Raw genomic sequence first — 72,089 nt, 5'->3', positions numbered from 1 at the left:
AAGCAAGGAGGAATAGAAGATTGGAGTTATATTCATTAGATGCTATCTGGTGGCTCAGATATTTTATTTGAAAATATTATAAATTATGTTTTCTAAAGAAATGTGTTTGAAACATCAAGCGGGTATTTAAACTCGACTTTTTAATAAGTTTTCAAAGTAATAATATTTTATTTAAAGACTTCCGCTGAAATAAAACCCGCAACTCTGATGTATTTACAAAACAGGTACCAACTTGTGGTCACACGCCTAGGCCCTAAAGTGGGGTGTGACAGTATGCATTTATAATTGTATTTTTTTATAATTAAATATTATTTAAATAGTCATATAATTATTCTAACTCTTATTTATTTATATTTAAACTAATAATAATATTTTCACAATACCAAAAATATTAGAAATCCATCGATCAGTTAATAAACATTATAATCCCAAATATAATTCAATTCACATTAAAATCTTAAATCCACTATTCGTGTTATATATTTTATAATTAAATCATATTATTATTATTATTATTTAATTATGAATCCTTGTTGGTGTATCCCGAATGATTTAACTGTCTCACATCATCACTTGGTTTTTCGTTTATCCGATTAGGTGAGTACCAAATTCCCATCTTTTTACTCGTTTTCCACGTTTTGGGGACATATGCGTAAATTATATTTCTTATATATACTTATACTCAAAACTGTAACTATTGTCTTATGCGTTAACAGCTTATACCTTACTTGTTTATGTGCTTACTTGCTTTATATGCTTCCGCATTCGGATTATAAAATGGTCATGATTTAGTGTATTTTATCAAAAAAAAATATCCCGATAGCTTATACGTCATTACATTAACAGAAAATTTGTTATTGTTTTTATTGACGATATCCTTGTCTACTCCAAGAACAAATGCGACCATGAAGAACACCTAAGGCTAATCCTGGAATTACTAAATAAGGAACAATTGTACGCTAATCACTCTAAATGCGAATTTTGGCTTCGCGAGGTTCAGTTCTTAGGATATGTGATCAATGAGAGTGGTATCCATGTTGATCCAGGCAAGGTAGAGGCCATAAAAAACTGGCAATAACTTAAGACTCCGACTGAGGTGCGGCAATTCCAAGGACTAGCGGGCTCCTACCGACGTTTCATCGAGGGATTTTCAAAAATTGCTCAGCCCCTCACCGCACTGACACACAAGGGTACTAAATACAATTGGGGTGACGCGCAGGAGTCTGCCTTCCAACTTTTGAAAACAAAACTCTGTAGCGCGCCTATACTAGCCCTACCCGAGGGAACAAAAAATTTCGCAGTACATTGTGATGCATCGATACAGGGTCTCGGCTGCATGTTAATGCGACTTGAGAAGGTTATAGCCTATGCCTCTCGAAAACTACGGGTACATGAGAAGAACTATACGACCCATGACTTGGAACTCGGAGCTGTGGTGTTTGCCCTTAGGATATAGAGACATTACTTGTACGGTACCAAGTTTACCATTTACACCGACCACAAGAGTCTCCAACATATCTACGATCGAAAGGAGTTGAACATGCGACAGCGTCGTTGGGTCGAACTACTTAAGGATTATGATTGTGCCATCAAATACCACCCGGGCAAGGCCGGTGTAGTGGCCGATGCTCTCAGCAGAAAGGAAACCCTTAAGCCTAGACGGGTGCGAGCATTACAACTCACGATTCATGCCAACTTACCCGATCAGATTCATGATGCTCAACTCGAAGCTTTGAAAGACGAAAAACTCCCATCAGAACTCATGTGGGGCATGGATAAGCAACTTGAAACCAAATCGAACGAGGTCCGATATTTCGAAAGCCGGATTTTTGGGTACCTTGTTTCAGAGACTTGAGAAATCTGTGATGGATGAGGCACATAAATCCCGATATTCCATTCACCTTGGCTCAGACAAAATGTACCATGACCAGAAGTTAATTTACTGGTGGCCAAACATGAAAGCCGACATTGCCACCTACGTGAGCAAATGTTTGACCTGTACAAGAGTCAAGGTGGAATATCAGAAACCAATCATCTGGTCTATTACAGAAATCGTAGATCCCAACGTGTAAATAGGAACACATTTCCATGGACTTTATCGATTACCCAAAACACCGACGGCATGCGATACCATCTGGGTGATCGTTGACCAGTTGACTAAGTCTGCGTATTTCCTAGCGATCAAGGAATCGAACAAGTTGGAATGATTGACTCGCATCTACTTGAAAGAAGTAGTGGCTAGACACAGAATGCCTGTCTCAGTCATATCGATCGAGATCCCCATTTCACTTTACACTTTTGGAAGTCACTACAGAGCACGCTGGGCACCTGCCTCGATATGAGCACAACATACCATCCCCAAACGGATGGGCAAAGTGAACGCACCATTCAAAATTTGGAAGACATGTTGCGTGCATGCGAATTGGATTTCAGAAAGAGTTGGGAACCCCACTTGCCCCTGGCAGAATTTTCGTATAATAACAGCTACCACGCCAGTGTTAAAGCAGCGCCGTTTGAAGCGTTGTATGGATGAAGGTGTCGATCGCCTCTTTGCTGGACAGAAGTGGGTGATAGCCAAATCACTGGCCCAGAATTGATACTTGAAACTTCAGAAAAGATTGTCCAAATCCAGAATCGCATGGCAGCGGCACGGGATCGACAAAAGAGCTACGCCGATAAGCGCCGAAAACCTCTGGAATTCCAAGTGGATGAAAAGGTTTGACTGAAAGTCTCACCTTGGAAAGGTGTAGTTCGTTTTGGGAAGCGAAAAAAACTCAATTCACGATACGTTGGCCCATTCCGAATAACCGAACGTATTGGTCCGGTAGCGTACCAATTGGATTTACCAGCAGAGCTCAGTGGCGTACATAATGTTTTTCATGTATCAAACTTGAAGAACGTATCCTCACCTTTTCAAAGGGTTAACCAAGCACCGAAAACAGTGAAAGCCGACAAACCATCAGAAAACACCGGAGTTATGAATTAAATTTCCGGACAAAATTTCTTTCAACAGGGGGATGATTTGACAAACTGAAAATTTTTCCTTTTTCATGCAGCCATCGCGACATGACACAAATTTTCGGGACGAAAATTCTTTCAACAAGGGAATGATGTGACACTCGTTAATTTCAGGTAAACTCTGTTAACCTGAACTCCGTTAATTCGAACTCAAGATCACACGACCTATGTCATTCCAGTTAACGCATTCCTCTTTGCATTTAATTAGAGTTTAAATGATATGTGACAATCATTACACAAGGTTACCTGAAGTGGGCATTCATATCCGTACTTTACCATGAAATGACCCACGTTTTTCAATGGAATGGTGAAGGTCGTGATCCAGGAGGATTGACCGAAGGAATTGCGGATTATGTGATATTATCAGCAGGTTACACCAGACGAGATGTTCGTAGTACCCGGACAAGGGGACCGTTGGGATCAAGGGTATGATTTCACCGCCCGATTTCTTCAGTATTGTGAGGGGATCAGCCCTGGATTCGTGATAAATATTAACAAGAAAATGAGGTTTGATTACAATGACAAGTATTTTAAAGACTTGACCGGGAAGCCCGTAGATCAACTATGGAAAGAATACAAGGATAGTTATGGACAATGATCCATATATATGTAATAGTACGATAAACAAATGTGGTTGAATGTAGGGATATAATCAAATTAACAAACAAACAAATGTACCTTACATCACTCACAACAATTAAATATTTCTTCAGAGCGTATGATGCAACCAAGTCTAAAATCTATCCCGAAAAGATATTTCGACAATGCATTATATTTTTTGTGGTACAAAAGAATGATGTGTTGTCGCAAGAATTACGTATCTTATAGTTCTATATAATTAACAACCTTCTAATATTTTTTTTATCCATATAAAAATATGAATTTAACATTATTGGTTGATTCGCATGCTATACGCGGAATGACTTGAGTAAAATCATGTATATGTCCAACTTAACCTACAAAATAATATCCAAATGCTCTCATTTGACCAAGGATTAGTTTTTTTAAATCTAAAACCCGAAATTAAAAGGATTATAAAGTTCAGTCAATAAGATGCACATACTTAATCACAATATTATGATATGGTCATGATTTAGAGCATTTTATCAAGAAAATATCTCGATAGCTTACACGTCATTACATTAACAGAAAATTCTCGTGATTTTGTACCGTCTCTTTCTTTAACTGCAAACTTCATTAACACAAGCCAAACACCCCACTAGCCCAAATCAAAATTTCTAGCCCTAATTTTAATACTCAAAAAACATAAATCCTTAATATCGTCCAATATTCACCCAACTTTCATTGAAATATTAGAAAAAATACATTTATTCCGCGCTCTCAAAATGCACCAACGTGCTACCATATTAATCGACCGAAATAGAGATATAGGTGGCATATCACACCATACACTAACGTTGTGCCAAACCGCCGAAGCAATATAACAAGAAGTGAACACATACTCCACCGAATCACCTGTAACAACTTGGGTTTTCACTTAACTCGTTAATTACCAATACCCGATCCATTTTCATTTTCGAAAAATTTTAATCAATAAATTATTGCATTTATCGAGTTAATACTATTTTATTATTATCTTTACTATATTTTAATTAATCATTAAATATAAACTTCAATTATATACAAGATTTACCCTAAACTTAGAGTTTTAACCATTTTTGTGCCCGCATTTAAACTTCAGGGACTTACTTGCAGAGCTGCCCAAAATTGTTATATCTCATCTTCACCCAAACCCGTTAACCCAAACCAAGACCCAAATCCGCAACCCGTTTGATGTTTTGCACCCTAATCTTCGTCCTAAACATGGAATTGATCCTTTCAGATCGTTTATAAGTCTAACACGTACGAACACCGACGTTTAATTAAGGTATCATAATCATATTTGATCTCGTACTCAATAATAAATAAACCCGTCAATACCAATATATGATTTTACTATATAGACGCGATTATACTTCAATTAAATCTACCTACACCATCTTGGAGACCCGGCGACCAATAGCCCTAGGTTTAATTATGTTATAACAACTTGCTTCTGCTTGTTCGAAGTCATGGTCCTTCCGGCTCTTGTTCCTGCTCATTAGGCTTCAATTCCTCATCAAAACTGGTAATTTAAATATGTTTGTTGATCGTTATAATCCGCAGATTATTAACCCTATGATATTTAATCAAACAAACAACAGATTGATCAGTTGGATAATTAGGATTTATATCAATTTAGGGGTTTTTATCATGTTCTTTATTTAAAGTTTGGTTTTCATTTTTTAACCAACTAACACACCAGCCCAGTTGGCTGGTGTGTCTGTGTCCAAGACTTGATCCGGCCACCACCCGGGTTCGAGTCTCTGCTGCATAATTTTTTGTTTCTTTTATTTGTTTTAGTGTTGTAATAAATTAAATGATTTTATAAACTAATATAGTTAATATTAATTTTAGTTAAACATTATTTTATTGAAACCGACATCTTGGAGTTATATTTCTAGTCAAATATCGTTAAAGCTTTCGTTTACATATACATACATATGTGTGTGTGTATTATAAGTATATTTTTAATAATAATAAATCAAAGTTACTTTATTAAAACTCGACACCCATATTGGTGTTTTTTTCTAGTCGTGGAGCATCTTTATAAATTTGTTTATATTAGTTTTTTATATAAAAATATATATTATATATATGTATCATTCTTTAAAATTGTAACAATTGTATTTTAAACATATTATAAAATTAGATTTTCGTTAAATACTCCACCATATATATTGTATGATAAATATATATTTTATCGGTTATCTTAAATTAATTAGTATATTCAAGTTATATTTATATATGTACACATGTATAATTGTATTTTTTATAATTAAATATTATTTAAATAATCATATAATTATTCTAACTCTTATTTATCTATATTTAAACTAATAGTAATATTTTTACAATACTAATAATATTAGAAATCCATTGATCAATTAATAAACATTATAATCCCAAACATATTTCAATTCACATTAAAATCACAAATCCACTATTCGTGTTATATCTTTTATAATTAATTCATACTATTATTATTTAACAAGGAATCCTTGTCGATGTATCCCGAATGATTTATCTGTCTCACATCATCACTTGTTTTTTTCATTCATCCGATCAGGTGAGTACCACATTCCCCTCTTTTTACTCGTTTTTCAAGTTTTAGGGACATATGCGTAAATTATATTTCTTATATATACTTATACTCAAAACTGTAGCTATTGTCTTATGTGTTAACAACTTATACCTTACTCGTTTATGTGCTTACTTGCTTTACATGCTTTCACATTATGAGAGGTCCAACATAATCTCATAATAGTATGATCATACGCCAGTCGTTATAGCTTTGTGCTTCTCGACATCTCAGTTATATTTGCTCATTTGGTTAATTTGTTATTCTCATATGACTTATTGTAATTACTTATTTTCTATATGAACATTTAAACCGGTGTATTGCTCACTCAACCTTGTGTTGACAAAAACTATTTTATTTTCAACACATATGCAGGACATCGTATCTTGTGAAGTAATTGAAGTTTGAAGATCACTTAGGGATTTATGCTAGAAGAAATTTAAACGAGACAATATTATTTATGGTTTTATATTTGTTTGAAGCTTTATTTGTTTTTGAGATATTGTAATGAATAATTTTTTAATGGAAATTATTAAATAGATATTGAAATTTAAAATGTTGCATGATAGTAACCTTGAGAGCTGTGATAATCAGTTCATGCCCCGAAATTTCCGCCGTAGGTTGGGGCGTGACACCACTAGAGGCAACAACAGATGTTTGAACCCGAAAACACTTTTCTCTTAATTAAATTATCAATTGTAGAAAGCCGGTTGAGAAGAGCACACCACACAATGACATTCACTTTAAAAGGCAGCCGAGAGTTCCAATCTAAGATGTTAGTTTGAAGAATAATATCTACATGATACAACAACTTTTCACCAAGGCTACCATAAATGATCCTGAACTATCACCATTCCACACCCACTTGTTAATACCACCTTTAAATTTAAAATTATATATTTTCTCCAGCAGGCCCATTAACTCATTGACTATTGTTCCGCATATTGGCGGAACTCTCCGATTCCAATTTAACATGATCACCCCATCTCTTTCTTCACATCGATCCACCACCAACCCGGTTTCATCTCCAAAGCAAATAAATTTGGAAAACTATTCTTTAGCGATTCATCGTCTAACCATACATCCAAACGTATTTTCAACCTGTTTCTCACTTCGCCTTTAATCAAACTTGACAAACACTTGAGATAATGCAAAGAAGTTATAAGTTTCCCAATAGTACCCAAGTACCATTAAAGTTTATTATTAAAAGGAAGCACCATCCACGTCCTTAGAGTATCACTGATAGCTGAAACAACGTTTCATCATAAACTTCCTTCTTACACCTTGAATCTCCGCCACCATCTGGATAACAACGCCAAATTTGAGTCTTTAAGTGGACACAACCCCAAACCCCCGTCTCGTTTTTTTAACTGTTACTCAGTTCCAAGCCACCCAACATATTTTGTTTTTATTTCAGACTCTCCTTATAAAAATCTTCTTCTTTTAGGCTCCTTCTTGATGGCTACGGCCAACAAACTTCGAATGGTGACCAATTTTGTGACTGGTGCAAACTCATGCACTATAGATGGGGTAAACGAACTTTGTAATCACCGAGATGCTTTGGCCGAGACTTGTTTATTTTCTTTCTTAGTGGTTCTATGTTTCTACTCTCGGCTAAGTGCGTTTGTGTACAACTTAAAATTCCGATGTTCCTTCTTGAGTAATGAGATATGGGCTCGGAGGTTGGTCTTTGTCCGTTGGGCCTTCAAGATGATTTGTATTTTCTGCCTCTTCACTGATGGAGTTAGATTCTAAAATTATCTATGGTATTGCTTAGGATTTTCTCAGCCTATCAGGCCAATGCTTGTTTGTTTTAATAATAGAGTCTGACTCCAAGTCTGTTTGTGGTTCGGTTTGAGACCTGCTAAGCCCATCAGATTCATGCCCATCGTTTCTTTATTTCTTCCACGTTTCCTTGTTTGAGCCTTTTACTCATCATCCCACCACTTTGGTGGGATAAAATATGTTCCTCCTCTACTATTTCATTTTTAAAAATAGAATTATTTTATATAAATTTAACATCCCTAGATATTATAATTTTGTTGTGTTTGACATCAAAAATCTTGTAACCTTTTATGTCATGTGGGGAGCCCACTAAAACTCCCGATTTACCTCTCTACTCAAATTCAATCACCTCTTGTTTCCATGCTATTAAAATATACCATACAACCGAAAACCCTCATGACTCGTATGTTCATATTCGAGTTTTTAGGTATTTAAAACTTAACAAAAGGTCTTGTTTTCAATCACCTTAGATGGAAGCTGTTTTTGATGTATGTGTCGATTAGGAAACACTCATACCAAACCTTGTTGGCAAGTTAGACTCAAATCTTAAAGCATGTGCATTTTCCAAGAGGGGTCGATGTTTTCATTCGACCACACCGTTTTGTTGCAGTGTGTGTGGAAGTGTTGTCTTCAAGACTATTCCATCTTTGGTGTGAAAATCAACAATATAGTTAAATGTGAACCACCCCCACCCCCCACTATCACATTGGATTCTCTTTATGGTTATTCTCGAATTGAACATGTATCATTTTTTTAAAACAAGGCGCGTACTAGCATTAACTCATATGGCTAGCTCTACTAAAATCGTCTACTATCTTTATAAAATAACTTGCTCGTGTAAATGAAGCATGTGATACTTCCACCACACATCAAAATGTAATAAGTCAAAGCAAGCATTTGTGTTAGTGGTGCTAATAGGAAATGACAATCACACGAACTTGTCCTTAACATAAGAATCACAAAATACCATTTGGTTTAAACTAGCGTTTTTACGAAAATCAACATACACAGGTTTAGAATTAGAAGCATGACCATTCTATTATGTCATGTATCAACCATCACCATCATCGCCTTTCTATTATCTCCTTTAATCACCATCTTGTCTATATGTAAGACCCCAAAACCCGGGAGTCCCACAGTTGATAATTATTCCAAGCAAACTCAAATTTTTAAAGATAAACCAGTTTATGTAATTCAAAAATTCAACACAGAGTATTCTTGCAGCGAAAAAGTTAATAAAAACATTCAATCATTGTTCTTAAGACGAGAAAGGTAGTTTATGATTGTCATAATTATTAAAATGGTAAAGAGCTTCGATTAGAACTGCCTCGGGATCTCGGATAGTCTTGAGCACCTCCAAGCAGCAATCCCATCCACGTTCAAGCTGATATCAATCTAAAGTACACACAAAGTCAGCTTGAGATGAGTGAGTTCATGTTTTTATAATTAAAAGTTATCAAAGAATGGTCAAGAAATTCAACATACGACTTCCATAAAAATGAAAAAATAAATAAATAAATGATTTTCCTCAGTTAAGCACGTAACATGGGTCGCATCCTCTCAAGTCCAAAACACAAGGTTAAGGACTCGAATAAACTTCACCCCAAGGATAGATAAACTGTTAGGAGATTTTTAAACATCCATTCGCCCCAAGGATAATCTTCCTATCCCGGGACTCCTCACCTTAACCCCCAACAAGAGAATTAAGGAATTTTTATACTTCTCTTTGACCCAGTCACGACTTAACAAAAACATTCACGTGGTGGCCACACACACATCCAAATAAAACAAACATAAATTATACAAAATTCCAAGCACAGATAGTAAAAATAACATAAACTATGCAATGTCATCCAAACGGTTCAAAAGGGTAAAATCGTCATAAAGTGTGTATTCTAGCCCAAAACGTAAAACATTTAAAAATGGGCATCATGAAACTCACCTGAAATGAATCACACAATATCACAATTGGATCCTCTAGCTAATCATTCACAATTCAGAAGCCTGTCAGTTAAAGTACACAACAATCACTAACTAGACCGCAACGACTCGATTACTCTACGAGACGTCCTAATGGGATTGGATTGACCCATGGCCTCACCAAACATTCATATTCATCCACATTAGCCCCCGAAGTCCTTAAATTACCTAAAACACCCTACCATTATATTCACCACCAATGGTTCCCCAAACTATGTCCGTTTTACATTAATTGTGTCGAATTCGTGCATTAACGAACCGACTAACCAACCACCAACCAAACCAGCACTATTTTGATAACATTTAACATTATTACAGCCTACCCATAAATATATAATCACAAAAAATTGATGGGGTTTGAAATCTCATCATTTTCCTCATTAATTAACAATTTACCAATTTTATGCGCTATTACAAATCGATTAAGGAATCACCAACCAAACCAGCCCCTATAACCAAAAAAATAATTTTCCTACTGCTCTTACACTAACCTAAGAGCCTTCAATGTGATTGGGTTGACCATTCCTTCAAACAATACCCGAATGACAACAATTAACGATTTCAGAATTCAAGAACCCTAGAAATCGGTTTTTTATTGATTGACTTTTCAAAACAACTCCAATGGTCATGAAATTTTAGTAAGATATAGTAGACATACCTGGGGATCTTTTGACAACAAAAACTACAATATTTGACCTCAGGAAGCGTGCCAAATGATTTTAATCCGAATGTGTCCCTAGTTCAAGAAACGGATTAATCGACCATTGTAAACACGTAGATTATGAAATTAAAGAATATGAGAGTGTAGTACACACATTGAACTACCTCTAGTAGCTTGGAATCGAATTGTCTTGATAAAAATGAAGGATTTGGAGGGGATGATAGTTGCGGCCGCTAGAAGGGTTTTTTTTTGGGGGGGGGGGGGGGGGGTTAGGGATATAATATTCAAAATGTTACATTCTAATCCTTGCATTTTGTAATTCGATCCTCCTTGCTCCCGAACTAAATAATACACCTCCTTGGACCTGCCCATAGGTCCGCGAGCCCTCAAGCAAACCCAAGAAATTAATTTACAAAGTCTACACTCATATTATTCGGTTTACGAGAATTTAGGGGTGTTACAAGTCTACCCCCTAACATTGGGATTCGTCTCCGAATCCCTCTGATTCGGAAACAAGTGCGGGTAGAGTCTCATCATCTCGTCCTCCGATTCCCAAGTAGCCTCAGAACCTCAGTGGTGCCTCCATTTCACCTTCACATGCCTAACCACCTTATTCCTCAGGTGCTTCTCCTTACGGTCAAGGATGGCAACAAGCTGCTCAACGTAATTCAATTTCGCGTCTAGTTCAATGTCATCGAGAGGTACATACGCTCCCCGTCCGCCAAACACTTTCTGAGATGCGAGACGTGAAAAGTAGGATGAATTCCTTTAAGCTCTTCAGCAATTCAAACCTATAGGCTACCTCCCCAACTCGTTTCACAATTCTGAACGAACCGATGAATCTGAGGCTTAGTTTCCCCCTCTTACGAAACCAAATGATACCCTTCCATGGAGAAACCTTCAACATAACTCGGTCACCTTCCTCGAACTCTATAGGCCTCCGCCTTTTATCCGCATATGACTTTTGTCTGTCCTGCGCCGCTTTCATAAAAGCTTTGATTTTGTCAAGCTTTTTCATGGTAGCCACCACGACATCCAAGCTTCCCAGCTGTTTCTGTCCAATCGAACCCCAACAAACGGGAGTCCTAAATATCTGCCCGTATAACATCTCGAATGGCGACATCCCAATAGTGGCATTGTAACTGCTATTATATGAGAACTCAGCTAAAGGCAAATGTGGATCCCAACTACCACCAAAGTCAATCACACATGCCCTCAGCATATCCTCCAAGGTCTGAATGGCCCTTTCAGAATGACCATCCGTCTGCGGGTGATAAGCTGTGCTGATATGAAGTTTGGTCCCCATATTCTGTCACACCCCGGCTTAGGCCTAGGCGTATGACCAATAGTTGGTACCTGTTTTGTAAATACATCAGAGTTGCGGTTTGTTTTAGCGGAAGCCTTTGGTTATAATAAAATATTAATTTATTTGAAAGCTTCTCGAATAATAAATACCCGAGTGTTTGATTTATAAATCATGTTTAAATCTTGTTTATAATATTTTAATAATTTAAAACTGAGCCATCTCTACCTTGCGAGCGCCTATCTCCATGAATGACTATATCTCTTGCTACCTGTGCTAATCTGTTTCCTTGTAATGTGGGGAAAAATACATCAGCTGTATGCTGGTGAACACGTATGACTCAATAAAACATTTTGAATGACGATTATAATACAAATATAGTTTTCTTGACAAAATCAGCGGAAGCATTTCTACTTCCGGTATATGTACCACTGCCCTACACACACAACGATATTCTCCGAGCCACACGGCCCTGAACAGAGAACTGGTCATGACTGTTTAAGCTCGCGGCTACCTCGCCTTTGATTGATTGATTGTGCTTTAACAGTTATGTTTGGATCCAGACACATGCGTATTCGGTCTGAGTTGATTTTATTTTCTACTTTGTATTATAACGTTTTAGAGATTACTCGATCTCATGTAGACATTGATTGACTCGTTAAGACAAACACCCGTTCGTCTCATTGAGTATAAATATGTTTCACTGATTAAAAAGGTTAAGGTATTCACCTGTGATTGTCTGATCTGAATGATATGGTGATCTCGTTTGAAACCTTGACTGTGAATGAATGATTGATTGATTGATTGACCTATTATAAAATAGGTTTATATAAATATTCGGATCGTCATCTGATCCGGCTACAGACCCTTAGTCTGGTTTTGATAGCTTTAAACCTTGATTGATCATTTGTTTGAATAAAATATTGAGACATATAGTCTTTTTGTTTATTTACCAAATCATATGCTGAGTTTCTTCTTCATGAAGAAACATCTATAATTGGTTTCATCTTCAAGAAGAAACATTCATTGATTGCTAGTATTGAATGTAAAATCTTATGTTTCTTAATCATAAAGAAACAATATTTTTAGCTATATTCCTTGTATATGAAATGCTACGTTTCTTAATCGGGAAGAAACTATATATCCTTATGAATGTAAAATTGATGTTTCTTAATTGTAAAGAAACATTACTATAATCCTTTGTATGTTTAAAGCTATACCCATGACTGTGGTCTAAGCCATAATAATAATAATAATAATAATAATAATAATAATAATAATAATAATAATAATAATAATAATAAAATAATGACTTAGGCAGAACTCCTACCTTACCCGGGTATTCGGAGTTTGATTACTAAAATTGATTGAGCAACACTTCTTCTCTCTAACGCGTACTAGAGCTTCATTGTCGGAATCTTAGAGCTTGGCACACACTCCGATACTTGGCAAGCAAACCGAGGCGACATATGGTGGTTGTCATGTCATGCACGTACTTCGAGACAGATTGTCGGGTTATTTCGGGTGGCACGCACTTCGAGATATCGTTGGTATGTGGCACGGATTACGAGGTGACGATTGTCGTGTCGGCACGGAAACCGAGGTAGAGAGAGTAATTCTAGTGAGAGAAAGATTTTGGTGTGAGAAATGAATGTGCCATGAACCCCTATTTATAGGCTGGTCTCGCAACCCTTCGCGGTACGCGATGGGTCTTGGTGATCCCGTCGCGTATCGCGGCGCCGTATATTCTACGCCGCCATACTAGAGGCTGAAATGTGTCCGCTGACTCATCATGGTCCATCGCGATCGCGATGACTTGTGCCATGGACTCATCGCGTAGAGCGATGGGTCCTTGAAATCAATTTTTCACTTTTAGTCCCTTATCTTTTGTTAGCTTGTCACTTCCGATCTAACTCCTTTTGTCCAAAAATACTAAGGCGGCTCTCGGCGATGCGAGTGTGCGAAGTGCAAAGTGCGTCATCAAAGCGCCACATTGCGCCCATTGCCCAACGCCGTCGCCGTCGTCCTCGCCCGAGCCCAAGCCCGAGCCCATGCGCGTCGGGTGCTTCGCACCCTCTGCTAGGACCACTGGGTGCATGCTAGGCATATAAGAATATTATTATGGAAAATCTCTTCCTTATAAAGAGCTTCCATTTCTCTACCACTTTCCATGTGGGATGAGATTATATTCCTTATTTATATCTAGGTGGAAGGCTTCCACTTTCTTACATCTTTCCATGTGGGATGTAATTTCCTTATTCCACATTACTTACATGAGATGACTTCCTTTATGGAATGTATTGTATTTCCTTATAAAATATTTGTATTTTCTTTATTTAAATTTTTCTCATTACTTATTTTTGTGAATAATTTTGATCCTTCAACTTTACTAAGTTGTCAAATTTGGATCGAAATTTTGGGGATGTTACATATTCTCGTGAAATTTCTCCCAAAACATACAAGTAAAACACGTATCTCTATCCAACACAATGGACAATGGAACCCCGTGCCGAGCCACTATCTCGCAAACAAACAAATCGGCTAACTGCTCTGAATTACAAGTTTCCCGCATGGGTATGAAATGTGCACACTTGGTCAATCAGTCCACCACCACCCAAATAGTATCCTCTCTTGGGCATACGAGGCAATTTAGTAATAAAACCCATCTTAAGGTGTTCCCACTTCCATTCTGGAATGTCTAAAGGCTGGAGTTTTCCGTATGGCCTCTAGTGCTCCGCCTAAACCTGCAAACACATCAAACACTTACTTACATACCGAGTCACGTCATTCTTCATCGCTGGCCACCAATAATTCTTCTTAAGATCTTGGTACATCTTCATCGCGCCCGGATGAATGGAATAGCGTGTCTTGTGAGCCTCATCCATAATTAAGACTCTAAGTCACCCATAACGAGGTACCCACAAACGATCGTCTTTGTACTTCACTCCGTCCCCCGCGTCTTCCAAGAAATTCACCTAACCCCATATACATTCTGACATAATCCATTCCACCTGTAAAGCATCGTTCTGAAAACTCGAGACTTGCTTCAAATATCGGGTTTGAGAATGAGCTGATAGAGCTTAACACGAATGGGTTTCGGCCTCTCCTTCCTACTTAACGCGTTTGCCACAACGTTAGCCTTACTCGGGTGGTAAATAATCTCCAAATCGTAGTCCTTGGTCAACTCTAGCCAATGCAGCTGCCTCATGTTTAACTCTTTTTATTCAAGGAATTATTTCAAACTCTTATGGTCGGTATAAATAACGCATGGCACGTCGTACAAGTAGTGCCGCCATATTTTTAGAGAAAAAACGACGGCCGCTAACTCAAGATCGTGGGTGGGATAGTTTACCTCGTTAGACTTTAGCTGACGAGAAGCATGTTGCATAAGAACACACCCCAACCCCTGATACGACGTGTCAGAATAAACAACCAAATCATCAGTATCGTCGGGCAGAGCAAGTATTGGGGCGTGCGTTAATCTCTCCTTTAACACCTGAAAAGCTTTCTCCTGGCCAACTCTCCAAACATAATTAACACCCTTCTTGGTCAACTTAGTCAATGACGACACAATACTAGAGAAGTTATGGATAAACCGTCGGTAATACCCAGCTAAACCCAAGAAGCTGCGAATCTCTATCGGAGATTTGGGAGGTTCCCACCTCATCACTGCTTCCACCTTCGTGGGATCTACTAAAATATCGTTCGGGTTAATGACATGACCCAAAAATTGCCCCTCGCGTAACCAGAAAGCACACTTAGAGAAATTTGCAAAAAAAAATTTCTTTCCTCGGGATTTCCAAAACTTCCTTAAGATGGCGGGCATGTTCATCCTCCCTCCTGGAATACACCAGAATATCAACAATGAAAACAATAACGGAACGGTCAAGCATCGGCATGCACACTCCGTTCATGAGATCCATGAAAGCAGCGGGCGCGTTAGTCAACCTGAAAGAAATCACCAGAAACTCATAGTGCCCGTAACGTGTGCGGAACGCAGTTTTCGGAATATCTTCTTCTCTAATCTTCAATAGATGATGCCCCAACCTAAGATCGATTTTTGAGAATCAACAAGCTCCCTGGAGCTGATCAAATAATTCATCGATTCTCGGGAGGGGGGTACATATTCTTCATTGTGAGTTTATTCAACTCTCGTTAATCGATACACATAAGCATACTACTGTCTTTCTTTTTGACAAAGAGGACCGGGGCACCCCAAGGTGAGATGCTCGGATGGATGAAACCCTTATCGAGTAGGTCTTCTAGCTGAGCCATGAGTTCTTTCATTTCATTAGGAGCTAGGCGGTAGGGTTTTCGTGCAACAGGTTTGGCGTCGGGCACAAGGTCGATCTGAAATTCAACCTCGCAACTCGGCGGCACATCTGACAAATCATCATGAAATACATTCGGGTAGTCCCGAACAATAGGAATGTCCCATATACTAATAACATTGGCCTTCACATTCAAAGCATAGGCCAGATATGCCCCACAACCCCGCCGCATCCACTTTTCTGCCTTTAACATCGATATAAGGGATGGCGTTGCACAACTCCTGTCCCCGTGAACAGTGATCTGACTCCCATCCGGAGCCCTGAGACGTACGAGTTTCTGACCACAAACAATATGAGCATTCACACTGGTGAGCCAGTCCATCCAAAGAACCACATCAAAACAACCTAAAGGCATTAGATATAATCGCACTGTAAATCTATATCCGGACAACTCGATATGACAACCCTGAATGGCTCTAGACACGGTAACAGAATTCCCTACAACAACTTCAACTTCCAACAAATCATCTACGTGATCGGGTAATTTATTTAACGTGGAACAAAACGTGGTAGAAACGAAACTCCTACTAGCACCCGAGTCGAACAGGACTGAAGCATGCAGTTTATTAAGTGAAAAGTTACCTGGAGAGGTAATGTACTAATTCTTAACGAATCAAGCACGCAATATAAATCTTTACGAGAGAATAGGAGTGTATCAACAAGGTTTTAAATGTTTAAAAGTAATAACAAATTAGAGTACCCGAAACAACGTCCGCGTCCTCCCTTTCTTCCATCATTGAAATGTTGAACGCCCTAGCCTTGGCTCTCGGTTTGCCATCCACCTTTAGTTTAGAAGAATTACCCCCCCTCGGAAATCTCCGCTCTCACTTTAGGACAAGCTGAAGCCAAATGCCCAGACCCCTTACACCGAAAGCATGTCAAGGACGGACACTCATAGTGAAAATGTCCCATCTTCCCACAGCGGAAACAAACCAATGAACTCATATTGCAATCTCCCTTATGTCCCTTCCCAAACTTCTTACATTTATCGTCCTTCACTTCTCCCTTTGGATTGTCTCCCTCGGTCTTTCTCTTGTCCCCCGACAAAAAACTAGTTCCCCCAAAACGTTTGCCATTGGAGTTAACATTCGAGTTCCCAGGCTTTTTAGGTTCGGTCGGCTTCACAACCTCCCGTTGATCATATAACGTACTAGCCAGGGTAACCACCGAGTAAAAGGTGCTCATGTCAGTGGTCACCACTCCCCTCCGAATATCCACCGGAAGACCTTTCACGTACTTTTTGATTCTCTTGCTCTCAGGAGTAACCAGATCCGGACACATTCGAACCATTTGATTAAACTTGGTAGTATACTCTTGATGGGTCAAGGCCCCCGCCTCTAGAGTTAGGAATTCCTGTTCGATTTTATTCAGTTCATGTGTAGGACAATATTGATAGGTAACTAGCTGCTTCAATTCCCGCAAGTCATGCTCCCCAATGCCCTATCTCCCATGGCTTGGGTCAGATTATCCCATCAGCACAATGCCTCAGAACGGAACGAGGTTGTAGCAAAAGTAGTCATATCCTCCCTCTTACACTTACTGATCTTCAGAACTATTTCCATCTCCCACACCCATTGGTGAGTTGCGAACGCATCCTTGGTACCATCAAAAGTAGGGGAGTCACATTTCTTAAAATCCCCATATGGACAATCCCTTGCAGTAGCTCTAAAAGTTCGAACCCTGCCCTCTTCATCACTCGACTTGATCAATTCGGCCTCCGTTCGGCCCTTCTTAGCCCTATCTACCTGACCAGAACTCTTTGCCAAAAACGTCTCCTCCATGACTTTAATAGCATCAACAACAATCTCGGGAATAGCACTATGAAGAACCTGGTTGACCTTTTCTACAATTGTCGCGTGCATCGACGGGTTTAAGGCGATATTCTCCCCCTCTTCGCAAACCGGGTTTCTTCCCGCACGGAACTCGGATTTCCCCTTTCAGCCTCAATGCGAGGTCTACGACCACCTCCGGTGGGACGACCCCTTCTATTCGATCGAGTGTTAACCATGCCTTTTCCCTACAAGGACAGAACTTTAATAAATTTAAGCAAAAATAGCGTCTAGGATATGGAAAGTAATGGTAACTGCTAACAACTTTTAGCACGTGTGGTTAGTTGTTTACTTTACCCGCCCATCCTATTCATATTAGTATTCTACCCAACACTTACTTCAAATTGTAAACGCTTAACACATCTTCTATTACTCGTAAAGAGAAAGGTTACCTCTTGGAGTGCAGCTACCTGCGATTGGAAATTCTAGTCCCTCTCATAATTGTTCGAGTCCAAGTACCGGCGTGTGCCCGGATCTCTTGAACGTTGGCTCTGATACCAACTTGTAAGACCCCAAAACCCGGGAGTCTATAATTGATAATCATTCCAAGCAAATTCAAATTTTAAGAGATAAACCAGTTTTTGCAATTCAAAAATTCAACACGGAGTATTCTTGCAGCGAAAAATTTAATAAAAACATCCAAACATTGTTCTTAAGACGAGAAAGGTAGTTTATGATTGCCTTAAATATTAAAATGGTAAAGAGCTTCGACTAGAACTGCCTCGGGATCTCGAGTAGTCTTGATAACCTCCAAGCAACAATCCCATCCACGTTCAACCTGGTATCAATCTAACATACACACAAAGTCAGCTTGAGCAGAGTGAGTTCATGTTTTTAAAATTGAAAGTTATCAAAGAACTGTCAAGACATTCAACATACGACTTCCATAAAAAAGAATAAATAAATAAATGATTTTTCCTCAGTTAAGCATGTAACACGGGTCACATCCTCTCAAGTCCAAAACACAAGGTTAAGGACTCGAATAAACTTCACCCCAAAGAGATATACTTTTAGGGGATTTTTAAACATCCATTCGCCCCAAGGACAGTCTTCTTATCCCGGGACTCCTCACCTTAACCCCCAACAGAGAAATTAAAAAACTTTTATACTTCTCTTCGACTCGGTCAAGGCTTAACAAAAACATTCACTTGATGGCCACACACACACACAAATCCAAATAAAACAAACATAAATCATACAAACTTCCAAGCATAGATAGTAAAAATAACATAAACTATGCAATGTCTTCAAAACGGTTCAAAAGGTTAAAATCGTCATAAAGTGTGTATGCTAGCCCAAAACGTAAAACATTTAAAAAGGGCATCATGAAACTCACAATATCACAGCTGGATCCTCTAGCTAATTACTCACAGTTCACTAGCCTGCCAGTTAAAGCACACAACAGTCACTAACTAAACCGCAACGACTCGCTTACTTTACGAGGCGTCCTAATGGGATTGACTCATGGCCTCACCCAACATTCATATTCATCAACATCAGCCCCCGGAGTCCTTAAATTACCCAAAATCCCTACCAATATATTCACCACCAATGGTTCCCCAAACTATACCCGTTTTACATTAATTGTGTCGAATTCGTGCATTAACGAACCGATTAACCAACCACCAACCAAAGCAGCCCCATTTTGATAACATTTTATTACAGCCAACCCATCAATATTTAACCACCCAAGTTGATGGGGTTTGAAATATCATCATTTTCCTCATTAATTAACAATTTACCGATTTTACGCGCTATTACAAATCGATTAAGGAATCACCAACCAAACCAGCCCCTATAGCCAAAAAACTAATTTTTCTATTGTTCTTACACTAATATAAGACCCCTCAAACTGATCAGGTTGGCAATTCCTTTAAACAATACCCGAATGACAACAATTAACAATTTCAACATTCAAGAACCCTAGAAATTAGTTTTTTATCAATTGACATATCAAAACAATTCCAATGGTCATTAAACTTTAGTATGATATACTAGACATACCTGGAAATATTTTGACACCAAAAACTCCAACTTTTAACCTCGGGAATCGTGCCAAATGATTTTAATCAGAATCTGTCCCTAGTTCAAGAAACGGATTAATCGACCATTGTCACGACCTAGATTATGAAATTAAAGAATATGGGAGTGTAGTACACACCTTGAAATACCTCTAGGAGCTTGGAAACGAATTTCCTTGATCCAAAATGAAGGGTTTGGAGGGGATGATGGTTGCAGCCGCTAGAAGGGTTTAGGGGGAGGTTTGGGTTATAATATCCCAAATGTTACATTCTAGCCCTTGCATTTTGTAATTCGATCCTCCTTGCTCCCATAGGTCCCCGAGCCCTCAAGCGAAACCCGAGAAATTAATTTACAAACTCTACACTCGTTCTATTCGGTTTACGAGAATTTAGGGGTCTTACACTATAGCTTTCTTGCAATCACCTACTTCAATCAATGTCCTCAAACTCATGTCATGCATTACATAAAAGCCGAGAAAGAAGGTAGGAGCACATTTAAGATTCCGTGATAGTTTTACTAACACAGAGAAGATCGAATTTGAAATTAGGTACATGAAGGACGCCCTTTATCGTTGTTCCATTAGGTAAAGTATATTAGTCATCTACCGTCTACGGCTATCAAATCGATGTTTGTTATAACAGCGACAATGGGGGTAATCAGAGTAGAAAATCATTGCAAATTATATGCTAGGTGGCACACGAGTCGATAACCCACTTACCCACATGGCTAATATTACTTTCATGTTAGTGACCCATGTATCTTCTTCCTTGGGTGCGTTCATCTTGTCATAAAAGATCTTCACAAACTGTTGGTAGTGCTCATTGGTCAAACCGGGTATTTTACTAGTCTCCCCTTCAACATAAGCGTCTCTTTGATTGTTTTTGTTTCCTTCTAGTTTATCGCCAGTCACTGGAGATCAGAGTTATTTTGAGGGTTTGTGTTTTTGTTTTTTTTTTCTTATAGGATCGTTATGTTTTCTTTGATATCATAACAATTTTGTTACGCGAAATGATAATCATTACAATGAAATGCTTATTAACTTATACACAAAATAAGAAAACTAACGAGCCAAAATTATGGCTTTGAAATAGGAAGCTCTAATGAAAAAGGAAAATAAGAAAACTAACGAGCCAAAATTTAAGCCATTGAAATAGGAAGCTCTTGTGAAAAGGGAATGAAGTATAGGGTGAAGTTATTTCACGTATGGGGGGACAAAAATGAGAAAGATTTCTAGTTAAAAATATCCTCAAAAAAATAATGAGAAATTAATAAAAAATCATAACTAAACATGTAATAAAAGAATGAAAAATGTAAAAACGCAAAAATGTTTCCACCGTTTTCCTCGTGTTCTAAAAAACCAAAAAAAAAAAAAAACTTGAAAAAGACACAATTTTGAGGAAAAACATCATTGTGTTTTTTTATTTATAATTGTGTTTTATGTTTATTTTCGTCATTGATTGTGTATTTTTTCCTTGACATTGTGTTTTTTTTCTTGATATTGTGTTATATTATTTTCGTCATTGTGTTAAAGTTTTCGATCAATTGTGTCTTTTTATTTATAATTGTGTTATTTGTTCATTTTCGGTATTGTGTATTTTTTCTCTACATTGTGTCTTTTCGTCGTTTCCTTTTTTTGGAACGAAAAAGACGGGGGAAACATTTTGGTATTTTATTTTTTTGTTTTTATTTTCCAAACCGCTAGCTGCTCGCTCGGAAAATGCTCCCTCGTTTTTTCGCTCGATTGAAAACGAGCCGGTCTGCTTGGTTCAGTTTGTAAACGAGCCAAGCAACGAGCAAAGGTCTGCTCGATTCGGTTCGGCTCAAATATTTTTAATTTATTATATATATAATTATATATGAACAAATATATAAATATATAGACAAGACACATAAATATAAGTTTACAATTATTTTTACCCATTAAAAATTTTCATATCCCGTCAATTTTATAGTTTTATTCGTTCGTTTCAAGTTTTTAGGTTTGTTCATGAATCATGAATATGACATTCAAGTTACTAAATGACTTTCGGCTGTTATTTGGAAGTAACATTTGTAATTATAATATACTAAAACTAGCTTTTGAACCTGTATATTACATGAGATTTGAAATAATAAAAATAAATTAGATATGTTATTTCAATTGTGATTCTCAAAATACTTATAAATTAATTTAATGTAGATTTAATGAAAAAAAAAACGGTGGTGGTTAACAAAAAGTTCTAAAATAGCATGGTTTTAATAGAAATGTCAGGTGCTGATCTGCAAGAAATTTTAAAAAAAATACTAAAGTTGCGTAATTGGTCAAAACTCAGGTATGAAAATGAAACTTAATTCAATAATGAATAAAATCCACACTATGTTATAATCCACTTGACAAAATGGTTTTGACCCATGACCCATGAATAGCTAAAATGAATGAGATGAGAAATTAGAATTAGGAGAAAATTAGGCATGACACCTAATCTTTAATATTTTCTTTTATTAGTATTGTAAGATATGTTAAGCACTTCATCCTATGCATTTACTGTTTACTATAAAGATAATTTCATCATATAGAACTTTACAGGAATATACTATTTGAGGCAAAATTGTCGTCCACCTTTTGAGGTGAGTGCATTTTAACCATTGCGTATATAATTAACAGGCTACCGTAAAAAACGCTTCATAACATAACCCCTGATTTTACAATCAAATGACCTTAGGCCATGAGGTATACTCTAATCCATTTTAATTCCACATAAGCTACACATCACTCATTTTTTTCTCTTTCACTCTATGTCATCCAAAAGAAATGGTTTAACCCCCATTTAACACATAATTAATATAATAAATCAATTAGTAATTAATACATAATTAATGCATATTGTTCCTTTTAACCCGTTAAAAGCATAACCCATGGGCCATTTTAACACATTTAACACAAGTGGAGAGTGGTTTAATCCATCTTTAAAGTGTCATGTCACTTTAGATTGTTAACGTTTTATTCGGAAGTAACATTTGTACTTATAAGGCCATGAGGTATACTCTAACTCATTCTAACTGCACATAAGCTTCACATCACTCATTTTTTCTCTTTCATTCCATGTCATCCAAAGGAAATGGTTTAACTCATTTAACTCCATCTCTCTCCTATTAATATTTAATTTAAAATCAAACATTTAGTTTAATTACCAAAATAAATAATAACAAAACAATTAGTAATTATTACATATTTAATGCATATTGTTAATTAACCCGTTAGAAGCACAACCCATGGGTCATTTTAACACACTTAACACAAGTGCGGAGTGGTTTAATCCATCTTTAAATTGTCATGTCATGTTAACCCATGTAGAGGTTAGAGTATACCCTATTGCCTAATATAATAATAAAAAAAAGAGTTCATTACTTCATCCTATACATTTACTGTTTACTATAAATAAGATAATTTCAACACTTAGAACTTTATAGGAATATACTTTATTTTAGGAAATCCATCATATCCGCATATCAATTGTAAAATCATTGGCCCTTGGACAAAAAAACGTAAAATAGTATTGATATAAATGCATTAAAATTCAAAATCAAATGCAGTTACGTTATTGTGTGTATATATTTGTATGATGCTAGCTTTATCACATATATGCATGCACCTTGAAGTTAACTAGTACTCAAAAAGTTAACCATGGCTCCCAAATCCTTTATCCTACATACTCTCCTAACCTTGTCAATATCCTTCCATGGAATCTCTGCCATGAATTACTCTGTGACAAATAAAGCCGCCAACACCCCGGTGGGATTCGTTTCACAAATGAAATCGGTATTCCATTCACAAAGCAAATAATGGGTACCATCAATGAATTCATATGGACAACCCTTTTCCAACAGACCGATCCCTCAGATCGGAAACCTATAGATTCGGTGGAGCTTTACATTGTTGAACTCCTCGAAGGAGCCGAAGCAGACGTATGGGACATTTACAAGATTAATTTTAATTCAGAATTTTTAAATGGCTACCAAGGTTACCTGAAGTGGACATTCATATCCGTACTTTACCATGAAATGACCCACGTTTTTCAATGGAATGGTGAAGGTCGTGCTCCAGGAGGATTGACCGAAGGAATTGCAGATTATGCGAAATTATCAGCAGGTTACGCACCAGACGGGGCGTTCGCAGTACCAGGACAAGGGGACCGCTGGGATCAAGGGTATGATTTCACCGCCCGATTTCTTCAGTATTGTGAGGGGATCAGCCCTGGATTCGTGGCAAATCTTAACAAGAAAATGAGGTTTGATTACGATGACAAGTATTTTGAAGACTTGACCGGGAAGACCGTAGATCAACTATGGAAAGAATACAAGGCTAGTTATGGACAATGATCCATATATGTAAGAGTATGATAAATCAACTGTGGTTGAATGTAGGGAAATAGTCAAATTTTCTAAGTAGAATATATTTATATAACGAAGGAATTGGCATCCCTAATTTTAATACACAGAAAACTTTAAACGTTAATATCATCCAATATTCACCCAACTTTAATCAGAATATTAGAGAAAATACAATATTTCGAGCTCTCCAAATGCACCAATATGCTACCATAATAATCGACCGAAAAAGCAAATATAGGTGGGATATCACAACATACACTAATGTTATGCCAAACCGCCGAAGCGATATAACAAGAAGTGAACACATGCTCCACCGAATCACCCGAGGCAACATCAAATGTTTGAACCCGAAAACACTTTTCTCTTAATTAAATTATCAATTGTAAAAAGCCGGCTGATAAGAGCACGCCACACAATGACATTCACTTTAAGAGGCACCCAAGAGTTCCAATTTAAAATGTTAGTTTGAAAAATAGGATCTACATGATACAACAACCTTTTCACCGAGGCCACCATAAACGATCCCGAACTATCACCGTTCCACACCCACTTGATAATACCACCTTTAAATAATTAAATATTTTCTCCAACATGCCCAATTAACTCATTGACTATTGTTTCATATATTGGCAGAACTCTCTGATTCCAATTTGTCGAAGCACGAAATGGAATCTGACCTGACCCATGACGGAGCTTCCACGGATTTTGAGATGAATGAACCGCATCCTGGTCAGCTGATCCTCTCCTCCGGCTGCTCGCGATCTGCAGTGGCATTTTGGGGGTGTGGAGGTGACCGCTAAGATGATCTTGAAGATCTCTTGTTCACAGACACAAAAACTGGTGGTGGCACCTACTGAGCATGACCCCATGATAAGGAGGTGAAGACCTCCTTATATAGAGTCTCATGGCCACCATCATGATACCCTAATGGGCCTAGCCCAATTAGGGCTACCTCCACAAACCTCCTCAGCCCAATAACAAATGTATTAGCCCATATAATAAAACAAACCAAATATAATAAATTTAGGATTGTAAACCGGTTTAATACCATACCTGTTGGGTTTCTATGGATAATTTATACTTAGTTAACCATTTAACTAGTCACAATTAAGGCGGAAGCGTGATATTTACAAACTAAACATATCTATCCATGTGTATATATATATATATATTACAAGTTTATATGATATGTGTTCATGAACAACCTAGTTTATTCATGTCATAAGATTACCAATAATCTATATGTTAGAAACCCGAGGCAAGGATCAAGTAATACGGAAAAACTAAACTATCAAAGCTTGTAAAACTTACATTCTTAAACCTTTAAGAGATGTAGTTGATGGTTGAAGAAGATGATGATGTTGATGCTAGACTTTCAAAGGGAAAATCCTCAAACGAAAGATACCCCGAGCCTCCAACACACACCGAGCTATGTTAGGGAGCTTGAACACCAAAAAACCGAGACCCGAGCCTCTTCCTTTTGTCTTGGCCGAAAACAAGAAGAAAGAAAAGAAAGAGTTGTGTGGTTTTTTTTTCTTGAAAGTTTTGATAATGATAAAATCTTCCAATCAATATCATATATTGTGTTAGGTTTTTTAGTCAAGTAACATACACTCAACCTTTCATCAAATCCATGACAAAACTTGACCAAAACCTTGGGGTGTGGGGCCCACCCAAAACCGGCCCCAAAATACCTTTTTTTTTTTTTTTTTATTTATTTTATACATTATAAAATATATAAACACCCCATCTTTTATAAACCATTTTATAAAAGAACACATAGTTAAATAATCATTCCAATAATAATTATTTGAATAAATAAATTAACCAATTAATTTATTTAACACTTTCAAGTATGTATTCAGAAACCCGATTTTCTGAATGTATCGTGTTCTGTATTTGTCTCATAGATCTTATCTTAACAAATACATAATTGGTGTGTGTCTAACTCGTTATTGGGTATGACCCGACTTGGATCAAACACAACTAGCCACATTAACCTAATTATGTGTCTCGGGCATACGGTATTCCAACAATCTCCCACTTGCACGTGACTCATAAGAAGTTAATGCTAATGGTGAATACCGCCTAACAACAGGTCACCACCCCTAGTGTGTTTGAATAAGTGCCATTCAATAACATCATCCCCTTCAAGTCCATACTTGATATGATATAGGTAAGTCTTATCATTATATCCCTTTGTTACTAGATGTCCTGTCAAATCGAAGAGACACAGAGTGATCATTCTCTCAATGATTTAACTTAACAGGCCTTAGACATCTAAACTCTCAACACATAAGAGGAACAAATTCCATCTTGACTGCATACATCCTCGTTGACATCTCATATGATATCTGAGCTCTTTCTTACACGTCATCGTGTTACTGAAATAACAAAGAAGAGAGTCAAGATATCAGACTTGATGAAAAACCAGATCCGATATGCATCTCAGGTCAAAGGACACAATGATACTCGCCTTTACTCAAGGATTACTTATGATCAGTTGCACTAACTCCATGCAGTGATCCTTGAGAGCGGATCATGTCCAATATTTGTATCCCACAAATATCTATGAACCTTGGTGGCAAACCTATGCCCCATATTCATCACATGAATATCAACCAATCCGGGTTCATAATAGTCTTACCTTCATACTTGTTCCCACAAGTATGATCGACTACGGACGTTTAGAACAACATAAGTCATTCATGGATTAAACATGCAAATATAGAACATAACTCATTGAATAATTAAAACATAATTAATTTTCATGAGATACCCATTACATTCGTTCTTATACAAACACTAAATACAGATTAAATCCACTCACTAGAATACCGAAGTCCTAATGCACAAACATGACCCTCATGCTTTGGCCTATCGAGGAGCTTCGTGAGTGGGTCCGCAATATTTTGATCGGTATGAACTTTATGAATACATATCTTTCCTTTTTCAACTTCATCCCTTATGTAGTTGAATCTGCGCTCAATGTGCCCTCGTTTTCTGATGAGCACGAGGCTCCTTGATCTGTGCAATAGCACCTTCATTGTCACAGAATATCTCTAGGGGCTCCTGAATGGTAGAGATAATCCCTAGATCCATGATGAACTTTTTCATCCATGCAGCCTCTTGGGCTGCCATTGAAGCGGCGATGTACTCAGATTCTGTAGTGGATAACGCGACAACATCCTGCTTCGAACTCTTCCAAGAGACAGCGCCTCCATTCAAAATGAAGACATATCCCGACTGTGACCGAGAATCATCTCGGTCAGTTTGGAAACTCGCATCCACGTAACCCTTTACGACGAGTTCTTCCTCACCAGACCCATATATTAAAAACATATCCTTAGTCCTTCTAAGGTATTTTAATATATTCTTGACAGCCATCCAATGACTGTCACCTGGGTTGTGCTGGTATCTACTCGTTATGCTTAAAGCATACGAGACGTCCGGTCTAGTGCACATCATTGCATACATAATAGATCCTATTGCCGAAGCATAAGGAACATGCTTCATCCTATCCTGCTCTTCCTTAGAGCTAGGACTTTGGGATGAGCTTAACACGGTTCCTCTAGGAATAGGTACCAAACCTTTCTTAGAGTTTTCCATCCTGAACCTTTTCAGGATTTTATCAATGTATGCACTTTGATTGAGTCCGATCAATTTCCTTTGTCTATCCCTGTAGACCTTTATTCCCAAGATATATGTCGCTTCTCCAAGATCCTTAATTGAGAAACGACTACTTAACCACGCTTTAACGCTTTCCATACTTGGTATATCATTTCCAAATAAAAGTATATCATCGACATACAAAATAAGGAACATGACTATACTCCCACTAGCCCATTTATACACACATGACTCATCACCGTTTTGGACGAAACCAAACGCTTTGATTTCTTCATTGAAACGATGATTCCACATCCGTGATGCTTGTTTCAACCCGTAGATTGATTTCCTTAACTTACATACTTTGTCAGGATTAGATGGATCGACAAAACCTTCAGGCTGAACCATATGGACATCTTCCTCAAGATATCCATTAAGAAAAGCGGTCTTGACATCCATCTGCCATATCTCATAATCAAAATGAGCTGCAATGGCAAATAATATCCTGATCGACTTAAGCATCGCGACCGGCGAGAAGGTTTCATCATAATCAATCCCTTGAGTTTGCGTGAAACCTTTTGCTACAAGTCGTGCTTTGTAAGTATCTAAATTTCCATGCATATCGGTCTTCTTCTTGAAGACCCACTTACATCCAACCAGTTTGGAGTTAAGTGGACGATCAACCAATTCCCAAACTTGGTTATCGTGCATGGATTGCATCTCGGCGCTCATGGCTTCAAGCCACTTGTCACAATCAGGTTGTGACATAGCATCTTTGTAGGAGATCGGTTCATCCGAATCGACCAAGTAGCAATCATCCACGAGAAATCCATATCTCTCGGGAGGTTGACTAATCCTACTAGATCTGCGAGCAACGTGTGTATGATCAACCATTTGATCACTTTCAACATCCTCGTGTTGAAAACTAGTATCGACCAACTGTGTATCATCCAGTGATTCTTGAACCTCTTCAAGTTCCACTCTCTTTTCACTAGGTCCTTCCATAAGGAACTTAGTTTCTAAGAAGTATCCTTTGCGTGAAACAAACACCTTTTGTTCACTAGGATCATAGAATATATATCCTATATCATCCTTTGGGTATCCTATGAAGATACACCTGATGGATCGAGCCTCAAGCTTATTTGGGGTGTCACGTTTAACATAAACTATGCATCCCCATACCCTTAAATATGAAAAGGATGGAACCTTTCCATGCCACACTTCATAGGGTATTCGATCCACCTTTTTGGTCGGGGCCATATTCAAAATACGAGCCGCTGTAAGTAGCGCATATCCCCAAAATGACGGTGGTAGTGAGCTTCGTGCCATCATTGATCGAACCATGTCCAACAGTGTTCGATTCCTCCTCTCGGATACTCCGTTATGCTGAGGAGTACCAGGAGGAGTGAGCTGTGAAATAATTCCACAATCTCTAAGATGACTTTGAAAAGCATCACTTAGGTATTCGCCTCCTCTATCGGAGCGGAGTACCTTGATTGTTCGGTCGAGCTGATTTTGTACTTCATTTTGAAATTCCTTGAACATTTCAAAGGCTTCATGTTTGTGTTTCATTAGATACACATACCCATATCGACTAAAATCGTCGGTAAAGGTAATGAAGTACCTTTCACTATTCCTACTAGTGGGCTTGAGAGGTCCGCATACATCCGTATGTATGATACCTAACAAGTCCTTAGCCCTTTCATTTGTACCTTTAAAAGGTTCTTTGGTCATCTTGCCTTGAATACAAGATTCACACTCATCAAACGAACCTAACTCATTTGTTTTCAAAAGACTATTCTTTTGGAGAGTATTTACACGATTCTTGTTTATGTGTCCAAGACGACAATGCCAAATGTAGGAATCACTCAAATCCTTTTTGAGTCTTTTAGTGGAAGTTTGATATAATGAGCTATTTAAGGTATTGTCATGAACCAATTCATAAATACCGTTGTTTGGTACAGCTTTAAAATAAAAGATACCATTAGATGATACATGCATTTCTGATTTTACAAATTTAAAGTCAAAGTTACATTGTCTAAGAAGGTGCACAGAAATAATGTTCCTAGTCAAACTAGGAGCATACAAAACATTTCTCAAAACAACTTCCAAACCACTTGGAAGCGATAAAGTGAAGTCTCCTCTAGCGACCACGTGCACCCTTGCACCGTTGCCCATGAAAAGACTCACTTCGCCCTTCTTTAAGTCTTCATTCCTTTTGAACCCCTGCAACCAATTGCAAATATGAGTTCCACATCCGGTATCCAATACCCATGTGTTAGAAGAAATAAGAATTAGCTCAATATTAATCATAAAGACATTACCCGAGGTATGCCCCGCATTCCTCTTGTCTCTTAGCTCCTTTAGGTAGACCGGGCAATTGCGTTTCCAATGTCCGGTCTCACCACAACCAAAACAAGGATCATCCTTATGACCCCTCGGTTTCACAACCTTTTGTTTCTTTGCCATAACCGGTGATTTGCCCTTACCTTTAAGATGCATAGGAGGACCCTTTCTTTTTGCTACCTTAGCCTTAGGATTGGGTTGAGATCGATTCTTGGATCTACCTTCATTGATCGCAAACACGGGTAAAACCCTTTTACCCATGCTCGCCTCGGCTGTTTTAAGCATTGAGTGAAGTTCTCCAATGTTTTTGTCCCACCCGTTCATGTTATAATTTAACACGAAAGTGTCGAACCTTTTCGACAAAGAGTTAAGGATCAAATCCGTTGCTAACTCTTTTGAGATGGGACAATTGAGCTTGGCGAGGCGATCAATGTAACTTTTCATCTTAAGTACATAAGTTGAAACTGGTTGATTATCATCCATTCTACATGCATGCAAGGCTCGAACCGTTTCGAACCTTTCAACTCTTGATTGCTTAAGGAACATTTCCTTAAGTTGAGTAATCATGTCGTACGCATTATGGTTTTCGAAATCCTTTTGGATTTCGGGAACCATAGTCGCCAACATGAGGCATGACACTTGAATGGAATCTTCCGTGTGTTGGACCCAATTCATATATTCGACCTCACTTCCCTCTTCCGGTTCATTGGGGATAGGTGTTTCCAAAACATGATATAATTTTTCTTGTTTTAGAACAATCCTTAAATTTCGGAACCAATCCGAAAAGTTATTGTGGTTAAGACGGTCTTTAGCGAGAATAGATCGGAGAGATACGTTTTGGACGTTAGGGATTATGTTGTCGTCGACGTGTGCGGCCATCTGCAGAATTTTAATTAAGTTCATTTTAGTGTTTTACCTTTTTAATTATTAATACCCTTTTATATATACCAAATATAATTAATAATTAAAATCTAGAATCCAACGATAAACACGACTCCGGTTAGGTGACCTTTTTCCCATTGTCGGTTTATCAAGGTAGTTATTCATAACAATTGCAAACCCTTTTGCAACTTCTAGAGTTTATGGGACCGGTTCGAAATCATATTTCGTATCGGCATGTTTATCCCATCAACACCTATTAGACCCCATGCTTGGGTGACCCTCTTCACATGGTTCTAATTTAAGTCGTCCTACTTGTATCAACTTGTAATATTAACATACAAACGGTTAGGTGACCTTTTTCCCATTTATATGCCAATATTACCTCAACATATTAATTTACTCTACGCGGTTAGGTGACCTTTTTCCCACTAAGAGCTTACTAATATGTTAAGCGTTAATACAAAAGGATGGTGTTTAACTTGTTATCCTTAATTTTTAAAAGGGATTTTTAGTTTTAATAATTCTAGTTATAAAACTTTAAATCATGTTCTAACATGCATTTAGTAACATGATATTTTGAAACCATTTTCAAAATTCTAATTTATAATAAAACCATTTTATTATGGGCGTGAGACGGCTAGTTAATAAATCCATTTTATTAAACTATGTGTCACGTAATTACCGATAATTATTAGAACCCGTTTTATGCTTTGTTAATTAATTCTATGTGACGAAGTTGATATCCTAATATCTAGCAACCACATAATCAAACAATCAATTAACAAGAATACACAATTATACTAGACACGAGCCACTAAGTTAGACCACACTTGTTAGCCGAAACAAGTGTGTGTCTTAGGTCCGATCCTAAGGGACACATGACACATGGATGTTGTAGCTCCCACTCGATCCCGCATCCAAATGCTTCGAGCATCTTCTTCAACCCCGTTGTGATCCATTGGGCTTGAACTTGGGCCTTAGCTTCCATAAGCTTCCATTTGGGCTCAATAGGTGGGCTTAGGTTCTTTTGGGCTTGAATCCCCTTAATGGGCTTGTGAGACCTATTATCACCATACCCGGCCCAATAAGGCCCAAACTTCCAATTTTGCAATCTTCTTTAAATTTACAAAACAAATGTCCTAATACATTTTTTTCTATAAAATAAAGATATTACAAATAATCTATTTATTACATACCCATATGAATAAATAATTACAAAATTGCCCCTAATTAATTATTACAAACCGAAACTTTGAATAATTAATAACAATCACAACAAACATCCATTTGGTCTACGGCTCGGTCTAGTTTTAACAAACATAACCCGTTATGTCTTAGGAACCCGTTCCAAAACCCCTTGACCTTATCGGGCCTAGCCCAACCCATTTGGGCTTGACCCAATAACTTGATTATGGGCTTCGGCCCACATGAAAAATCTAATGGGCTTCGGCCCATTTAACCAAAATGGGCTTCGGCCCATTTAACTTTCTTCCCTCCTTTATTTTTCTTCTCGGTTAACCCATTAACCTAAAGAAGTGGGCTTCGGCCCAATCACATCCGAATTGGGCTTCGGCCCAAGAACTCGGTTTTATATATTTTTTTTTTTTATATTTTTTTTTTTTTGAACAAAGCCAAAAATAATAACAAGATTAAATACAAAAAATCATGCATGTTTATTTTTGTATAAAATCTTTCAAGGGGAAAAATATAAAACCGAAAACCCGAAGCTTAGTTTCCCGTATCCCGGCTCTTGATGCCATTTGTTGGGTTTCTATGGATAATTTATACTTAGTTAACCATTTAACTAGTCACAATTAAGGCGGAAGCGTGATATTTACAAACTAAACATATCTATCCATGTGTATATATATATATATATTACAAGTTTATATGATATGTGTTCATGAACAACCTAGTTTATTCATGTCATAAGATTACCAATAATCTATATGTTAGAAACCCGAGGCAAGGATCAAGTAATACGGAAAAACTAAACTATCAAAGCTTGTAAAACTTACATTCTTAAACCTTTAAGAGATGTAGTTGATGGTTGAAGAAGATGATGATGTTGATGCTAGACTTTCAAAGGGAAAATCCTCAAACGAAAGATACCCCGAGCCTCCAACACACACCGAGCTATGTTAGGGAGCTTGAACACCAAAAAACCGAGACCCGAGCCTCTTCCTTTTGTCTTGGCCGAAAACAAGAAGAAAGAAAAGAAAGAGTTGTGAGGTTTTTTTTTCTTGAAAGTTTTGATAATGATAAAATCTTCCAATCAATATCATATATTGTGTTAGGTTTTTTAGTCAAGTAACATACACTCAACCTTTCATCAAATCCATGACAAAACTTGACCAAAACCTTGGGGTGTGGGGCCCACCCAAAACCGGCCCCAAAATACCTTTTTTTTTTTTTTTTTTTATTTATTTTATACATTATAAAATATATAAACACCCCATCTTTTATAAACCATTTTATAAAAGAACACATAGTTAAATAATCATTCCAATAATAATTATTTGAATAAATAAATTAACCAATTAATTTATTTAACACTTTCAAGTATGTATTCAGAAACCCGATTTTCTGAATGTATCGTGTTCTGTATTTGTCTCATAGATCTTATCTTAACAAATACATAATTGGTGTGTGTCTAACTCGTTATTGGGTATGACCCGACTTGGATCAAACACAACTAGCCACATTAACCTAATTATGTGTCTCGGGCATACGGTATTCCAACAATACCCCTACAGGCAAACATGATCAACCCATCTCTTTCTTCACATCGGTCCACAAGATCTCGCTAAGGTAGCTTTTATGACTTGATATTCTACCTCGGCCAATGATCTGGAGACGACATCCTATTTCTTTGATTTCATGATATAGGTGCACCTCCCAACAATTGCAAGTAGTCCGTCCATAATCATATTTTTAAATGGGCACTCGAAACTAGTCAGAGTCGTAATAGTCCGTGAGAGTTATTCCTCCTTCCTTTGGAAGTAAAGTTCCTTTCCATGGGGTTGCTTTAAGGTATCGTAGTACACAGCTAGCAGCATCCATGCGACTTTGTCTCAGGCAGGCCCGGCTTCGAGAAAGCAAAAATATTTTTGGGCCAAAGGCAAAATTTTTTGGGGCCTTAATTAAAAAGGAGTATTTTGTTGGTTTAAACAATTAAATTTTTATATAGGTTTACTTGGTTATAATTTTGGTTGTATAAATTTTTTTTGTATAAAAATATGATTAAACATGTTTCATGGTTATAATTTGGGTTGAATAAAAATTTTATGTGTAAAAATATGATTAAACATGTCTCAAATGAGACTTGAACTCATGACCTTTAAGTTGAAAGTAATATCCATTTGCCACTAGACCAAGCCAGTGGTTATGTAATTAAGTTTAAACACTAAATAGACATCTTAATTTTAATAAGAATAAATATTTTTTTTTAAAAAAAAATTTCGGGCCTAACGGGGTGTCGGGCCTGTGGCCGTCGACTACCCCGCCACCCCTATGGGCCGGCCCTGGTCTCAGGTCTCTGACTAATTGGCTCAAAAACACTAACCGCGTAAGCAATGTCGGGTCTATTAGCTTATAAAAAGAGAATTTTGTCAACATGTCTATGATATAGGTTCACTTCGACTCGTGGCTCACCTTTATTTAGATTTAAGTTTTGTTCCACCGTAAACGGACTTGGACGACGACCCATCATACTCGTGTATGTTGGAAATCTTGTATAAAAGAATCCAAAAATAAGAAAAGAAATAATCAAGAAACGGTGAACCGGGCATGTGTTTGACACAATTCCCTTAAACAGATTCGCGGTCTGTTCCCAGGGTACTCCGGTTCGAAGCAGAAGCGTAGTACTGCCGGACTTGATCACTTGCCCGAAATGAAAACCGCAACAATGTTGTTGTAACAAAGAGGAAGAAGAAGAAGTGTGTATGTTGGTGTATTTTCGGTTGTGTCAAAATGATGCACTCATCATGGTTTTATAACCAAGGAATCATAACCATCATCAATTTCCAATTGATGACAATAAAAGAATAATAATATATATAATCAATTCTAATTGATGACCATTAAAGAATAATAATATTCAAATAAATAATGGTCATTAGTACATAATTGAAAACCAAAAACAATAATCATTATCATAATGATTATTAATTATCTTGACAAGGCCAATATATTTTGAATTTCAAAACCGAATTCCAAAATTGTCTCACGCGGGCTCGGGTTTTAATTGAGACTTCATTCACACACTTTAAAAAACTTCCAACAATCCCCCACTTGAATGGAGGTCGAAACAACATTATTTCAATTAGATTTCAGCAGTTGAATCTTGCATACAATAGGTAGGTGTTATCCTTTGAACCTTTGCTTATGAAGCATACTTAGCCCACTGGCTCTGAGTAGACGGTGATGTCTTTGAACTCGTCTGCCGTTTGTGTAGACGACAATATACTTCACACAAGACTCTCCCTGACAAAGTCAAGTCCTCATAGTTATGTTCGTTATGGTCATGAACATGCGCCTGGTTCTGCAAGAGCTATTAAGTATTGTGCCCAACAAAACCCTTCGAAGCGACCCCACTTCTCTCTCACATAGGTGATTCACCATGTATGACTACCTTGGTCGAATCATTAAAAGCCATATGTTTAGCCTCACACTTGTCACTTTTAGGAATGGACTAGAGGTTACCTTGCCACGTGGTAAACTCCCTCTTAAAATTGTAGGGTTATCCCCCCCCACAGTGACAGCACTAATTCATACAAGTAGGTTTTCCTATTGAACTCAACTCTTCAGATCTCCAGTCTGTTGAGTTAGGTTTCCTTCGCATGAACTTTAATTTTTCAAGGGCTTCAGTCCCATTCCCATGGATGACTTCTGAACTAACTCTCTACTTAGGCCTTTTGTTAGCGGATCCGCAATATTATCCTTTGACTTCACGTAGTCAACAGTGATAATTCCAGTAGATATTAGTTGTCGTAACGTATTATGTCTACGTCTAATATGTCTATTCTTACCAATATACATTGTGCTATGAGCTCTGCAAATTGCTGATTGGCTATCACAATGTATACAGATGGCCGATGCCGGCTTAGGCCATCTTGGTATATCCTCACCAAATTGATGTAACCATTCTGCCTCTTTGCCGGCTTTATCTAGGGCGATGAATTCTGATTCCATCGTGGATCTAGCTATAACCGTTTGTTTAGACGATTTCCACGATATAGCAGCACCTCCAAGTGTGAATACATACCCACTTGTTGCTCTGGAATCATTCGTGTCAGATATCCAATTTGCATCACAATGTCCTTCGACAACTGCAGGATATCTGTTATAATGCAACCCGTATTCTCTAGTGTATCTTAGGTACCGAAGCAACCGAATCACACAGTTCCAATGACTTGAACTTGGGTTGCTTGTGTATCTACTTAGCTTGCTCACAGCATATGCTAAGTCGGGTCTAGTGCAACTCATAAGATACATCAAGCTGCCAATAATTCTTGAGTATTCCAACTGGTTAACGGGTTCACCTCTATTCTTAGCTAGATGTTGACTCGTGTCAATGGGAGTTTTAGTTACATTAGAGTCATTCGCATTAAACTTCTCAAGAATTTTGCTCACGTAATGGGATTGACTTAAACAAGTCCATTTTGGGTTCGTGTGATTTTAACTCCCAAAATCACATCCGCCAAACCCATGTCCTTCATGTCAAATCTTGCTTTTAACATGTTCTTAGTGGACGTTATGATTTTGTCATCACTTCCAGCAATGAGCATATCATCTACGTATAAACACAACATGACATATCCATCGGATGTGTCCTTCACGTACACACATTTGTCACATTCATTGATTTTAAACCCAACATCAAGCATGACATGATCAAACTTTTGGTTCCATTGTTTAGGAGCTTGTTTCAATCCATACAAGTTCACACACTTTCTTTTCTTGCCCAACGGCTATGAAACCTTTGGGTTGTTCCATGTAAATCTCTTCCTCTAGATTTCCATTCAAGAAAGCCATTTTTACATCCATTTGGTGAACTTCCAAGTTTCTAATAGCGGCAATGGCAAACACCAACCTTATAGATGTTATTCGCGGAACCGGCGAATACGTATGAAAGTAATCTAAACCTTCTCGTTGTTTATATCCTTTGATCACCAACCTTGCTTTATACTTATCGATGGTGCCATTAGGTTTCTTCTTCTTCTTGAAGATCCATCGATATCCTAGTGGTTTGAATCCTTGAGGAAGATCCACTAGTTCCCACGTATGATTTTTAAGATAGAATCTATCTCACATTTGATGGTAGAAACATCTATATACCCATCGGTATTGTAAGCATATTATGATGAATTTTTAATGATGAATATCCAAGGATTTAAATATCTCATTACCATATATTAATTCATATGTTACAATTCGTTATTAACATATAATTCATATGTTACAATTCGTCATTAACAAATAATAATTCATATGTTACAATTCACACTTAGTGAATTTCCAAGGAGTTAATACATCATAAACATATATTAATTTATATGTTACAATTCACACTTAGTGAATTTCCATGGATTTAATACGTAATTAACATATATTAATTCATATGTTACAATTCGTCATTAACATATAATTCATATGTTACAATTCACACTTAGTGAATTTCCAAGGAGTTAATACGTCATAAACATATATTAATTTATATGTTACAATTCACACTTAGTGAATTTCCATGGATTTAATACGTAATTAATATATATTAATTCATATGTTACAATTCACACTTAGTGAATTTCCATGGAGTTAATACGTAATTAACATATATTATTCAAAACTCCATATGGATAATCATATGATATTTACACATCAAATCTCCAAGTGTTATTATCTTCAACACTTTCTTCATCCAACATGACTCATCTCGGTGATATCGTTTAATATTATGTATACAAGTATTCCCTAAAATAGAAATTCATGCACACATATCCTCATATCCTCGTTTCACTTTTGAAACCATACTTTTGAACAAATATGTTCAAATAACATCAACTTGTTACAATTACTACACTTAAGTAGCAAAGCTTGAATTTTTCTAACACATCCATTAGAAAATTAACGTTTACACAAAACGTTATAAATAAATCGTATCTTACACGCATGTTAGATATTTAACGTTTACAAGAAACGAATGGTTTACTCAAAACCATTTCTAACACAATTGTTAGACACAAACGATTGCAAAAATCGTCAAACAAAACTAATAAAATCCCAACTGTTTTACAAGATCAGTTCTAACATTATCGTTAGAACACAAACAATTACACAAAACGTTTTCTAAAACCAAACGGTTGATCAAATATTACATTTTGTAACATTGTATAGGATTTAAGATTGCATCATGATCTCTAAAATCCAAACACACCAAGTTTTACTACGCACATAATTTCCCAAAAGAAAATATTTATAGATTATAACATCTAAATATTTTTATTTCAAACCATTTCGTGAACCCAAAATCCTTATAAATAAGGTTTTATGATTGTAGCAACAATCTTACGAACTCTGTTTAAGTTTGTTGGAAATCTTGTATAAAAGAATCCAAAAATAAGAAAAGAAATAATCAAGAAACGGTGAACCGGGCTTGTGTTTGACACAATTCCCTTAAAAAGATTCTCGGTCTGTTCCCAAGGTACTCCGGTTCGAAGCAGAAGTGTAGTACTTCCGGACTTGATCACTTGCCCGAAACGAAAACCGTAACAATGTTGTTGTAACAAAGAGGAAGAAGAAGAAGTGTGTATGTTGGTGTATTTTCGGTTGTGTCAAAATGATGCACTCATCATGGTTTTATAACCAAGGAATCATAATCATCATCAATTTCCAATTGATGACAATAAAAGAATAATAATATTCAAATAATTGCCATTAAACATAATCAATTCTAATCGATGACCATTAAAGAATAATAATATTCAAATAAATAATGGTCATTAGTGCATAATTGAAAACCAAAAACAATAATCATTATCATAATGATTATTAATTATCTTGACAAGGCCAATATATTTTGAATTTCAAAACCGAATTCCAAAATTGTCTCACGCAGGCTCGGGTTTTAATTGAGACTTCATTCACACACTTTAAAAAACTTCCAACAGTGTCTTCTAGAATATCAAGAATACATTGTTGTTGACTTAGTACCAACCCCTCTTTTGTACGAACCATGTACCCTAATCTCAAGGAAGAAGTTTTTTGGGACCAAGATCTTTGATGCTTAATTTTTTATCGAGGAATGTTTGGTTTCTTAGATTTTGTTTGAATCGTTGCCCATGATGACTATATCATCACCATAAATGAGTGCAGAAACAAATACATCTTTAGCCTTGAAGAGAGTTAAAGAGTGATCAGCACCAATCTGTTTGAAAACAACTTCAATCAAGGTGGTGCTAAACTTTTTATACCAATTCCTTGATACTTGTTTCAGCCGATATAGTGATTTCTTTAGTTTGTAAACCCGATTGTCATCACATTTTTCAAATCCTTGAGGTATCTTTATCTAAACATCTTCATGCATATCTCCATGTAAGAAAGTATTGTTAATGTCTAGTTGCTGGACATTAAACATAATCAATTCCAATCGATGACCTTTAAAGAATAATAATATTCAAATAAATAATGGTCATTAGTGCATAATTGAAAACCAAAAACAATAATCATTATCATAATGATTATTAATTATCTTGACAAGGCCAATATATTTTGAATTTCAAAACCGAATTCCAAAATTGTCTCACGCGGGCTCGGGTTTTAATTGAGACTTCATTCACACACTTTAAAAAACTTCCAACAATCCCCCACATGAATGGAGGTCGAAACAACATTATTTCAATTATATTTCAGCAGTTGAATCTTGCATACAATAGGTAGGTGTTATCCTTTGAACCTTTGCTTATGAAGCATACTTAGCCCACTGGCTCTGAGTAGACGGTGATGTCTTTGAACTCGTCTGCCGTTTGTGTAGACGACAATATACTTCACACAAGACTCTCCCTGACAAAGTCAAGTCCTCATAGTTATGTTCGTTATGGTCATGAACATGCGCCTGGTTCTGCAAGAGTTATTAAGTATTGTGCCCAACAAAACCCTTCGAAGCGACCCCACTTCTCTCTCACATAGGTGATTCACCATGTATGACTACCTTGGTCGAATCATTAAAAGCCATATGTTTAGCCTCACACTTGTCACTTTTAGGAATGGACTAGAGGTTACCTTGCCACGTGGTAAACTCCCTCTTAAAATTGTAGGGTTATCTTCATGCATATCTCCATGTAAGAAAGTATTGTTAATGTCTAGTTGCTGGATATGCCACCCCTTCTTGACAGCTATGGCCATCATGCCTCGAATGGTGACCAATTTTGTGACTGATGCAAAGGTTTCATGAAAATCATTTGGTATGTATTTTATTTTGTACACCTATTTTGAATCTATTGCACGCTATCCTTCTGGTAATCTTTCTAAGGTCTGAATTCCATTCTCTTTTAGAGCTTGGATCTCTTTATTCATTGCCTCTCTCCACCTCAAGCCTTAAATGGCCTAATTAAATTTTTTTAGCTCACTATTGCTAGTAATGTCCACCACCAAAAAGGCTTTATTATTAGAAGTTAACTTTTTATAACAAAGAAAATGTGCTAAGGGATGTACCGCTCAGGACCTTTGATCGGGAGTGGGTTGCTCATACACTATAGATGGGGTAAACGAACTTCGTAATCATCGAGATGCTTTGGCCGAGACTTGTTTCTTTTCTCTCTTGGTGGTTCTATGTTTCTAGTCTTGGCTCAGTGGGTTTGTGTACAACTTCAAAGTTAGATGTTCCTTCTTGAGTAATGAGATTTGGGCTCGGAGGTTGGTCTTGGTCCATCATGATTATTTGTATTTTCTGCCTCGTCACTAATGGAGTTAGACTCCAAAATTATATGTGGTCATGTTTGGGATTTTCTCAGTCTATCAGGCCCATTGGTTCTTTATTTTTGCCTAGTTTTCTTCTTTAAGCCTTTTGCTCATCATCCCACCACTTTGGTGGGACAAGAATCTCTTCCTCTACCGTTGCATTTTTAAAAGGAGAAATATTTTATATAAATTTGACATCCCTAGATATTATAATTTTGTTGTGCTTGACATTAAAAATCTTGTAACCTTTTATGTCATGTGGGTAGCCCATAAAAATTCCCGGTTTACCTCCTTACTCAAATTCATCGCCTCTTGTTTCCATGCTTTTAAAATATGCAAGGAAACTGAAAACCCTCATGACTCATGTGTTCATATTCGAGTTTTTATATATAGGATAGGAAACACTCAGCCCAAACCTTGTCGGAAAGTTAGACTCAAATCTTAGAGCCCGTGTATTTACCAATAACTTGCTCGTGTAAATGAAGGCATGCGATACTTCCACCACACATCAAAATGTAATAATTTAAAGACAACATTTGTTTTAGTGGTGCTATTTGGAAATGCCAATTTGGTGAACTTGGACTTTAACACAAGAATCACAAAAAATCCATTTGGTTTAAACTAGCGTTTTTACAAAAATTAGCATACACAAGTTTAGAATTAGAAGCATGACCCATTCTATTGTGTCGTATGGCAACCATCACCATCATCGTCTTTTTCTTATTTCCCATCATCACCATCTCGTATAGACCTTTTTTGCAATCACGCACTTCAATCAATGTCCTCAAACTCATATCCTGCATGACACAAAAGTCGGGAAAGAAGGTAGGAGCACATATAAGTTCATGTGATAGATTTACTAGCACGGAGAAGATTGAATTTGAAATTAGGTACATGAAGGACGCCTTTTATCGTTGTTCCATTTGGTAAAATATATTACTCCACTACCGTCTAAGACTATCAAATCACCGTTTGTTATAACGCAATCAATGTGGTAATCAGAGTAGAAAATCATTGCAAATTATATGCTAGGTGGCACACGAGTCGATAGCCCACTTACCCTCCTGGCTAATATTACTTTCATGCTATGCCCATGTACCTTCTTCCTTGGGTGCGTTCATTTTGTCACCAAAGATCTTCCTTCACAAATTGTTGGTATTGCTCGTTGGTCAAGCCGGGTATTTTACTAGTCTCCCCCTCAACACAAGCATCTCTTCCATTGTTTTTATTTCCTTCTAGTTTATCCCCGATCACGGTGGTGATAGGGTTTGTGTTAATTATTTTTTAGTTTTATTTTAATTTTTTATAGGATCATTAGGTTCTCTTTGATATCATAACAATTTTGTTATGCGAAAAGATAATCATTTCAATGAAAAGCCTATTACTTTATACACAAAATAAGAAAACTATCGAGCCAAAATCAATGCTTTGAAATAGGAAGCTCTAACGGAAAGGGAATGAAGTGTAGATGAAAATAATATATGACAAAAGTCAAGTAGAGATATGCTAGACTAATGGTAATATCTTTTAGGTGTGTTCGTGAATCATGAATATGACATTCAAGTTACTAAATGACGTTCGGCTGTTATTTGGAAGTAACATTTGTAATTATAATATACTAAAATATGTTAAGCACTTCATTCTATGCATTTACTGTTTACTATAAAGATAATGTCAACATATAGAACTTTTATTCGGAAGTAACTTTTGTAATTATAATATACTAAAAAAAGAGTTCATCACTTCATCCTATGCATTTACTGTTTACTATAAAAATAACTTCAACATATAGAACTTTATAGGAATGTATTTTATTTTAGGAAATCCATCATATCTGCATATCAATTGTAAAATCATTGGCCCTTTGAAAAAAGCGTAAAATATGATTGATATAAATGCATTAAAATTCAAAATCAAATGCAGTTATGTTATTGTGTGTATACATTTGTATGATGCTAGCTTTATCACATATATGCATGCACCTTGAAGTTAACTAGTACTCAAAAAGTTAACCATGGCTCCCAAATCCTTTATCCTACATACTCTCCTAACCTTGTCAATATCCTTCCATGGAATCTCTGCCATGAATTACCCTGTGACAAATAAAGCCGCCAACACCCCCGGTGGGATTCGTTTCACAAATGAAATCGGTATTCCATTCACAAAGCAAATAATGGGTACCATCAATGAATTCATATGGACAACCCTTTTCCAACAGACCGATCCCTCAGATCGGAAACCTATAGATTCGGTGGATCTTTACATTGTTGAATTCCTCAAAGGAGCCGCAGCAGACGTATGGGATATTTACAAGATTAATTTTAGTTCAGTATTTTTAAATGACTACCAAGGTTACCTGAAGTGGGCATTCATATCCGTACTTTACCACGAAATGACCCACGTTTTTCAATGGAATGGTGAAGGTCGTGCTCCAGGAGGATTGACCGAAGGAATAGCGGATTATGCGATATTATCAGTAGGTTACGCACCAGACGGGGCCTTCGCAGTACCAGGACAGGGGACCGTTGGGATCAAGGGTATGGTTTCACCGCCCGATTTCTTCAGTATTGTGAGGGGATCAGCCCTGGATTCGTGGCAAATCTTAACAAGAAAATGAGGTTTGATTACGATGACAAGTATTTTGAAGAGTTGACTGGGAAGCCCGTAGATCAACTATGGAAAGAATACAAGGCTAGTTATGGACAATGATCCATATATGTGATAAATAGTTCGATAAATCAAATGTGGTTGAATATAGGGGAATGTAGGGAAATAATCACATTTTCTAATTAGAATACATTTATATAACGAAGGAATTGGCAATTAAGGTTTTGCAAATTCTTGGACTAAAATCTAAAAATCTTACTCAATATCAAGATTATTCAATTAGAGAAGTGGCTATCAAGTTTCATATTAACATAGGTTAGGCTAAATGTACCCCCTCTGTTTGCTTGTCATACTCCTTTGGAAAAACCAACTTTCATATTAACCATTGAAATCATATAATTACCAAATTAGCACAAAATAAGGATTTCATATTATTTTTTTTACAAGTTGCGTTTTTTTATGATTTCGAGTTTGAAGCTTCGGGTTTAGGGTTTATGGTTTAGGGTTTCGGGTTTAGGGTTTATGGTTTAGGGTTTCGGGTTTAGGGTTTCGAGTTTCGGGTTTATTTTTTAAAAGATAATGACGTAAAATAAGGATATTATATATGGGAAAAGTGAATACGGTGTTGTTAGTCGTCTAAGCTTACACGTTAAACTCATCAAAACTACGTAGTTTTGATTAAAAATTTCCTAAAATACATTCAATTAAGTTACATCTATTTGGGAAAAAGAGTTTGGACGTGGTTTAGTCATGCTTCTTCCTAATTCCTTATGACCTCAATTCTTGCACTCATTTGCATAATATTAGGGGGTGTTTGGTACAGAGAATGGAAAAGGAGAGAAAATAGAAATGGAAATGGAATTATAGAGAAAGAGAATTGGTATGGAGAATGAGAATCATTTCTCTTGTTTGATACACGAGAAAATAAACAGAGAACTCTACCATACCCAACCCCACCTCCACCCAACCTGACACCACTCGCCACCGCAGCCCCACCACCACCACCAGCCCCACCACCACAGCCCCACACCACCAGCACCACCACCAAAGCCCTTTCTTCAACCACAGCCCACCACCACCTGCTGCCGCCACCAAATCCCCTTCTTCAACCACAGTACACAAGAAATTAAAAAGATTCAAATTTTTGGAACATAAGATATAGAAAAAGGAGGCTCAGATCTGTCATCACTGCCTCTTTGGAGATTTTGTGGTGGTGGTTGTGGTGGCGATGATGATGATGATGATAATCAGAAGCCACCTGCGACCACCGCCGATTTCCACCACCACTGTCACCCACCTGCGACCACAATCACCCGACCATCTGAAAACCCTCACCTACCACGAACCACCACTTGAAACCCTAATCTCCGTTCACCCGTACCACCTGCAACCTACAACCGGTTACCATCTCTATGTTCACCACTGCGAACGGCGGAGACGGGGTGGTGGTTGCAGACTTGGAGACGAGGTGGCGGTTGCAGACTTGGAGACGAGGTGGTGGCCGGAGACGGGGTGGTGGCCGGAGACGGGGTGGTGGCCGGAGACGAGGTGGTGACATGCTATGAGGAGGCTGCTGAGAAATGGATTTCTCTTTGTTTTAAAGAGAAATGGAATTCTCTAGTTTTAGAGAAATAGAAAGAGAAATAGAAATGAAAAGTGGAAAACAAACAAAAGAAATATTTCTAATTCCATTTCTCCCCAATCAAATCCCTCTACCAAACACCCCCTTAGGGTTAAATAAGAAAAGTTTAAATTAACAACAAAAGTTGTGTGAAATAAATATTTCGATGATGAACCAGTGACCGATTCAAGCAAAGGTGAAGTCCAAAGGATTGAATTAAATGAATCTGTATTGATATGTTAACTGTGCTCTTATTTCACAGCTACATTAAATATTAACAAATTTGGGAAAAAAAATTGCTTGCTGGTATGTCTGTATAATCCAAGTCACTGATTAAAATTAAAATTGAACTTGAATGAAATTACACATTAAAGATGACACCACATCAAGAAAAATGGATTACATAAGAGAGGATCTTCAATGGTCTATTTGTATTTCTGTACCATCATTCTTATAGGTTCATATAATACTAGTTAGTTATGAATGGAAGAAAATACATCGACATGAGTGATTTTTGGCCAGTAATTGATAAAATCTGGCATTATTATATAGAATTTTGTTAAATTAGGAAGTTTTTAATCATAACTACGTAGTTTTGATGGGTTTTGCGTGTAAGCTTAGACGCTTAACAGCACCGTATTCACTTTCCCTTTGATAAAATCTGGCATTATTATATAGAATTTTAGTTAAATTAGGAAGTTTTTAATCAAAACTACGTAGTTTTGATGGGTTTTGCGTGTAAGCTTAGACGCCTAACAACACCGTATTCACTTTCCCCATTATACATATACTAGTTTAAGACTCGTGTAATACACAGGCAATTAATGAAAATTTTAATATTTAAACATTAAGCAAATTACAATCAATAACACAGTTGTCATATATTGTTAATACAATTACAAATCACACTAAAATTACAAGGATTACAAAAAAAATTACACAAGTATTTTAAAAATAAAAAAATTTTCCTTGTACACAACATTTGTTGTTGTATTGGTCAGATTACCTTGTTTATCAAGAATCCGAATCTTTAGCCCACACCAGCTTGTAACTCTCGACAAGGCGACGTATAGTTGTCCATGAGAGAACACGGGTTCTTTTAAGTACAAACATACCCTTGAAACTGATTGATAAAAAAAACTTAAATTTTGATGTTGTATTTCTTTTAGACTACATCATTTTCTAAAAAACATAACATATAAAAAAATCCGATATACATAATGTCAATATAACGAATTTATTAAAATTAAAGATATTGAAACCGGAAATAGTGGGATTTGTTAAATTTGATATTATGTGATATACTTTTTAAAAGTAATTTGAAACTGTTTCCTAAAATCTTCATTTTTGGTTAAAATTGAAGATAATTTTATTTCCTAATTAAAATTGAGTTTCTAATTAAAAAAACGAAATTATTTCCTAAAAATAAGTTTATTTTTGGTTAAAATGAGTTTCTAATTTGAATTTCTTTCCAAAAATCATATGAGTTTGACCACTCATATACCTACCTAAAATGAATTTCTAATTTGTTTAACTAAAATTAAGAAAAATTATAATAAAAACAACATTTTAAACGTAACCTAATAATTTAACAAAATATAATCTGTTGTTGTATTTGTTTGAGACTACATAATGTCTATATAACACATAATATAACGAATTATATTGAAATTGAGAGATATCGAAACCCAAATTAATGGGAGTTTGTTAAGTTTTATATAAAGTAAATGTATACCTTTTTGCTGACCTCAATAAAAGATCTAAGAAGGTAACATCGATATTTAATTTTATCTTTGTCTGAAGTCAACATGTTGACCATGTCCACACCGATAGCAGCACCACATGATGGAGTGGGACATCTTAATGTCAAGCATCCAGGACCAGGACCATCACTGATAGATGTGCTGATGTAAGCTATAACAAAATGATATAAAGATAAAAACTTTATTAAAAATGCAAGCTTTTCACTAAAAATCAGCTAATACATGGAATTTTTTTTAATAAAATAAACCTTTCCAGGATGTATTGCAAAAAGGATGGCCACAAGTAGCAGAGCTAATCTTATCAAGTGAATATGATTCAAAGCAGATCCCACAAAGCAGCTTCAAAAGATATAAACAGAAGACCACATATTACAACATTGAAAAACATCTAATTTAATATTGCACAATCATATTCAACATATTTAACCTAACATTTGCATACCTATCCAACTTTTGGTGGCTTAACTGTCTTGTCCAACAGACCAACAACCTTTCTAACTTTATTCTCATTAGCAAACCATGCTTCATGAACATTACTAACATTCCTGCACAACAAAAATACCAAACTTCTTGATCAGATGATTTATTCACATAACTTAACACAATACCAGTTATAAGTGCGTAAAATCATGCATGCGGAATCCCTTGAAATCGAAAGAACCGAGCAAATTGTAGTGATATCTTCCTCTTGGCGTTGGCAGATATCGTCTTCCTTCAATATAGTATAATTTTTCTGGATCATAAAAGAAGGTATCAAGAACAAAGGTTAAATTATCCAACTTTACCCACCCCTCTTGAATTCTCAACAATCAGTTTTAAAGCAGCTAAAAAATCAACTTTACTAATATTGATGAATAAACAATCAGAAAAAAGATAATGTCTTCGAACAATCACATCATTAGCTATATATGGGTAAAATTGAGTGTGTTTATCGGGCTTAGGGCAGGCTATATTCTAAAACACAACCATAAAAATAAGAAACACAGGCTTAGGGCATGCTATATTCTCACTTGTAAATTACTCATTTACTCATCACCAATGAAGCTTCGCCCTTGCATGAAACTAATCTCCGCCAAGTATTATGAAATCCCAACCAGCAAATTGCTGAACCACATATAAATACAACATATTACAATGTACCAGTTTTCTACTACTAAGAATACCACAATTAGCTTAATTATAAACCACAAATTCACACCACATACACGCATCCAACATGACTATGTAATTTATATCCATCTCAATATTCAATTTCTTATTCAAGCATGACTATTTTAACCTAGATACCCTAAATGATCACTTGAATACAGACATAAAGGAGGGAATTGTGATTTACCTGATAATAAGCAACAAAGGAGCAGGTTCGTGAGATCTGAGAATGCGACTGATGAGTGATGGTTATCGTGATGGGGGTTCGTGAGATTTCAATGCGGGCAGTGATGGTAGTGGCGGCCGTGGAGGGACAATAATAGTATTCAATACTCCATATCTATAGAGGATCTTCCTTTCCATCATTCAAGGCTTGACTGATGGTTATTTTCTTAGGGCGGTTCATGAGATTTCGGTACCGGCGGCGGCCATGGAGAGGGGGATGGATGATGGAGTTGGGAGAGTTTTGTGATTTAGGGTTTAGAAAGGAATAAAAGATATAGATCCGAATAACATTAAACAGGGTGGGTAATGACCTATAGGATTCATATTTAAAAAATGGGTTAAAAAGTCTAAGAATAGATGAGAGTGTGAAAAGTGGCACTTAGTGGTAGTCTTTTATTAGAGGAGTAAGATACTATTAAAATTTAAAAAAAAAGATATTATAAATATTTACAATATTAATACTAAAAAAATAAATTAATAGTAATACTTGATAGTTTTTAATTTGATATATGTAGTATAGATTATTAAGTGACAAAAATATTGTAGGGACTAATATGTATATAAATAATTTTAGGAGGTGTTTCGGTCAAAAATTAGCAAACTAACTTTTGATCAAATTAGTGCGTGAGGCAAGGGGCTTAAAGGTGAAAAGATTGAATACAAGGATATGATTACGAGGGAAAAAACCCTTGATTATGATAATCTTCGTTTCGGTCAAGATTTTACAACTTAATCCTTAGTCGAATTGCTTCAGTTAAGGATTATGAGCTTAACTATTAGTCGAATTAACGCTTGATTATTATGATCTCCTGCACAAAAACCCCCGGACGGTGAAAACTATCACTGTCAAGTATTATTAATAACAAAAATCAGTGAGTACAAAGTATTGGAGCTGATAGAATATCGAAAGCTAAGTGTTACAGTGATTTCTAGTAAGCTAAACAGTGAGTTGTGTGTGACCTATCGATATTATCAACTCAATTTATAACAAAAAGATTACAACTGTTATTCCGATTATTCCGGAAACCCTAAACTACTTCTTCAACAAGCCGTTATTGTCCACGTTGTTAGTTGACGAAGTTCAAGCAATATTCCGTTGCAATCCACGTTCCCATAAACATATTTTAAACGTGCTCTTATCTGCAAAACAGTTAGATAATATAGAACAATTGAATTAGTCAACGTACCTTCCTCAGAATAACCACTTTAGTCAACATCCTTAAGTTAAGCTTCATTCCGAGGATAAAAATCCACACCCAACAATCGCCCCCAATTTTTACTGCGTGACAGCTGTAAAAATTATAAATTTTAAAAGCAATAATATCTCTGATATGTGAATTGACGTGCGCGGGAATCGAGGAGACTCTACAACTGCATCTTTAGGTTATAATTAAACCATTTCCAATTTCATTAATTATAACTCTGCTCCCACTGGTTCATAATCAGGTTAGTTTCTCTCTCTCGTCTTTTTAATTTCTTGAAAATTTTCTTCTGATTCGAACAACAATGAGGAAGAAAACCCCTCAAGCGCCCAAACCTTTTTCCTTCAAAACCTCGGAAGATTTTGTTGACCAGGACCTCATTCCGGCAACCGATGAGGACCAGTGTCTTTTCAATGATCTTGATATTAAGTTTCTGAAAGAGACGGGTTTGCTACCTGCCGGAACCGTTTTCAGGCCACATGATCCCAAAGTCAAGGCTGATTTTTCCTCCAAAACTTGTACCTGCTTCTTTTATTACCCCTTTTCAATTGGTCTTTCATATCCGTTTCCCCCGCTTATACAAGAGTTCTTTGATGTGACCGGATTCTCGTACTCACAAGTCATGCCAATGGTGTGGAGGGTTTTGGCCACAGTAGACCGTTTGAACAAAGCCCATGGGTTGTCCATAGGTGTGCCTGAGATCGCTACAACTTACAATCTCCGAACCCACGGATCTTTTCGCTATTGTCTTCAATCCAAATCCAGCCGTCTTTACCTGATTCCCAAGGTGTCCGGTAGCGATCCTGATTGGAAAAAACATTTCTTTTTCGTTCGTCGAGATTCTATTCCGAATGGGGTGGACTTGCCAATTAAATGGGTTCATAAGGGTAGGAAATCTGTAGGATTAAACTTCTTTTTGCAACGATTTATTTTGATATGGTTTGTTTCTTGATAGTTGTGTTTGAGGATTTGATAAAGCTTAGGAAGGACACAAAGAAAAGGCTTAAGGCGTTGTTCAAAATTCCGGCAGAGGAAAGGGAATTTTGGTTAGAGGAAGAAACATGAGAGACAAGCGTGATTGCTGCTACACCTGCTGAGAGCATGAATTCTGGTAAGGGTTTTGAGGATTTTAGGTTTTCTAGGGATTTTTTCGTATTGAAAATAACTTGAAAAATCATTGTGTAGGGATGCCGAAGCCAAAGTCTTTTAACTTGGTGGATTTGGATGATTTTATTGAGGATAGGACAGTGGTGAAACAAGAATATTCGAAGACACTTTCCCCTTCGGTGAGAATTCCAACGACCCGCTAGAAAAGTGCTGCACAGAAGAAGAGGAAAGCTACTACTTCGGCCGAGACCGAGCCTTTTGCTGACTTGACCGTTGCTGATGCTGTGGAGAAGCTTCAAGCTCTTGCTAATTTTCTCGGTTCAGTAAGTATTTTTTGCTTATCTTGAAATAGCAATATGCAGAAAAACTAGCATTAATTTGGGAATAACAGAAAACCGAAAGTTACCGTCAGATATCCCAAGATACGGAATTGTCCAAGAATGAGGCTGAAGCCAAGCTCGCCGATCTTCTGCAAGATGTTAACATCAAGGACACACTGCTCAAAAAGAAGGACAAAGAGATTTCGGATCTCAAAGCCTCATTTGAGTCAGAGAAAACTGAATTTCTTGAGGATGCTAAGAAGTGCGCAGCCGTCAACATTCTGGAGTCGATGATCAAGATGTCCGAGGAAGTACAATCGAAGGGTCATGTGATGGAGTCTTGGAATTCTGGAGCTTGGAAGAAAAAGCTCAAGATGCTAAGGAGGGAGAATATTGAAGAGGATGAGACGGCTGGTACTTCTGAGGCGGTCAAGGATGCTGGAGCTAGCGTGAAGGAGACTGAGGCTGGGGAGGCAACGGATCTGGAGAGGAAGGAAGGTGACAAGGCCGAAGGTGGGAAAGTTTGAACCTGGTTTCCAGGTTGTTTTTATGTGTTTTGAATTGTTGTTTTGAACAATTTTTATTATGGTTGTGCAAGGATAATGTAGTATGCTCAGGATAATAGTTTGGGTGGAGGGATCCTGGTTCAGGACGAAGCCCAAATTGTCTTTTATTTTCTGCAATTGGAACAATTATGATAGTCCGGGTGGATGGACTCTGTTTTGAGTGAAATCCGGGCTATCTTTTCCTGCATTATAATATTAGTATTGTTTTTCATGACTTATATTGGCATGCTATCACTTTTTCCGTTTTTAGAAAAATCTAAGTTTCATGAAAAATATCTTAGTAAAAGTTTAAGTTTTACCAATAAACCAATATCAAGTCATAAGTATGAAAGATAAAATACTTGCAAATAATAAATCATACCAGAACCGTGTATCGATTAACTTGGAAATTGTCCAAACCGTCTTATCCTTGCAATAAAATCATTGTTTGGAATATTCTTCTAATCCTGGGGATATAGAAATAGAATTGTGACATTAACATTATCCTGAAAATATTTTTAGAAATTCTGGCGACAAGGCCCTTTAGAAGAGATGCAAAAATCTCTTAAACCATTAGAAACGAATTTGCGACTAGGCCTTTTAGAAGAGATGTAAATCTCTTAAACCTTAAGAATAAACTGGCGACAAGGCCCTTTAGAAGAGATGTAAATCTCTTTAACCTTAGATTATGGTACGTCTACCATAAACTTATGTTCAAACCACTAGCCGAGGATAACGAGGGTAACAAGTCACTATATTTCATGTGCTGGCCCCGCCTCTCAAACTAAGGCTGAATAAATCATGCGCTACAGGTGTCTTAAGAAGAGATGAAGATCCCTTAAACCTCAAGATCCAAATCAATAGCCGAGGATAACGAGGTAACAAGTCACTATATTTCATGTGTTGGTCCGGCCTCTCAAACTAAGGCTGAATAAACGTGCTCTACAGGCGACTTAAGAAGAGATGAAAATACCTCAAACCTTAGAAGAGGTGAAAACCCCTTATACCTTAAGGATAAGCTGGCGACGAGGTCTTTAGATACTGGCGACGAAGGCCCAATTTATTCTCTCATGTCTACAAAACAGTCAACTCTAAGTGAGGGGTGGGTGTTAGCCTTGCTAACACGCCTTCGATGCTTAAGTCAGTACCTTGTTTGAATAATAATAATAATAATAAAAATGAATAAAAGTTTAAGTTTGAGTACATACCTTGACTGTTTAGTATAACAGTTATCCTCGGGATAGAAGTCTTACATGAAATATCTTTTGAGATGTATAGCATTCCAAGCCCTTGGTAGTAAGTCACCATCCAAAGTAGATAATTTGTATGCCCCCTTTCCTGCTTCCGAGTCAATCAGATAAGGACCTTCCCACTTTGGTGCGAGTTTCAATCCGTAGGATTGGTAGTATTTTGAAAAGCTTTTCGGAGAACCAAATCCCCTTCTTGAAACCTTCGAAGTCAGATATTCTTGTTGTAGGACTTTGCTATCTTCTGTTGATAAGAAGCAATTCTGATCTTTGCCAAATCCCGGAGTTCTTCTACCGCATCTAGATCTTCAAGTAGGATTCGAGTGTTATCTTCGGGATTTTGATGAGTGACTCTGGCCGTCGGGATAACCATCTCTGTGGGGATAACTGCTTCAGCTCCAAACACTAATGAGAAAGGAGTCTGACCAGTAGCATTCTTCGAAGTGGTTCTATCTGCCCAAAGAACGGAAGGAAGTTCCTCGGCCCATTTTCCTTTCTTAGACCCCAATTTTTTCTTCAGGTTATTGATGATGATTTTATTGCTTGATTCGGCCTGTCCATTAGCCTGAGGGTGGACAGATGTTGATGTGATCATCTTGATTCCCCAACTGGCACAGAAGTTGGTTGTTCTTTTGCCGATGAATTGTGAGCCATTGTCACACACTATCTCTGCTGGAATCCCAAATCTGGTCAGGATATTGCGCTTGATGAATGAGATGACTTCTTTTTCTCTGACTTGAACAAAGGCTTCTGCTTCGATCCACTTCGAGAAATAATCTGTCATAGCCAACATAAAGACTTTTCCTCCTGGATCTCTTGGTAGTTTCCCCACGATATCCATTCCCCATTTCATGAAAGGCCAAGGGGATATAATAGGATATAATGGTTCTGTTGGCTGATGCAAAATGTTGCTATGTCTTTGGCATGCATCACACTTCTGAGAATAATTCATAGCATCCCTCTTCATCGTTGGCCAGAAATACCCCGTCCTCAGTATTTTGGAGAATAGAGCTCTGCCCCCAGTGTGGTTCCCACAATCTCCATCATGGATATCTTGAAGAACTTCTTGAGCTTCTGCCTTCTCCAAGCACCTAAGATATGGTACTGCAAGAGATTTTCTGTATAATATATCATTCATTATAGTATATGGGATTACCTTTGTGCGAAAAGCTCTTGGGTTTTCATCCTTGGGGATAACCCCATCCTGAATATATTCCTTGATTGGGATAATCCAAGAACTTTCACTATTCTCAGGATTCTTGGCTCCCACATCTTCATCATCTTTTGATATTTCATTGACACCTTGCTCTTCTATTGCTGGGCTCAGGATATGTACGATAGGGATCTTGACACCTTCTGGTATCCTGAAGGATGAAGCTAAATATGCTAGGGCGTCTGCTTCAACATTCTCTTCCCTAGGTACCTGCGAAATATCAAACATTTCGAAACACTTTGCTAGTTTTATGACTAGCTCTAGATATTTCATTAGTCTTTCTCCTCTAACAGTATATGAACCATTAAAATGATTAGTTAATAACAATGAATCAACATGTACTTGAATAAACCTGATTTTCATGTCGATTGCCAGTTGTAATCCTGCTATCAAAGCTTCATATTCTGCTTCATTATTTGTGGCTTGAAATCCGCATGATATGGATTGAGGTATAATGTCCCCCTGTGGTGATTTCAGCAGAATCCCGATACCTGTTCCTCTAACATTTGAAGCACCATCAGTGTATAGAGTCCACTTATCTTTGGTTTCTTCCAGTTGTTGGACTTCCAAGTCTGCCTTTACTTTAAGCTCACTGGTGAAATCAGCCACAAAGTCTGCCAATGCCTGGGATTTGATAGCAGTCCTAGGTTCATATGATATATCATATGCACTTATCTTTACTGCCCATTTTGTCATTCTGCCTGACATTTCTGGTTTTCTCAAAACAGACTTAATAGGATAGTTAGTTTTAACACATATAGGGTGAGTTTCAAAATAATGTCTAAGTTTAGTAGATGCCATAATAAGGGCTAAAATTAATTTCTGAAGATAAGAATACCTGGTTTCAGCATGCAAAAGACTTTTACTTACATAATATATTGGATGTTGTTTACCTTCAAGATCCTTAGCCAAAACTGCACTTAGAGCATTATTGATACAGCAAGATATAGAGATAGAGATTCACCTTCCTCAGGTTTGACCAGTAGAGGAGCAGAAGAAAGATAAGCTTTTAAGGATGCTAAAGCTTCCTCATGCCTACTGGTCCATTCGAACCTCTTGTTTTTCTTCAGGATATCGTTAAATTCTTTGCACTTTTATGAGGATTTGGATATGAATCTGTTGAGCGCCGCTATCCTGCCGGTTAGCCTTTGAACGTACTTGACTGATTCTGGGGATTTCAGATTCAGGATAGCTTGTATCTGCTCTGGACTCGCCTCTATCCCCCTTTTGGTGACCATGTATCCCAAGAATTTGCCACCCTTCACTCTGAAATGGCTTTCGAAGGATTCAGCTTCATGTTGTATTTATCGAGGATATCAAATGCTGTCTTGAGATCTTGAAGGTGATCATCAGCTTTCTTGGACTTTACCATCATATCATCAATATAGACCTCCATTGTGTCCCCAAGTTGCTCTTTGAACATCATGTTAACTAACCTCTGATAGGTTGCACCTGCATTTCTAAGTCCAAAGTGCATAGCAATATAACAATAAATACCTGTGGGAGTCATGAAGGTCGTATCTTCTTGATCTGAGGGTTCCATCTGGATTTCCTGAAATTCTGAGGATGCGTCCATAAATGTCAGCATCTCGTGGCCGGCTGTAGCATCAATCATTGAATCGATGTGTGGTAGAGGGAATGGATCTTTGGGACAAGCCTTATTCAAGTCCGTGAAATCTACAAAAACTCTCCATTTGCCATTCTTTTTCTGTACAACCACCACATTTTCTAACCATCGGGGATATTGAACTTCCCTGATCATTTTTTCCTTCAAGAGTCTTTCTACTTCTTCTTGAATAATTATATTTCTTTCACGTGCAAACTTTCTTCTTTTTTGATGGATTGGCCTGAAAGAATTATCAATTCCAAGTTTATGTGTTATAATATCTTTGGAAATACCTGTCATATCTTCATGTTTCCATGCAAATGTTGACAGCCTTGATTTGAGGAAATCGAGCAATTTTGACTCAATATCCTCAGGAATGCTAGTTCCTATCAGCACTTTGACTTCAGGGTCCTCGGGATAAAGAGGTACTTCTTTAATTTCTTTTTCCCTGGCCTCCATTACGCCTCGTGCTGGCTTCTGTAATTGCTACGCCTGCTGGGGTTTGGCGGTACACTTCATGGAAGAGGTGTAGCAATTCTTTGCGTCTTGTTGGTCACTGATGATTTTGATAACTCCCCACGGACTTGGGAGTTTCACACATTAGTGATAAGTGGAGGGAACTGCTTTCATCTCGTGTATCCAGGGCCTGCCTAATATAATATTGCAACAAGATAAACAGTCAATAACACAAAATTTTTGCATTTTATTTACCCCTTCGACAAATATTGGGAGCTTAATTTCCCCAATAGTGTTCTTAATTTCTCCACTGAATCCAACCAATACTGAGGAACTGGGGACGATCTCATCCTCAGGAATATTCATCTTTTTCAGCACGTCTAATTGAATAATGTTGACAGAGCTTCCGCCATCTATGAGGATCCGGTGAACATAATGGTTAGCCACATATAAAGTTATTACCAAACTATCATGATGAGGATCCTGAACATCGACTTTATCACTTTCATCGAAGGATATAATCCTCTCTTGAGTGAGAATAGATGTCTTTGTCGGCCTGTCAGCCACTTCTAACTTTCTTTGGTCAGCATTTCTCTTTGCAGCAGAGTAAGAGGTTCCACAGATGTCGGATCCTCCGGATATGAACATGATTGTTCTCGCATCTGTTGGTGGAGGAGTCGGCTTTTCAGGAATTTTCTCGGGATCCTGCTCTCTTCCCTTCTTCTTGCCAAGTAGCTCTTTCAAGTGGCCCTTGCTGAGAAGATAGCCGATCTCCCTTCTGAGTGTAATGCAATCATCACTCAAGTGCCCAAAGTCTTCGTGGAAAGCACACCATTTTGATTTGTCTTTTCAGGATCCTGGCTTCTCCACTTTCCTTGGCAACATGGCTTTCTCACCTAAATCCTGCATGGCACACATTAATCCACCAATATCAACAAAAAAAACAATATTCAGAGATCTTAGGATATTCTTCATCGTTTTCCTCATCAACTGCATTAATCTTGGGGTTATCAGGCTTGTAGTAAGGCTTTGCTCGGTATGATTTTCCTGGGGATTCGAATTTCCTGTTCGTCTGATCATACTTCGGGACATCGACCTTAGAGTTTTTCTTGTCGTCTTCAACTCTGGTAAACCTCAGAGCTCTACTTCTTGCTTCGTCTAATGACTTGCATGGAGTCATAACAAGATCATCATAGAATGAGGAGCCTTTTTCTAACCCCAACTTAAGAGCTTCCACTGCTGAAGCTGGGTTGAGATTTGGAATTTCCAGCGACTCGTTACTAAACCTGGTAATAAAATCTCTCAAGGATTTCCCAGGATTCTGGATAACCCTATAAAGATCACCTGTCATTTTCTCAAAAGTTCTACTGCAAGAAAACTGGTTATTAAACATGTTAACAAAATGAGAAAAAGAATTGATGGTGTTAGGAGAAATACTCAGTAGCCATTTCATGGCTGCTCCGGTCAAGGTAGACCCAAAACCTTTGCAAAGACATGCCTCTTTGATTTCCATAGGGATTGGATTGATCTACATACGTTCTCTATATTGTGCGACGTGTTCCTCAGGATCCGTTGAGCCATCATACAGCTTCATATTTGGAGTTTGAAACCGTTTTGGGATCTGTACGTCGCTAATCGATGGCACAAACCAGGATATCCTGTGAATATCAGTGGGAACTTCAGCTATGGGATGGATTACGCCGGGGACATTCGATATCATGTCCTTAAGTTTCTGCAATTCCCGGGCTAAGCCCGGACTTATGCCTGCATCCTGTAAAAATCCTTGATTAGCATTAAATGGAATCGTATTGAAAGAGTTACCCTGATTAACATTCTGAGGAGCGGTCTGGACGATGTAGCTCGTATTCCCAAACATAGTATTTCTAGGGTTGGTAAACGGAGCAGTTGGAGTGTTAGCCTGCATCGGGATAAAGTCTCCCTGGTGCACGTCAGAGGATCCTAAGGGCTGTTGAGCTTGAGCTAATCCTGAAGATACCGTCTGCTGATGAGGACCAGCCTGATGGAACAATCCTGAGGCTCCAAACTGTTGGAACAATCCTGAGGATCCAGACTGTTGGAACAATCCTGAGGATCCAGACTGTTGGAACAATCCGGAGGGTCCTCCCGACTGTGACAATCCTGAAGATCCTGCATGTTGAAAAGGCCCAGCAGATGATGAATACGGGTACCCTTGAGATCCAGATAAGTGCAGTCCCGCAGACCCCAAATGCTGAAAAGATGGGGGTCCAGAGTTGTACGCCGTGGTTGGCTCTGGATGCACCAACCCTGAGGATCCTGGAGGGGTGAAATCCAGATATCTCGGGATTAGTGGTGTGAATTCTTTTGCCGGCTTCTTGGATTTTTTGAAATCTTCCAGTTCCCTCACGAGCATCTGGTTGGTCTGGTTCTGGCGATCCATCTGTTCCTGTAGCCGTCTGTATAGAGACAGAAGGTCGTTGTTGGACACCATGATGGGATCCTGGGAAGATGGTTTCGATCCCGATAACACAGGAGTAGCAGTCTTCTTTTGGACGTTATCAGGCTTCTTCGGGATACCACCAGCAGGAGGAGGCATGGGCGGCCTCCCTGAGGATTCTGAGGCTGCGGCAGAAGATGAAACAATCTTGGGTTGTTAAGACATGTTGTGGATATTGAGAGTAGGGTTTAGTTTGAGAGTGAATAATGATCAAAGCACCGTTTGCCCCACGGTGGGCGCCAAATTGTTTCGGTCAAAAATTAGCAAACTAACTTTTGATCAAATTAGTGCGTGAGGCAAGGTGCTTAATGGTGAAAATATTGAATACAAGGATATGATTACGAGGGAAAAAACCCTTGATTATGATAATCTTCGTTTCGGTCAAGAGTTTACAACTTAATCCTTAGTCGAATTGCTTCAGTTAAGGATTATGAGCTTAACTATCGATCGAATTAACGCTTGATTATTATGATCTCCGGCACAAAAAACCCCCGGACGGTGAAAACTATCACCGTCAAGTATTATTAATAACAAAAATTAGTGAGTACAAAGTGTTGGAGTTGATAGAATATCGAAAGCTAAGTGTTGCAGTGATTGCTAGTAAGCTAAACAGTGAGTTGTGTGTGACCTATCGATATTATCAACTCAATTTATAACAAAAAAATTACAACTGTTATTCCGATTATTCCGGAAACCCTAGACTACTTTTTCAACAAGCCGTTATTGTCCACGTTGTTAGTTGACGAAGTTCAAGCAATATTCCGTTGCAATCCGCGTTCTCATAAACATATTTTACACGTGCTCTTATCTGCAAAACAGTTAGATAATATAGGACAATTGAATTAATCAACGTACCTTCCTCAGAATAACCACTTGAGTCAACATCCTTAAGTTAAGCTTCATTCCGAGGATAAAAATCCACACCCAACAGGAGGTAATAGTAATTTATCTAATAAGGTAAGGGGGTGTATATTTAGTAAAAATGATGTAAGGGGGGGTACGTTTAGCAGCACCCACAAACAAATGTATCTTACGTCACTCACAACAATTAAATATTTTTTTAGAGCGTATGATGCAACCAAGTCTAAAATCTATCCTGAAAAGATATTTCGGCAATGCATTATATTTTTTTGTGGTACATAAGAATGATGTGTTGTCGGCAAGACTTACGTATCTTATAGTGATATATAATTAACACCCTTCTAATATTTTGTTTATCCGTATAAAAATATGAATTTAATATTATTGGTTGATTCGCATGCTATACACGGAATGACATGAGTAAAATCATGTATATGTCCAACTTAACCTAAAAAATAACATCCAAATGTTCTCATTTGACCAAAGATTAGTTTTTTTTAATCCAAAACCCCAAATTAAAAGGATTATAAAGTTCAACCAATAAGATTCACATACTTAATCACAATATTATGAAATGTTCATGATTTACTGCATTTTATCAAGAAAATATCCCGATAGCTTATACGTCATTACATTAACAGAAAATTTTCGTGATTTTGTACGGTCTTTTTTTTTAAACTACAAACTTCATTAACACAAGCCAAACACCCCACTAGCCTAAATTCAAATTTCTAGCCCTAATGTTAACACAAAAAACTTAAAACCTTAATATCGTCCAATATTCACCGAACTTCCATTGGAATATTAGAGAAAATACATTTATTCCGAGCTCTCAAAATACACCAACATGCTACCATAATAATCAACCGAAAAAGAAAAGGCAAATATATGTGGGATATCAAACCATACACTAACGTATATCAAACCGCCGAAGCAATATAACTAGAAGTGAACACATGCTCCACCGAATCACCCGAGGCAACAGCAAATGTTTGAACCCGAAAACACTTTTCTCTTAAATAAATAATCAATTGTAGAAAGCCGGTTGGGAAGAGCACACCACACAATGACATTCACTTTAAGAGGCACCCAAGAGTTCCAATCTAAGATGTTAGTTTGAAGAATAGGATCTTCATGATACAACAACCTTTTCACCAAGGCCACCACATATAAACGATCCCGAACAATCACCGTTCCACACCCACTTGTTAATACCACCTTTAAATTTAAAATTATATATTTTCTCCAACAGACCCATTAACTCATTGACTATTGTTCCATATATTGGTGGAACTCCCCAATTCCAATTTAACATGATTACCCCATGTAACATCCTACTTTTGGTTATAATAATAAAATAAATTTCGTTTATTTTATATTGTGTCGTTTATCGGTTTAGATAATAAACAGTGAACGGTTGGGCTTGGACTTTAGAAGATGAAATATAAGATGAAATGGGCCTTAGGTCCATGGGCTTAAGGGAGTATAAATACCCCTTAAACCCTAATCCTTTCCATTTTATCCATCTCTACACCATAGCCTACACTATCAAAAATACACACAAACGTTATTCTTTAACACGAGCCTAGATCCGAGGTTGAAAACCCGAGCTTGTTGGTGCAAGATCGTCGTGACAAACCTAAACAACATCAAGACCAGCTCGTGTTCGTAGAACGACTTGTTTAAGGTACGTTTATATTTAGAAATCGTTCATATAGGTTCGGTTTGGTTTGGGAAATCATAGATCTGTGTTAGTTTGTTATAAACGAATCCAAAACAACAAATCTTATGGAAATTTATTAACATTTGATGGGTTAACTGTTAACCTAAAGAAACCCGTATATATATGCCCAAATCGCACCCTTTAAACGTGAATTTTTGGCCGATTGGACACCTAGGGTTTGTAGGCGCTATGATTCCTAGTTCATTGATACCCAAATCGTGATATTTCGTTGAGAAATGAAGGTTTAATTTTAGATCTTATATATGTTGACTGATTCGTGTTCTTGGAAATTTTGACTTTGACTCTAAGTCAAAGCCTGGATAAGAACAGGGATGATTAGTTAAGATTGATGCAATTCGTCATGTCCAGGTAGCGAATTAGCTCACCCAGTTCGTTACCTCAAGTTAACGAAGTAGACTAACGAACTAGGATAGTGAACCAGGTAACGAATCAGGTGATTCGTTACTCACCAGTTCGCTAAGCTCCAATAACGAATTAGACCACGAATCAAGTCATGTCCAGATAGCGAATTGCAATAACGAATCAGAGGATGAGATGACGAATCAAGATAACGAATTAAGGAAGAAAACATAACGAATCAGATCAAAGGATAACGAATTAGCCAACGAATTAGGCTTAATTCGTTATAGAGAATGAGTTAGCGATTTAGAAAATAATTTAAAATCCTAATGGAAAATGTGTTAAGACAGTTAATGAAAATAAAATTTTTCCAAGCTGACCTGGCAGCTTAACCCCAGCCAGGGGCTCTGCCCTTGGACCCCGCTAGGGGCTGCCGCCCCTAGAACACCGTTGCCAGGGGCGTTGCCCCCGGGCCCCCGTTCGTTGTGGGTTATATAAAGATAGAAATACGTTATGAGTAGTAATAGTTAATTGATACATGTAATTATTATACAGTTAGCCGTGCACAACTCAAGAAAGGAATAACCATAAACGGTGAACGTAACCGCATTCAGGTGAGTTTCTAGCCCCACTTCCTTGTTATGTTTTCGGGGTTGTGAGCATACTCGATGTGATAGTTAATAAACTTACCTTAAATGGTAAGTGTATGCCATGTATGATTTATGTGTTATGTATGTATATCTTAAATGTGAACGAAGGCTTGTCGACACGTGAACGATCTTCGGATATTGCACGTGTTAACAAGGGAGGTATGCATATGATAGTTGAATGTGTATGATAGATATATGTACAATGTATGGATATGTATGAATGATTAAAGAAAGTATATGTATGTTACGAGTATGTGAAGACGGTATGCGCGAAGATGAAGAAAGAGGGATCAGACCCTAATAATATCTGAGACAGAGAAGAAAGGGATCAGACCCTAATAATATCTGAGATAGAGAAGTAAAGAGGGATCAAACCCTAATAATATCTGAGATAGACAAGAAAGGGATCAGACCCTAATAATATCTGAGATAGACAAAAGAAAGAGGGATCATACCCTAATAATATCTGAGATAGAAAAGGAAGGGATCAGACCCTAATAATATCTGAGATAGAAAGAACAGTAATTATATAGTACGAAAGTAATAAAGTATGAATTTTTATAGATATGTATGTGATGAAAGTAAATCAGTAAGGTAATTATTATGTGTCTTCGGATGCATAATCGAAGGTAGTATATGAAATGTATAATGTATGATTAACTAGAACTCACTCAGCGTAGCTGACTTTTAGTATGCACGCAAGTGAGTAGAATGAGGCCGCTGGCTTGATCGGGGACACATGGCAGATGAATAAAGAAGCTGGCATCTGAAAACTTATTTGTTAATGTTGAGTTAAAAATATGTTTTAAGTTTTGTTTAAAAGACAAGTTATGAAGGTTTTGTAATGACTGTTGATGTTTTATATTATTCCGCGAAAGTTTTATTTAACTATGATATTTAGAACTGTATTTATGAGTAAATCCAACACCAAATGTAGGGCACCGATAACGGGGCCTTACACCCCATCTCTTTCTTCACATCGATCTGCCACCAACCCGATTCCATCAACAAATCAAATAAATTTGGAAAACTATTCTTTAGCGGTTCATCGTCTAACCATACATCCAAACGTATTTTCAACTCGTTTCTCACTTCGTCTTTAATCAAACTTGACAAAGACACTTGAGATAATGCAAAGAAGTTATAAGTTTCCCAATAGTACCCCAAGTACCATTAAGTTTCTTATTAAAAGGAAGCACCATCCACGTCCTTAGAGTATCACTGATAGCCGAAACAACGTTTCATCATAAGTTCCTTCTTACACCTTGAATCTCCGCCACCATCTAGATAACAAAGCCAAATTTGATTCTTTAAGCGGACACAACCCCAAACCCCCGTCTTGTTTTTGTTTTATTTTTTTCTCAGTTCCAAGCCACCCAAGATATTTTGTTTTAATTTCATACTCTCCCTATAAAAACCTTCTTCTTTTAAGCTCCAACTTCTCTAAAATAATTTTCGACGCTTTATATAGAGCTAATAATAACTAGGAAGGCATTCAAGAACCGATTTAACTAATGTTATCTGACCTCCCATAGAAAGTGTTTGAGCTTTCCAAACCGCTAAACTTTTTGTCAAAAGTATTAACTACTGGTTGCCAACTATTAACTTTATTCATGGCCGCTCTCACTCTTATCCCCAAATACATGAACGTAATATCCCCTAAATTACAATGCAACAACTCTGTCGTGTTTTTAACGTCCTGCTTAGAAACTTCCGCTCCAAACAAATTAGACTTACTCAAATTTATATTCAGCCATGATAACAACTTGAATATCCTCAAAAGACGAGTCAAGATCCGGAGGTTACCTATCGACCATTCTCCATTTGTGAGGGAATCATACGCAAATAACAAGTGGGATAATAACGGACCGTCATTAGGCGTTTTTAACCTTTGAAAATACTGGCGGTGCAATTGTTTTTTACAACACCGAAAATGCCTCCATGGCTATAATAAAAATGAGTAGGGAAATTGGATCAACTTGTCGTGTCTCTCTTGTGTAATTCAATTCAAAAGTAGGCGACCTGTTCACAAGAATAGAAGAGTGCGCTGACAAAACAATCCCATGGATCTATCTTCTCCACTTCAAAGGAAAGCCAATATTATCCATCGTCCCATCCAAAAAAAACTATAGTTTAGATGATCGTAAGCTTTCTCAAAGTCGACTTTAAATAATAAACCTGTTTTTTCTTCTTTCTCAACCAGGTAACCCCTCGTTAATAATTAACAGGCCACCCAATATCGAACTATTATTCAAAAAAGCCAATTGGTTGCTTGAAATAATAGACTTCATCAACACTTTAAATATGTTTGCAAGGACCTTAAACCCCACTTTTGAAATTGCTCCAATAAGTTGATGGGTCAGAAATCTTGTAAAGTCAACGAATCCCGGGTTTACGACACCAACACAACAAAAGAAAGAACAACATCTCTGATCAATACTATCTGTAACATAAAAACGATTCAAAATATTACCCAAATCAGCCTCAAATAAGTGCCAAAACATTTTTAAAACTTGAAATTTAGCCCATCTTGACCTAGAGATTTATTCTCTCTGCATTACCACACTGCATCCTTTATCTCTATACTATCAAACAGCGTAATAAGAGTATCGACTTCCTCTATTGTTAATTGATTGAAATCCCCCCCTCCAACTTACTCTATTTGAAATAGAGTAACAACGTGAATATATATCTCGGCGATAGATTTTCTTTTGGTTTTCCGTCAGCTTTTGAGTTTTTTTATATGTTGAACAGAGAATATGCATTAAATTTAGATCAAACTAGGTGGAAAACTTGTCGTGTTGCGATGACATACACGAATTCGGTTGGTATTGGTTAGGTTCGTACATGGCCGTCTTTGAGAATTGCTAAAAAGTTTTGGGCTAAAGGCGAGTATAAATTTGAGTCTTAAGTAAAATTTAAATTCGATAACTCATATATAAAAAGTAATTGAGTGTTGTATATGATTTGGATTTTGGGCATGACTTATTGAGTATTGTTTAAACAAAACTTTTGATTGGACCTAATATGGTTTATATATATATATATATATATATATATATATATATATATATAATTTTCTTTAAATTTTTTGATTATTAGGCGATCGACCTCCCTGCCTCCCCATTCCTTACGACCTTGACATTAAAGCCAAAAAATAAATGTGTATGCGTACAAAATAGTAATGACACTCGTATAGCCTATGATACAAAAATTAACATATTTAAAACAACATTTGGTCGATAAAACAATAGCATAGCAGCGGCTAGTCGACGCAAATTTGTTCAGTACGGGCTATGCTTATTAAGTTACCGGAACTAAACCCAAAATTAGTTCCATCTAGTTAACCTATTTAAAACGAAAGAAAACACAGCCGTTGCGGCGACGAGCCAACGAGATCTCAATCACTATCAACTACTATCATTATAGGTATTGGAACTAAACCTAAAAATAATATCATCACGTTATCGTATCTAAAATAAACTACCAAGGCCCATCTCCACTTTGCTGGCCAGGCCGGCTTGCTTGCCTTCCACTAGGGGTGTTCAAAATTTTATTCGAATTCGAAACATTCGAAATTCGACTCGATTCGAATTCGAATATGAAGATTCGAATTCGATTACAAAATATTCGAATTCGATTCGATTTGTATTCGAGTATAGTAATCGAATACGAATTCATGATTTTTTATTCGATTCGGTTCGAAATTCGAATTCGAATTCAAATTATATAATATATTAATATATATTTAATTTATTAATTTTGGTCAAATCCGTAAATAATAAATGTCCAAAACGTCATAATTAATCCTAATAGCCATACTGATATTTCTTAATTTTGCCAATACTTAATTTTGAACTTATTATCATGTGGTATTGTAGCTACTTTAAACTTATATTTATGTGTTTTACATCGATGATTATGGTTTTTAAAGTTTTTTACATAGGTGAACTTGAATCAATTAGGATTCGATTCGAATTCGAGTTTCAGATACGAATAGAATCGAATTTCGAATATAGGATATAATACGAATACGAATCGAATAATCCAACTTTTAAACGAATACGAATCGAATACGAATACCAGCAAAAAAATAAATTATTCGAATTATTCGATTCGATTAACTTGAAAATTCGTTATTCGATTCGATGAACACCCTTACCTTCCGCCAACAGGAAATAGTGCCCCAGTGATCCAACAACCAAATCATCAAAAAACACATTTAGATCGTTATATATATTAGCTTCATTTATTTTCGTTTATTATTTAACAAGATTTCGTTTTTTATTGAGGCCTAAAATTTTATTTGATTTTAACTAAATCAAATTTAAAGTGTCTCAAGGTCTTGTTTAACAGAATCAAATTTGTTGATTCCCCCTTCCAGTTGTAACATTGGATTGTTCGTAATTCAAACCACTATTATCAACATCTTACAACACAAATATTTGTTATATAGGTTCAATTTTACCCAAATCGAACAATAACTATCCTAACTTTCTTCGTTATTCAGACATAATTTGTAATCATATCAACTTTTGAACATCTTATGGTTATAGGTTAAATAGGTTAAGGTGGTCTCAAAAACTGGTTAGCCAACAAAAGCAAGGTGCAAGCTTTAGTTGTTTAACATTTATTTTGCTCTATTTCTGTTTTGGTCACTCAACCGGCTAGTCCATATATACCGTATGGCTCATCCAAGTTGAAATGTCAATAATATCTTAACCATAAAAACAATGAGCCTCAGCAAACTTTTGTATAATATTATTATATCGTCGTAAACAGCCATAGCAGCGTTAAAGTGTACTGCATTAAAAATATTTTTTAACTAATTATTTACTTACTGTAATTAGAATATTGATGTATTATTATAAGGTAATTCCTACCTCCTTTCTTTTGAGGCTAAGGGACTTGAGGGTTTATGTTCCGCGTTAAACATTATTGGTCGTTATGCACATAGATTAGGAGGTTACAAGATTTATTTTTAATTAATTCGTAAAGTGTTAATTAAAAAGATATATTATGTTATGCAATAATCTCTTTAAAAAGATATATTATCTTATGCAATAATCTCTTTAATTATATTATCTCGTTGCACCAAGTCGAGATATAAAACAATATTTTCTAATCAATGATATTGATTTATAAGAATATTACATTTTATGGGAAATTACGTTTAATCATTAATCTACATTTTCAGAGCAACTAAAAATTAAAAATAATAATAATTTTCTCACTCAAATATTTATAAATAAAAAAGTTCAATAAAATATGCAAGGGTTTTTAAACAAAATACATTCTATACAAATAAAAAAGTATAGACTTATGACCCAAATCCAAGTAACACCACACTAGAAGTTTCAAACTTCAAACCAAAAACATGAAAGAACACTTATTCAAAAAGACATAAAAGCATGAACACATCACAAGGCCCACCCACACTAGTAATAGAAATCAAACCAAGCCACCTCACAAACCATTTTGCTTTTGCTTTTGAATCATATCAATCACACTCCTTTACTTTCTCTTTTTCTTTCTCCTCTTCACTCTTGGAATGATACCCTGGGATTTTTTCTTTAATCTTCTCGAAAATACCCTTCTTCTCCTTATCATCATGCTCCACCGCAGCTAGCGGTGGTGGTGGAGGAGGAGCAACATGCTCCTCCTCTTTCTTGTGTCCACCAGGTAGTTTCTCCTTAATCTTTTCAATAAACCCCTTTTTCTCCTCAGGGGCAGAAGTAGGGGCCGGGACCGCTACTTCTTCGTATTTCTCAACAGGGACACATGTGTCGGCCTCATGCTTTTCAATTTTTTCCTCTTCCTTCTTTTCTTCATGCCCTCCGATCTTTTCCTTGACCTTATCCTTCAATGATTTCTTTTTCTTCTTCTTCTCTCCGTTCTCGTCCTCCTCATCACTAGACTGTATAAAATTCCAAATCACAAAACATGTTCAGTTAACTATAATCCAAATTAATCAAATCGAACATGATCTATAACCAATACAAATCAGCTGATCCGAAAATTAACAAACTTTTATCTAAGACTAACTAGAAAAAGACCAAAAAAATTCGGATCAACTTCATATCATGAAAAATATAGTTATCTTGGGTTTTATATCACTAAAAAGTATCAATGATGTTAACTAGTGATACAATCAAATAAATCTACTTTAGTGATCAAATACTCTATGTAACAAATTAGAGTAACTACGTTAAACAGATTTTTTAAAGGCATATTTCTTTTAATTCCTTTGATCATGTATATACGTTAAATAAATTCTCTAGACAAAAATTCTTTTGACTCAAACCCAGGACCGTTGGATGTTTATTAAAAGATATTTGTCTTTGCCACCAGGCCACCAACCCAATGACATATACGTTTAACAAATAACAAGAACTTACACTGCTGGAACTGCTATCGGATCGGTGAAGTTTAGCTAGTAAGCTTTCTTTCTTCTCCTCAGTTTTCGGTTCGGGTTCAGTCACCTGAACTTTCTGTTCAAACTCGGACGAGATCGCAGCATCTTCACACTTGTTCTCTTCCTCCTTCTTCTTGCCAATGAAATCAAACAACCCACGATCCGATTGCTCCACGGTCTCAGCCTCCACCTTCACATCAGTGATCTTAGGTGTTTCGCATGGCTCTTCGGTTTTCGGGGCATCATGGTAAACAGCTTCGTTAGACATGATCAAAGCAAAATCAACAACAAAAGCTTAGAGTAATAATTTATGTAAGGAAATGAAATGTTTGTTTGATCGAATTAGAGAGATTTGATTTTTGATTGTGTGAGTGAACAAGGTGTGAGGGGTTTGTATTTATAGCAGCATGGGACACGTAATTGACGCGATTAAGATAATAAAAGTTAACGAGAAGATTCTGAAATGTCGGTTTTCTGTGTGTAAAGTAAATAATTTAAATTAAAGATTATATAAAATAATGTTGGTTTTAAATATAATGATGATATTATTAGTCTTGCAAAGAATTAATTTTAGTGAAAGGATCCGTCATTAATATGAAATGACTCAGCAAGAAAATTAGCAATAACATCCTTCATTTAAGGCATACTATTTAGAGTAAATTTGTATTCTAAATGATAATTTTTTGAAGAAAATCATGAAAGCAATATTTCTACTTTCTAGTGTTTAGAAAAGATTTACACTCATACACGGTTTTACAGTTGTACAAATTAAACCATGGATAAGTATATAATACTGATATGATCCGTGCATCATTTAAAGTAAAGAAGAAATACATTTTTATCTATACTATATATAATAAAGGAGTAAGGGACCTCTAAAATTTTAAGAGGTACCACTCTTGTTGCATATAGTATAAGTAGCAATGCATATAATTTTAAAAATTTAAAGGTAAAATAGTCTTTGTTTATTCTAAAATAATATACAATAATGGTCCTTCAACTTCAATCAAGTTTTGTTAATATATTAAATAGTTACACATTCCCCCCTAATTATAAACCACATACCCCACGGTTTTTTAACGGCCGTAACTTTTTCAGACGTTAATATTTTTTCTAAAAAATTACACCATAAAAACGAGCATTTTGTTCTCTTTAATTTGAGTATAGTATTGCTATAGTTTATTAATTTTTTAAAAACTAACATGTTACGTGATTAGTTATTACCGACAACGGGTCATGCATGTTCGGCCAGGAACGGGTTAGGGTTGGAACAAGTTAATACAAAAAGGGTTAATTTTTCAAAAAAATTTTACATTCTATTCTCTATTCGTATCCATAAATTCTTTTTTTTTATTATTTTTTTCTCTTTTGTCTTGTTATATAGTATATGATGATTGAGAGATAGTTGATATATTGTATGGTATAGATCAAAAGTGAAACCGTATATTTAGATTTTTACTTTAGTTGTCATATAACCCATCTATATGATAGGGAATGGATTTATCATTGAAGATGTGATTTTGATGGTTCTCAAAATTTACTTTAAATCATATGGATTTGACAACTTTAAAGAATGAACTGATAATGCTCTAAAATCTCCAACAAACTTCATATAAGTAGTTGCGAAAAAGATAACTAGATCTGTTAGATCAACCTACGGCTTCATATATAGATGTCTTACGTCTTATTGAAGCATGTATGCCATATTTTAAAAACATGTGATGTCTCTAGAATAACGAGTACACCATCATCATCATCGTACTCAGTATATCCCACCAATAGCAAAGTTATGGTAAGGTCTGAGGAGGGTAAGATGTAGACAGCCTTACCTCTACCCTATAAGGATAGAGAGGCTGCTTTCGGTGAGACCCCCGGCTCGATAGTAGTTTTGCATCAAGCCTTGGACATAAGGCACATAGCACTCAATCATCGGGACACCGGCTGATCGGTGCATGTACCCTTGTCTTTCGGCTATCAACGCCACTACATGATGCCTGATTAACCGTCCGTCACTTTTAACGTTATTTTCACGAGATTAGTAAAATAACGTCAAAATTAGTGCAATTTCACTTTTGCCCACCCGAGGGTTCACACATATATACATCATATGTGCGCACCACAAGCAGAGCTAGAATAACGAGTACATATATAACATACATGAAAAATGTATCATTGTCATTTGGCATCAGTTTTCAATCCTAATTTATAAAGGTAACATATTAAGACGACATGACATGTGCCTTATTTCATTTTATGCAAACAGAAGTTAATTATTAATGAAATTTATATGCTAATTTCTTAATGTTAAATCTTATTTGTTGATAGACAAAAAAATGGTCTTTCTTTGATTGAGTATGCTTTTGAATTTTTTTACAAAATATCTCACATAATTTATTTATTTAGATCGAAAAATTTTATTGCATCAAAAATAAAATGTTATGTACTACTAAAAAAGTAGACAAGAACATAAATGCATATTAGTATTGTTAAGATCAAATATAAGCAATTTTAACATGAGAAATTAAGAAAAAAAGAGTATATTATGATGATAATAGTGAAAAATATAATTATTATTTAGTTTACTTTGGTGCAGCCATGCAGAGTAATAAATATTACACTATAATAAAATGATTTATATTAATTATATATTATTGCATTAGTTAAAGACTGTAGTATATACTTAAATTTAGTTATCTAAGGTTCTTTACACTTTTAGCGTTAAAAAATAATTTGTGCCAAATTCAACACTATTTGTAATAACATATTTTTATATCTAAAATCCTAGTAGTGCTTGTTTGAGCGAGCAATTCTTTCAAGGCACCACTCTTTCAAGTTTCAACCATGGTCTATGATATACTAGTTTGAGTTCCGTATGCAATATAAGTAATTCTTGAAAATATAATATTCAATAAATAATCAATATACAAGAAACAATAAACCCGTTAAACATTATTAATACAGTCGTTGTATAATAGTCTTTAAAACAATTTTAAAGTAAAAGATAATTACAAATATCAAATATTTGAAGAAAAAAAGAAAGTTAATATTAAGATAACAAATTTTAAAGCATAAACTTTAAGAATGATACATATTATTTTACTATTATAAGTTTGTTAAAAATGATAATGTTTAATGTAAGAGTGACAAGTGACAAAACTTGTAGCCTTTTATTAGAGTGTATAAATATTTGCATATGGTAACATAAAGTAAACACGACGCATGTAAATGTTTTTTTTCTTCTTTTCTTTTCTAACATCAAATTCTT

The 72,089-nt window shown here is 36.6% G+C and overlaps 3 protein-coding genes across 3 annotated transcripts; 2 read left to right on the top strand and 1 right to left on the bottom strand.

Moving 5' to 3' along the window:
• Nucleotides 1-23,932: 23,932 nt before the first annotated feature.
• LOC143592507 (uncharacterized) lies at nucleotides 23,933-24,469 on the top strand. The gene has a single exon (XM_077072406.1). It carries the CDS (start codon nucleotides 23,933-23,935, stop codon nucleotides 24,467-24,469), a length of 537 nt encoding a protein of 178 aa, XP_076928521.1.
• An 18,892-nt stretch (nucleotides 24,470-43,361) lies between these two features.
• On the top strand, nucleotides 43,362-43,895 carry LOC143592506 (uncharacterized). Its single transcript, XM_077072405.1, has one exon. It carries the CDS (start codon nucleotides 43,362-43,364, stop codon nucleotides 43,893-43,895), a length of 534 nt encoding a protein of 177 aa, XP_076928520.1.
• A 23,730-nt stretch (nucleotides 43,896-67,625) lies between these two features.
• Nucleotides 67,626-69,208, bottom strand: LOC143592505 (dehydrin COR47-like). The gene is made up of 2 exons (XM_077072404.1): nucleotides 68,808-69,208; nucleotides 67,626-68,326 (listed from the first exon to the last, which is right to left on the bottom strand). The coding sequence occupies exons 1-2, from the start codon at nucleotides 69,090-69,092 to the stop codon at nucleotides 67,910-67,912; spliced, it is 702 nt and encodes a 233-aa protein (XP_076928519.1). The 5' UTR covers nucleotides 69,093-69,208; the 3' UTR covers nucleotides 67,626-67,909.
• Nucleotides 69,209-72,089: the final 2,881 nt, after the last annotated feature.

This window comes from Bidens hawaiensis, unplaced genomic scaffold (genome assembly GCF_021521415.1).
Source record: "Bidens hawaiensis isolate Kalapana, Puna unplaced genomic scaffold, B.hawaiensis_p1.1 tig00040963_1, whole genome shotgun sequence".
Lineage (NCBI taxonomy): Eukaryota > Viridiplantae > Streptophyta > Magnoliopsida > Asterales > Asteraceae > Bidens > Bidens hawaiensis.
This window is presented reverse-complemented; position numbering and strand designations above follow the sequence as displayed.

Coding starts and splice junctions, on each gene's coding strand:
- LOC143592506 (XM_077072405.1), top strand. CDS start 43,362: ATGAATTACCCTGTGACAAATAAAGCCGCCAACACCCCCGGTGGGATT.
- LOC143592505 (XM_077072404.1), bottom strand. CDS start 69,092: ATGTCTAACGAAGCTGTTTACCATGATGCCCCGAAAACCGAAGAGCCA. Junction 68,327..68,807: donor CCGATAGCAGTTCCAGCAGT/GTAAGTTCTTGT, acceptor AATTTTATACAG/TCTAGTGATGAGGAGGACGA.
- LOC143592507 (XM_077072406.1), top strand. CDS start 23,933: ATGGGTACCATCAATGAATTCATATGGACAACCCTTTTCCAACAGACC.